This window comes from Periplaneta americana, chromosome 8 (genome assembly GCF_040183065.1).
Source record: "Periplaneta americana isolate PAMFEO1 chromosome 8, P.americana_PAMFEO1_priV1, whole genome shotgun sequence".
NCBI classification, from domain to species: Eukaryota; Metazoa; Arthropoda; class Insecta; order Blattodea; family Blattidae; genus Periplaneta; species Periplaneta americana.
Window position 1 is genome coordinate 147,926,922 of NC_091124.1, and position 72,089 is coordinate 147,999,010.

General features: G+C 34.5%; 1 protein-coding gene and 1 non-coding gene across 2 annotated transcripts; both read left to right on the forward strand.

The window, feature by feature from the left end:
* The first annotated feature begins 37,677 nt into the window (after positions 1–37,677).
* Cog8 (conserved oligomeric Golgi complex subunit 8) lies at positions 37,678–58,952 on the forward strand. Its single transcript, XM_069833788.1, has 9 exons — positions 37,678–37,785; positions 39,557–39,628; positions 39,748–39,872; positions 42,232–42,507; positions 46,533–46,746; positions 47,457–47,620; positions 50,484–50,771; positions 53,137–53,481; positions 56,603–58,952. Exons 1-9 carry the CDS (start codon positions 37,698–37,700, stop codon positions 56,900–56,902), a joined length of 1,872 nt encoding a protein of 623 aa, XP_069689889.1. The 5' UTR covers positions 37,678–37,697; the 3' UTR covers positions 56,903–58,952.
* A 2,018-nt stretch (positions 58,953–60,970) lies between these two features.
* Positions 60,971–61,043, forward strand: TRNAY-AUA (transfer RNA tyrosine (anticodon AUA)). The gene has a single exon. It is a non-coding gene; the product is annotated as a tRNA-Tyr (tRNA).
* Positions 61,044–72,089: the final 11,046 nt, after the last annotated feature.

Sequence of the window (72,089 nt, forward strand, 5' to 3'; positions counted from 1 at the left end):
ACAATACGTCATTACGAGTCCAGACATAAAGATACTAAAGATATTAATCTTCAACAATTTAAATATCTCTCTTCAGGGAAAAGGCGAGCTCATTGTTGATATGTTGAATAAATTACGGGATTTCAGTCGTAAACTTACACTTTTCGTAAGTCAGTTTCGGGAAGGTAATGTGTCTTACTTTCGAACGATAGAAACTGTTCGTGATGAAGCCATGTGAAACGATTATGTGCAAATATTAATTGAAATTCAAAATGAATTTAATTCTAGGTTTCAAGATCTTGTCTTAAGGTTCTCACCTGTTGAGTAACGGTTAGCGCGTCTAGCCGCGAAACCAGGTGGGCAGGGTTCGATTCCCGGTCGAGACAAGTTACCTGGTTGAGGTTTTTCCGTGGTTTTCACTCAACCCAGTATGAGCAAACGCTGAGTAACTTTCGGTGTTGAACCCCGGACTCATTTCACCGGCATTATCACCTTCTTCTCATTCAGACGCAAAATAACATAAGCTATTGATAAAGCGTCGTAAAATAACCTAAGAATTTTAAAGTTATCATAATAAATTCCTTCAACACCAGTTGAAACAATGTCATTTAAGTTACAGGTGGGCCTGGTTGGCGCAGTTGGTATAGCGCTGGCCTTCTATGCCCGAGGTTGCGGGTTCGATTCCGGGCCAGGTCGATTGCATTTAAGTGTGCTCATATAACCTCGGCAGTTGCGAGCGTCGTTAAATAAAACATAACATTTAACGATTTACAGCTCGGACTTATTGATCTTCAATGTGACCTAAGGGCTAAAGATCGTTTGAATAATACTACTAGCCTGGTTGAATTTTACAAGATTAAACATTAGCAATAATATCCACGACTACACAGGCTGGCTGTGAAAATGATTGCTATGTTTGGCCCAACATTAATATTTTGTGAGCAACTGTTTCTACAGGGACATCATTTTATTTTTACTTCAATTTTTATTGTACCTGTGTTTTGGAATGTACTTGACTCCCACCCCTTCTACTAGTAAACTTCCAACCGTTCACGACAGAGAGCCGAGGGCGCGTAAGCAGTACTGATTTACTGAGTATAGTACGTTTCAGAAATATGTTCGCGTTTTCCAGTGACGAAAGAGCTTTCAATATTGAATCATATTTTCGTACGGGTACTGCCGTCCGTTTCCCCCACCTGCTTCTGTTCGCCCCTTTGTAAAGTCTAGTAGCTGGGCTATCTTAGCTCTTTTCTGAAAACATTAATTTATGTTAGGAATTGGACGTCTACGTAATATTATTCAAGTGTTTAAAATAACTTAAATAAAAGGGCCTCCTTAAGTAATTAACTGTCACGTGATTTCCCCCCCCCTTTCTACAACCCTGCGACAAAACCACTTGAACGGACAGTAGATAGCATTTCTGAGTGATTTTATCTTTTCGGATCGGGCAGAAGTGAAGATTGAATTTACAGTACGTAAGGTACTCTTTTACAGAGTAGGTACAGAATTATTTCAACATGAGTTACTCGTACGAAGGACGAAACTGGTAATTGGAATTAGGTACAATAGTCTATAGTGCGATAATATGGACAAAAGAACTGAAGCCTGTATCGAAATGAACGGCCACCATTTTCTAAAATGTGTTTAAATATCCATATTATAATTATTTTTCAATTTAACTTCATTCTCTATATAGTACGCTAATGTGCTCTAACAGTACAATATACACTGCATAATTAATACTTCCGAATGGATAGCTCAATTCGTGTGTAAAACACTTAAGTGTTAATACAGTACTGTATTTTGATTAAACAAAAACCTAATGAAAATTATCAAACTCAAAATTGCGATATTTCCTAGTTTACATAAATGGATGAACTACTTTTCTTCCCTCCTATACCTAGTAAAGTGATTTGTATTTTACGCCAGTATCATCGAACTCCGTCGTGGAAAGGGTAGCAAACGGTGTTTCCTGTTTCAATCGTTAATAGAAAGGTATAGCCAGGTTAATATTAAAAATGTTAGTAAAAATAAAATGATGTCCCTGTATAATCAACATTAATAAAAGCAGGCATCGAACATCTGTAACTGATGTTTCATTACGATCAGTAGGCTACTGTTCCTTTCAGCTGCCAACAGCATAAGACCTCGTTTTCATGTACTGATAAATAAAAATATAAGAAAATAATATTGTACATTTAAGTAGCCTAGGTATAAAATGTCTATTATTTCTGTAAAATAATATTTCTGTATCAATTAATAAGTCCAAGATAGTTTTGCAAACACTGAACGGGAATTAATTTCATGAACCTCGTAATAGTACTTCCTTCTGTGTACATTTTGTACGAGATCACCCCTTCTTCCGGTCCAACCTATACAGAGCGCAGCTAATACCTGCATTCCGCTCATGAGCTGCGAGCCGGCTCGGAGAGAGCAAACCTTGTACAGGCCTGGCTTATATCAACAGCTTACAATAAATTCATTGTGAATTTCAGGTAAGTCTATTACTAATGTCAATATTTTTTAAATTAATAATGCAGTCCATATGAATTATCATACAATAGCAATTAACATTTACACCATGCTATTTACATTACATTAATTTGGTATTACTCGATCAACGCCAGAGGAGTCCTGCAGCCCGGAGCCGTGGCGCTACTGTTCCTGCGTTCGTAATACCGCATCGCGATAGTTCATATTACGCCCGTGGCTCCACTCGCCTCGGTCGAGTAATAGTAAAGTTTTCGCCAGATCGGCATCATCCCACTACAAATTATCACGATATATAAATGTGAATATAAATTAAACTTACAGTGTCACACAAGTATAACATAATATATCTGATTAACATATTTGACAAAGTTTCAACTTTAGGTTACATAATTCAATTGTTAATTAAAATATAGGCTATACCTGAATTTGTTAAAAACTTCACTGCAAGCATTTTCTCGTCATTTTCCAACATGATCTATTTAAAATCTTTAAAATTTAATCTATTTATAATTGTATGTTGATGTTTAAAATTATGCTAATTTAATTAAAAAACAAATTACGGTATGCCTATGCTTACATATAACATAGATTAATGCAATTCCGCTTATATTGTGCACCTTGTTATTACGTAGAAAATTGAATTGCGTGTGTATAATCGTCTTTGTTGTACCATTTGCGTAACACTTGTAAATTTCAACAATATTACTTTGAGACAGGCATACTGCAATGAAAGAATACAGTACATCACATGCTGTTACACATTTGTATCTAATTCATTGGATTATAAAATGTTACGTAGGAATATTTGACTATTTCTTCAGATGATGTGCCTCAATGTATGTATGAACGTGTAGAGTCGAGATGATTAATTATTAGTGCTGTTACTGGTAATCATATACACCTACACGACGTTTTATAGATATATTGCATAAAGATTACCATTCCCCATAAGGATCATGAGCTGGAACAGGAACTGCAAATGAATTTACAAGGTGAATAATACAATGATTTTAAATGCGCCAAAGTAATTATCATTAATAAATTATTTACAGGCTCGTTTACTTTGCCAGTCCTAACCTAGGGAAAAATGTGAACGAAATTATAAATAGCAGACCACAACCACAAATGAGACCAACATTCACATTGAAAGAGGTAACTAATACTTGCTGACAGCAAAATACCGACCATAAATGAGACGATACGAGGATTCCTTAAATTGCGAGGATTGCAGTGCACTCCTCTTTCCACTCGCTGACATCTTCGACAATTCTGCCATTTTTCTATTGTCGTGCTTCGTTCCCCCCTCTCGTGCGGTAGCTATTATCACAGTCTAGTATATACGGTCACGAAGCTTGGGATGATTTTTGCATTTCTCGCGGTAGTTGCTAGCTGCTTGGAGCGCTGTGAGTACTAGGAACAATAGACTATACCACTGCCATCGTGATCTAATACAGGCCGTAAGGCAGACCATGTGACTCGCTTAACCCGATCACGAAGGGCGGCGTTTCAACCATATAAATTAGTTGGAATGCATAGAGAGTAATATATATTTCTCTAAAAGTGTAATTGCATTAATAAAATTTAAAACGATTATGAGACACTTCAGACATAATTTACTTGCGAGTTAAGGTGTAATATTATTTTTGGTGTGAAAATTACGTTGTTCGTATGTGTAATACCTGCCTTTATTTCGATTAAATATTGCGAAATTCTTGTACATTCATTTATGCACAATTCAATAATTTTAAGTTGCACCGCACGGATATTTAGACATGTTGAAATTATAGGTTATGTTTACTGTACCAGTTGCCCCTTTCTGTCTAATTTTATTGGACTTCAATGCCATGTCATTACATATATATGTTATTTCACGTGGAAATTATAGGTTATGTTTACTATATTTAACTTAGGCCTATGTTATTTTTTATTAAACCTCAAAATAGCTAAACTTAAAATGTTGATGCGAACAAATTATGTTAACATGTAAAATTCTCTTCACATTAAAATAACACAGTTTTGTAATTATTCCTGCAACATATTATGCAACAAGAAGTAAACGGAACTTATCGACAAATTAAATTAAATAAAACTTAGCAATGATACGCAATAAAGTTGTAATATTTCACTGAGCTCCATACACTGAAATAGAAAACCCGAACATACATTACGACCTGGTCTAGATCGAAAAGAACATTGACTGTGCCGTATTTCGCATTGTTGTGAAAATGTGAAATGTTCGTTATCGGTTGTAATAACTGTAATTGATAATAATAATAATAATAATAATAATAATAATAATAATAATAATAATAATAATAATATGGGACAAGGAGACGTTTGTAGTACTATATACATTGTAAGAAAAAGAGGTCAGCGTTATCCTTCTTCCGAAAGATCCAGGAAGGTGAGTTTATAAAATATTATATATATATATATATATATATAAAGGTAAAGGTATCCCCGTAACATGCCATGAAGGCACTTGGGGGGCATGGAGGTAGAGCCCCATGCTTTCCATGACCTCGTCACTAGAATGAGGTGGTGTGGTCGGCACCACGCTCTGACCGCCTTTTACCCCCGGGAAAGACCCGGTACTCAATTTTATAGGAGGCTGAGTGAACCTCGGGGCCGTTCTGAAAGTTTGACAACGAGAAAAAATCCTGTCACCACCTGGATCGAACCCCGGACCTTCCAGTCCGTAGCCAGCTGCTCTACCAACTGAGCTACCCGGCCGCCATATATATATATATATATATATATATATATATATATATATATAAACCTTATGTATTTCATATTTCAATAGTGGAAGAAAGGTGTTAATTTTTTCAAAAGAACACGATATCGAAAGTACATTATATTTTATCGTCTGCTAGGGAAAGGGTCTCTGATGAGGCGATAGTAGCGATCCTGGTGGTTAGGAACTATCTATGAATACATATTTATCAAGTATTGAGCTTCGTGACTGTATATACTAGACTGTGCTATTATGTTACGTCTATTCTTGGCTTTCCTCTTCAAAATTCTTTAATGTCTCTTCATATGGAACGGCGAAAATCGGAGTGAGACAAGTGGCAACAGGCTTGGAGTTCACATACTTCCTCTCAGCCTCTATTTCCCTTACAAGGACTAGTTTTGGCATATCTCCTAAATATTTCTCCTCCCATTTCCCCATTGATTCATCATTATCAATCCGGTTAACATAGTTTCGGTTCTTCGAAATAAATAGATTTACGAGCATAGGAACGCATTGTGTTCCTTCTCTTATTTTCGTCCAGTATGAAGTATAAATTATGGGTTTCATGGTATTCAACGTCCGCGATATTATCGATCTTTTTACAGTGCCACAGATGTAGAGATATCCAAAGTTCCGGAGCTACATATTGACCCCATAAGGGAAGCAGGAAATGGAGGAATCTATCTGCTATATCGAAAACCAAGGGCTTTCCTGATAATGGAGCCAATTTGTAGCTCCGAAACGCTGATCGCTTTTAGATTTGACACGGTGCACATACCCAAAAATCCCGTACCTCGTTCTACATTTGCTTAAAAACTGACCTTATGCCATGTTGTCCACATGACAGAAAGTTTTGCTACTTGTTAAGGTCAATCTTTGACGGATGACGATTAAGATTACGAATATGACAACAGAAACAACTTCATTAGCATAAATAACGACATTAGTTCTCTATTCATCTCCACATCTGCGAAATTGAGGTTTATCTCGTTTCTTTCAGCTGCTTCACAGTTCTCCTCCGAACTATTACGATTCCTTCTTCACCATACATTATTTTACGCTATACACACCAAGTCTAGATTTCTTTCTCGGCCAAGGGATTAATAAAGAAGATTTCCTGGTCGACATTTTTCACGACGACAAGTGGGCGAGATTCAAGAGTTTTATTCTTCTTCTTTTTTGTGTAAGGAAAATAAGAGCCAACAAGGTGAACTCGCTAGTAGAGGATCGGATATGGAGGTAATATATAGTGGATCAAATGATTTGATCCGATGTTGTTGTGGTGCAATCCATTTTACTTAGGAGATTTATATCTTCCTTCAATATTGCAAGTTTTTTCGAACGCTATTGTCAAAGATTCACTACCCGAGTGTAAGTTGTGGCCATACAATTCTTTCAAGATTTGTTGCCGTAGTACAACTGTTTTATTATTCCCGGGAAAGCAAAATGTACAATATTCTCACAATATCCAGAACTAATGTCTTGAAGTATAACCATGGGAACAGCAAATATTCACAAAACAATATACGGTAAAACATTTATTTTTTAAGGCAAACATTCCTTTCAAAGTTAGTGAGTGATCAAGAAGTTTATACTAATTCTTCATGATCAATGGTTTGCGGATTCAAACCGATTAAAGAAAATGGATTGCTAACTACGATAAAAATTCTTAGAATGGTTCTTCACGTGGGGATGGAAACCTGGAATCATATGTCCTCGATTTACAATACATTCAAGAACCTTTCCTTGAATGAGCAGGCTCTAGGGAAAATATGCAGTTCATTTTCTCCCGCGTCAAATTTTAATCTGCAATTCTTCATCGTCAACTACCATACTTCCATCAGAGACAATGAATTCCACCTTATGGGTGCCCCTTTTTCATTAATATAACTTCTCACATTATAGAGAGGTAAAGTTTCCACAAGACATCTTCATACGAGAAGATGGACGTGAAAATTTATAACATAGTTTTTCAGTCTAATTTATTATTTTTATTGGGTTATTTTATGACACTGTATCAACATCTAGGTTGTTTAGCGTCTGAATGAAATGAAGGTGATAATGCCGGTGAAATGAGTCCGGGGTCCAGCACCCAAAGTTACCCAGCATTTGCTCGTATTGGGTTGAGGGAAAACCCCGGAAAAAACCTCAACCAGGTAACTTGCCCCGACCGGGATTCGAACCCGGGCCACCTGGTTTCGCGGCCAGACGCGCTGAACGTTACTCCACAGGTGTGGACCTCGGTCTAATTTATAGACACCCTGTAGAGCACAAATGAATTAACAGTACAGTAAATTAGTATACATGCATCAACTCTCAAGTACAAGACCTCCATAAACGTTATGTACAAAGCTCTCTACGCAAGAAAATTGTAATTTTGTCAACGCAAACACCTCGATTAAATTCACAACATAATATTAATAAACAACAGCATACCAAATTCCTTCACAAAGAAGAAAGATTCAGGCTTTTTTGGTTTAATATTATGAATAAGATAGCTACTGCATAAACATAATAATAGTTACAATGTAATATTAAACTTTTTTATAATTAAGTCCAAGAAAAAGTCTAAAAACTATCTTGCAACAATGTAATTAGTGTCTAAAATTTCACTGCATCATTATAATTCTAAACATGGCAGCGAAGTAAAAAACAAAGAATTTTATAGCTAGAGTTGAAACTTCGTCATAAACAAACGCGAAAGGGGTTGCCACGGAAAAGAGTAAATTGTTTAATAAATAGTATAACTCCACGTTTGATGATAAAACGTTCAGCAGATTTTCTATTGGGAAGTTTTAAAAAATTATGCCAGATAAAAAATTCAATTTTGATGAAACTGAGTATCGGTCGGTGACGAAGTACCTATTTTTAAAACAGTTATCTTGTAAGGAAATGTATGTTGATATGGTGAATACATTGAGAGATCATTGTCCCTGGTAGACTACCATAAAATGAATTGCGGAATTTAAAAGTGGAAGAACGAAGATTGAAGAGGAACACCGTATTGGAAGACCTGTTTCTGGACCACTATCGAAAATTAGATTCCGTGCATGATATGATTTTTCAGGATCGACGAATTGGACTCAAACGTATACCAGAGACTTTAAAAATGTTTTATGAATGTGTCTTTGACATCATACAACATGAGTTGGGTGTGAGAATTCTGATCAGAAAAGACTCTAGAGTAATAATTTCCAAGTCACTTTCCCGCCGTTTTGAAGACGATTCTTCTAACATTTTTGATCCATCATTACATAACAGAAACAAAAGAACAATAAAACAATGGTTCTCCCCGCTAAAAGAAATTTACCATTAGGCCTGTAGTACATAGAAATGCTAAATATTTAATCAAATAATACTGTCACGATGCGAATTCGAACTCATGACGAAAAAAGATACGAAGTCAAAACTCTGGATCTGAACCACACTGCAGTTTTGCGGAGACTCGCCTAAGTAAATTTATCTACAACAGGTGGAGATTTCGAACTTATTTTAAGGGGTTAGGTACAGCTTACAGCAGTAAATGTTAGGAAATATTCAACTTTTTTTCCTCCATTATTGTATATTGTACAATAATGAAAATTGGTATGTGTAAAACACTGTCCTGCAATATGAAAAAATATACATTTTTTAAGATTAAAAAACATATATATATTTTTCTTTTCAAATTCAAAATGGTGGCAATTTACTGTGCAGTGATGAAGCGTTTCCCTCATAACTCATAAACTTGTTAACTTTTCATGTTCTCTCTCTTTAATTTTATTGCTGAAACTCATGTTTACAATATCATGTTCTTTAAACTACATTCCTTAATAAATGATATATATTTTTTTATTTTGTTTTAGAAGAAAATACCGATATTTTACCATTTATTTTTTTTTTATCAGACCATCTGTCAAAGGTAGAGAAGTGATCTTGCATCATATTGTAGATATGACATGCATAAATACACACAAAATTTCATCACAGAATGTTGGATAGTTTTTGAGTTATGAGGGAAACGCTTCATCACTGCACAGTGAACTGAATTTTGAAAAAAAAAAATGTAAATATTTTTTTTTAAATCGTAAAAATATTTTTTTTTTCATATAGCAGAAGAACAGTGTTTTACACATACTAATTTTCATTATTGTACAATATACAGTAATGGAGGAAAAAAATTTTCAATATTTCCTAAATTTTACTGCTGTAAGCTGTACCTAACCCCCTAACAAGTAAAAAAACGTAGGAAAAAATTATTTATCTCTTATTAGTGGATATCTTGTTTGCAACTATTAAGGCATAATCTTATAAAAAATATTTTCTTTTATTTATTTATTTTTATTTTAGTAGGTTATTTTACGACGCTTTATCAACAGCTTAGGTTATTTAGCGTCTGAATGAGATGAAGGTGATAATGCCAGTGAAATGAGTCCGGGATCCAGCACCGAAAGTTACCCAGCATTTGCTCATCTTGGGTTGAGGGAAAACCCCGGAAAAAACCTCAACCAGGTAACCTGCCCCGACCGGGAATCGAACCCGGGCCACCTGGTTTCGCGGGCAGACGCGCTGACCGTTACTCCACAGGTGTGGACTAATATTTTCTTGTGAACTCAGTTGAGGCCTTCCAACGCATGCGCAAATTCGCTTTTCTGAGACTCGGAAAATCACAACCGGCCATTTTTAATGGGAACCACTGTATTATAAGTACGAGAAACCATAGTATGTGAATAGATGAGTTCAGTCGGTTATGTGGCTTTTATTTACAGTGTTTTATATATGAATGACATTACATATTCACGTTAAATATCACCTGTGATAGATAAATGTAATATTAATACGACTGTAACACATGGAACAAAAAGTCATTACCAGATGATTAATTTTCGGCGTGTGTAATGTTCAACGTGGTAGCTCAATTTCATGTGCAGCGCGCATAACAGATTTGGTCCTCACAGTGCACTAAATAATGACCCGTTAATTAATACACACTACGTCATTAAACTGACAATGTGAAACATGAGAGAGAATCTGCGTCACCAGGAGGGTGCTGGCCCGTACAAATGCTCTTGATGGGATGTTTCTTCAAGAGCAATTGTAAGCTCATACACAGACTAGCAGGAAAACTGGGATAACCACCATGTTCTAACGTGATTTACACGGCTGATACCACGCCGTCTGCAAACGCCTGCTCAGCTTCACACGAACATTACATTCCTTGCATGAAATGAACTTCTGCAGCCATTTCACAGCGCTTCTATGACATATATCATCATTTCAGTTGAGTTTATAGTCTAAAAAGAAACCGTGCAAACTAAATTACAAGCTTCCTCATAAGGTACACTTACTAGTAACTTAATTCCTTATCATTTTCTTTATGTCCTTAATTAATACACAATTAATTAATTACTAGTATGAAGTCTTCTTCTGTGATTTAAAGGCAATCGATTTTTAACTACACATACAGAGGAACAGTAGACTATTCGGTTCCCGACAGCGAAATGAAGATTTATCTCCGAATAGAAACTGAGTGTCCTTGATCTGTTGTCACAAACGTTGCACCATGTTGATTAAACTATGGGTGGACATTTATAAAACTTTGTGTTCTACCGCGAATGGAATGAACCGATGTTATCATAAACAAACAAGGCGTGCAGCGCTCTCAATGGGGAGTATGCAAAATGCGAACTAAATCTTGTTTCCAGGTAGATCCCTCACTATTGACTCTCTATAATTAGTAATAAAATGCGGCCCGGGTTGAGTCCCGGTCAGGCCTAGGATTTTCACAGAAAAACCCATAGTGACATTTGTGGCGGACAAGGTCGCAGTTGGAGTGTTTTCGGGATTCTCCCATTTCTCCACATTAGACATCTACATCATTCCGTCAACATTCTTCATTTCGTGATCATTGTATAGATTTTCCCAAACGCCCGCTGGCGACGCACGGAGTGGGCTGACCTAAGGATAAGGGTATTTGCCTGCTCTAAACCTGGGTACTCAGCGAACCTCAGTGTAGTCAGCCGGTTCAGTGCTGGACCATAATGCCCACATCCGGAAATCACATTCCATTCCAAATATACCCAAGTAGGGGTTACCCATACATGCAAGAAAATATTGTCGCTGCACCCCCTTTGAAGCACGTAAAACACTTTCTAACACTTGCATTAAAAAAGAATCTTATACAGACACTCGTGATGCCCCATTTAGATTATTGTGATTCCTTGTTAACAAACTTTAGTTCTAACTCAAATGAGAGATTGCAACGCGTTCATAATGTCTGTATAAGATTCGTCTGTAATATTCGGAAATTTGACCATGTAACACCGTCTCTTGAGCTGCTCTCGTGGACTCGTCTAAAGGAACGAAGAATCATACACGCTGTTTCACTTCTATACAAAATTTTATATAACTTCTCCAAATTACTTATCTTCACGCTTTCTGTTCCTAACTACTTCACGAAATCAACATCAATCTCTCCTTTCTATTCCTCATCACAGAACTTCCCTATACTCATCCTCCTATACTGCAATATTGCCTCACCTTTGGACTGCGTTACCTAGTGACGTCAGAAATTGCCGGACACTGTCACAGTTTAAAAGTAAATTAGAAAAGTAAGCTATGTTTTATTTCACGAAATCCGTTTCTGAGAAGTTGCTAGGTTAATGCCGAAGTTTTATCTTTAGGATTTTGGCAATAATTTCCTTTTGTTACATTAACCTTTTCTCTTGTCTTTGTGCCAGGATACTAGAACAGCTTATTATCTCTAGTTAATAACAATTATGCTGAGTGATACTGTTATTTTGTGTCTGTATATGTTTTCACTTTTTGTTTGTTCTTTTTTTTTTTTGCATCATTTAATATGTTAGACTCTTTCGAATTCTGCACACCTCAACACCAAATTACCTTTCGTCTCGTTTCTCCTATCTATACTCTAACCACGACGTAAATACCAGATCACTTATCTGTGGCACGCTAAATATACCTCTTCATAGAACATCTTGTTATTCATCATCTTTTACAATATCCACCTCGCGTCAATGGAATTCCTTGTCACAAAGTATTAGGGGCTGCAAGACAACAAACACCTTTAAGAACAGCTTAAAAGATAACCTTATTAGCATTTCACTCCAATCATACTGATTTAAAATATTACTGACTACACTGTTGCTTTTTTTCTTTAGACATCATCCTGATTGTGCTGCATTTTCAAAATTGTCTCATAATAATCTCTTTCTATTATCTAATATAATTTGAAATATATTAACATTCTATGTATTTTAGTTTAATTCTGCTACCCAGTTTATTTCAGTGTTTAATTAATAGTTCATAGTATTTTGTTGTTTAATTCGTAAATAACTCTTGTATACATGTAACTCTCATCTAAATCAAATTGTTGAATTCTTTGTAAGTTCATGCATATGTATATACACTTTTTGCTGGTTGTGTGGAAGAGAAGGCCTTACGGCCTTAACTCTGCCAGCTAAAATAAATCATTATTATTATTATTATTATTATTATTATTATTATTATTATTATTATTATTATTTGTATGTTCTGTTGTTTTTTTGTCATATTCATTCTGTCACTCGTTATTATTGCAGATTAAATGCATTGATGCATAATGTTTGTTGTAGTTGTATTTTTGGTGGTGTGGAAGAGAACTCCACTAGAGTAAATAAATAAATAAAACACGAACTGAATACATACGGGTAGAGACCTCACTATCGACCCTCCATAGTTACTAGTAAAATGCAAACTTAACACACTTTCAACTTTAACAAGTGAACATGTTTGGTCTCAGCCTTAGTTACTCTGGTGAGCTCCTGGAATAGTTTGAACATCCTACTTTTAGTTTTTCTTTAGCATGATCTATTAGCTTATATAAGTACTTAATAGTAAGAGCGGAGGGTCTTAGCCAAACATTTTACTACAGGGGGAGGAATAGGCTCTGTGACAAATAGCAAAACTAATTATTAGCAATAGTGCTAAGAGAAAACAAAGGAGGACATTTCTCTGTAACCTTTGAATATTATTCAACACCAGTGCTTCAGAAACGATTACGGAACGCAATATTTCTTGCATTCGCCGTAATATTTGCAATAACAAAGAATAAAATATTCTGCACTGCCCTTGAATCGTGAAAATGCAATGGACGTCTTAAATCAGAATGTCGTTTTAACAGACCCTATGATGGCACTTTGCGAGAGTTCTGGTGCTTGTATTTTGGCTTTGAACTTCTGAATGTTTATTTCAATTTTTGAATAGTTAAATGTATGAAGATATTGGCTAAATTGACTCGGAAAATGGAAGCTCTCCTGTAGCGTTGATTTGTCGAAGTGTCGTTCGGATTAATGCGCGATTCACACGGAGAAATATTAAGCATCGAGATCAAAATATTAAGTAAAGTCGTAGCAGACGTACGTATATGTCACGAAACGACATATTCCCTACGAAGCCTTCATGGCTCTTTCCTCTCGTTCCAAAGACCAGGATTCGAATCTCTCTATGTAAAACGCATGCCTGTAAACATAGAGTACACGATGATTCCCGAGCTATTCCGGGGTGGGACTTTGTCTCTGAACAGCGACCAATTTCCGTGTCAAAAGATGTTCAAAATATTGACTTCTATATTCCATTATTAAACTTGACAATGGACATCTACTTACTATTTTGTTTTCTACTAGATAAACGTGAACCAACTTACGTCAAAATGTTTCAGCTCATAAATCAGAAATGTAAGGAATTATCGTGCACTTTCACCCCCTCCCAAACTGCAGTGATTAATTTTTAAAAGGCAGTACACAATGCATTCAAATTAGTGTGACCACATTCAAATTTTACAGGGTCCAGATTTCACCTGGATAAACCTTGGTATCGAACGATACATCTCACTTTGTCCAACGAATACAATGAACAGAGTGACACAGGACAGCGGCTGCGATATTTATTCGGTCTTTCTTCCTAAAGCAGCTGGTAAATATTTGCCATTGACCTCGCTGAAAATAAATCTATATATCTCAACATTACAGAACTTGCTGATTATCTGGGCGAATCTTCGGTATTTTCTTCTGATACCTAGAAGAATGATAAAGATTTCATCGAACAAACCACAAACGCACATGAAATCTTCCACTCCAAATTCAAAACTCACTTTCATCATACGCACCCAAATATGTATGAATTTTTGGAAATATTCAAGGTGTGTCACATGAAGAGTTTAGTCAAAATAAAATCTATTTCACTACCAAAGAAACGGCAATCATAACATCAATTTGGTACCCTGCAGGAGAAAAGGGGCTGAATACAGGGGTGGAAGTATAACCTGCTTGAAATATGTTAAATATTATGCTTATCTTTCAGCAGCTCCTAAATCAAATACCTTTTTTGAAATAACACGACTCAGTGACGAAGTGAGCAAGTTTTAATCACATCAGATTTTCAGCTCTGCCACTTCTAAGTCTGGATTAACGTGGGAAGGAAGTTCCGCCTATTTTTCCAATGTTCGCATTTTCCATGTATCCGTTATTAAGGTTAGTTCGCATTTTACATGTAGGATTATAACCTGTATTATCTAAGTTCGCAATTTACATACATCGGCTCGTCCACACCTGTGGAGTAACGGTCAGCGCGTCTGGCTGCGAAACCAGGTGGCCCGGGTTCGATTCCCGGTCGGGGCAAGTTACCTGGTTGAGGTTTTTTCCGGGGTTTTCCCTCAACCCAATATGAGCAAATGCTGGGTAACTTTCGGTGTTGGACCCCGGACTCATTTCACCGGCATTATCACCTTCATCTCATTCAGACGCTAAATAACCGTAGATGTTGATAAAGCGTCGTAAAATAACCTAATAAAATAAAAATAAATAAATACATCGGCTCAGTGACGGATCGTTCGGGGTAGTTAATAGAAACAGTTATATGATCTATGGTTAATGAAAAATGGAAATGTAATTCTTCGTAGCATATTTACAGAATTTAATGACTTAATAAGCAACAATTAAAGTGAGATTATTAAAGAATGCTATGATGAAGCATTATATTATACTATGAAGCTCTAAGACACAAAAATTAAAAGAACATTTCCTCATTCTTTCCATTTCATCCGAAACTCACAAGACGCAAGGGTTTATTAGGTACTGAATGACATACTGTGCAACACTGAAAACCAATAATTATGTACAAACAACATGAGGAAAAATGTAATGTCAAAATTGATGTCAAAAACATCAGATTACATGAGAAAAAATAAAGAAATCTCTCACAAATATGCTATTTACAATAACATTTAAAAATCAATGTGAGATATAATCAAAATAACTAAGAAAGAGACTAATGAAGTGCTTTGTGTGGCACTTTACGGTGCACAAACACGGACATTACTACGAACTGAAGAAAAATTACTAGAAGCATTTTAAATATGGATATGGAGAAGAATGGAGTGTGTGAAATGGACAGACAGAAAGAGTGGGTGAAGGAAGAATAATGCTGAAACTGATCGGGAAGAGAAAAAGGAATTGGCTGGATCACTGACTAGGAATAAATTTCCCTACTGAAAAATGCACTAGAAGGAATGGTGAACGGGAGAAAACTTCGAGGCAGAAGAAGATATCAGATGATAGAAAACATTAAGTTATATGGATCATGTGCGGAGACTAAAATGAAAGCGTAAAATAGGAAAGATTGGAGAATGCTGGGTTTGCAGTGAAAATCTGTCCTTGAGAGGAAAACTATGAATGAATCTCCCTCTATCATACGCCGTGCTTCCTGGATGGCATTTTCGAACACTTACAAATAAATACATACATACGTACATACGTACGTAAACACATCCATTCTTAGAACTTTTATTCATATATATTTACTTTAACGCTATATTTGAATTTTCATGTATTTATTATTTCTCTGTCTAACTAGTTATTTAATTATATAATTATGTATTTACCAGTTATCTACTTGTTTATTTATACCTAAATAATTGCGGAGTACAGAACGTGATTTTTTAATTTGTATAAAATTTATATTGTTAGACAGTAACTTGTCTATCTTCAAAAATTAAGCCCTTTCTACAGTTTATATGGTTCAAAGCCCTGCTTAATACAATACAGAAGGAATATGCATAAAATTCAGTGACGATTCTGAACCAATGACAAACATTCAAGAATGGCGGAACTTTACTCGTGTGGTCAATATGGTTCAAAGCTTTGCTTAATAAAATACAGAAGGAATATGCATAAAATTCAGTGACGATTCTGAACCAATAACAAACATTCAAGAGTAGCGGAACTCTACTCGTGTGGTCAATATGGTTCAAAGCCCTGCTTAATACAATACAGAAGGAATATACATACAATTCTTTAAGGAAAAATATAAATCTGTATTTTTCCTTCAGGAAATAGAACTCTGACTTTCTAAGCAATAACTTCTTTTAGTGATAGTATCAGTTTTTTCTTTAATAGATATTTAACTTTTTTGAAGGACTGACGTAATTAATAAAAAAGTGATAATATTATATTCACAGGGAAACCGATGTGCTATCAAAACATTTACAACACAACAGTGTCTTCCATCACATTTATCATACGAGATATATCAAATAATGAATGTAGGTCCCAGTGACGAATAAGCCAACGTTGTTTTACAGTGACTATTTCGTTTATATGACGTCATTCCATTTTCGACCAATGAAGTGTAATGAAATTTTAAATTCCAACCAATCACAGCCAGACTTTGCGATAATTTCTGCAGCTAGATTTATCGCTATCAATTTATCGCATGGTCCTTCTTTTGTTTAGTCGTTGTCGCCAACTGTTTCCCCGTAAATTGATGATCATGAATACATTAAGATGCAACTACACGGTTGAACTTTTCTTTCAACTTTAAAGCAATAAATGCAAGATTGATATTTAATATTAATTAATATATTTACGCAGTGAAGACCACGTTCAAAACGGCGCACCATGTAGATACAAAATCTTTATGCATCTTAATTGAACGTACCCTTTAAACTTGATTCTTTCAATATTCTTACCAGATTGCACGCATACGCGATTGGAATATTGAACTGTGTAGATGCAGCTTTAGTTCCGTTACACACTACAGCTAGAATGCGTTTGTCGAGCTATAAAAAATGCTTTGGTGTAGCACTCATTGTAACGGTCGAAACAAGGCACAGATGACATTGGTCCTGCTCCCACAGGTAGGCCTAGCGTAACCTATAAAATTGTAGCCTATAACATTTGTATTGAAATTAAACAATTAATAGACGTTCAAATTTATGTAACATCATCGCATATCAAACTCAAAGAACTTGCATAGTAATAATGTCTTTGATCAAACTGCCTTTCGTATGGCGTAATAAAATTCGTGTTTTAATTAGGCCTGTCTATACAGAGATGGCTTCACTGTGTAGCAACATGTCTCGCTGTGAATACATAAGCATTGGTATATAGCTGTCCCCACTGTTACTGTTAAATTAAATTATGATTTCAGCAGATAATGAAAATGTATTTGTTATAATAATAAGAGAAAAGTGCAGTACATGTAATGTAATTAACATTGTTAAACCTGTATTTCGCTTTTCGCAATTGGCATTACTGAATAATAACATCGAATTTCTTTATTGCAATAATCGATATTCATCTACGAGTATTTCAACTTCACAATGTCTGAATAGGTTAAGTATTCGTTAATATACAATTATCAATATTTTGTGATCGAATTTTAGGGATATATTATTTAAATTTCGCTATACTGGAGAATTAGCACGGTCACTTTGAACCGTGCCGTTACGTTTACCACCAAATTTAAGTAAATACACAATGTCACCAACATAAGAACATGACGTTGCTGTGTGGCGTAGTTGGCGGGAGAATTTTTTTCTCTCTCTGTCTACCTCCTTCGTTCTGAACATTATTGAGAGATAGCACCACTGTTAGCGACAATGTGTATTTGCGTAAATATTGCGAGTAAATTATGACGAGTGCCTTAAATGAGAGGCTCGGGACAGAAACAGTTTTGCTGTAGCTCATGCGCGGACCTCTCATGCAGTGGGAGCGTGATCCTTACTTGAATTTATTTTTGATTGTACTTGCAGATTAAATGATTGAGATCCCTTCTTGCTCCGGTTACAGGCCTTGCATTTACGAAGGTTATGTTAGGTTAGCTTAGATTAGCTTAGCTTAGGTTAGGTTAGATTAGCTTTGGTTAGGTTAGATTAGTTTTGGTTAGGTTAGCTTAGCTTTGGTTAGGTTAGGTTAGGTTAGGTTAGCTTTGGTTAGGTTAGGTTAGCTTTGGTTAGTTAGGTTAGGTTAGCTTTGGTTAGGTTAGCTTGATTTGATTCGTCCATGTAGTAGTTAAAATTATATAATATTACAGTTTTTGATTCGTAATATTGTTAAAAAATAATAGGCCTATAATGAAAGCGGTGAATAATTTCAAGGTCCTTAAATTTTTTTTTCGTAAAAGGCTAGGTATTTTTCTATAGGCCAGAAATAAAACAGCAACGCCGTCATAATTACTTACTTTACGCTTTGGCGAACATTAACCGGAAATTTACTTTCCGTCATTTTAATTGTATTCCATGAAACACACCTTTTTTCCTGTTAATTTCCTTGTGATAACCTAGTTTGTTATCTTATTACATCTTCATTTTCTTTTAATGCATTCAAAAAACCGCCGTTGTACTACATAAAACCTTGAACTTGACTAATGGAGTGAATTATTTAAGAATATAGTCGCGAATTTGACTACCACCATTTGGATTATATTTTGTTTGATACGGCTCGGTACGGCCCGGTGACTAGTGGCCAGCGAGTAGAGTCGACTATCGATATTGGTCTGCCGTGCGTATTATCCAGTTGTTCCTTAAATTTTTATTTTATTCAGGAAATAGTCCTAATAAATGTCACTCGAGGTCTGAGATTTATCGGCAGATCTCAGACCTCTCGTGACATTACTACAGAAGAATTTCATTGTTTTGGACTGGAGTCCTATCATTCACAACACTTCACAAATGCTGACAAAGACATAAGTAACATGACAGGTTATAAATGCCCAGCGGTTCATTGAAAATGCAATTTGACCCTTCACTCGGGAAGCTATTTTACGCGGTCACCAGTCTCACAGCCACCGCTTTCATTTCATTCCAGTGCCGACGACGACAGAGTTTAATAATGTAAATTCTATTCCTTTACAGGCTGTTTCCAAACATTGTTTTATTTTATCCCACACTGCAAAGCCATGTCCGCAAATTGAAAAATTCGACAACGTGACAGTTTAATAAAATCATTTTAAAAAATCCGGTATCATTAACACAAAACACACATTCTCACAAGCATTTTCTATACAGAGTGAACCGTAAGTAATGTCATTAATTTCAAGGGGTTATTCTTTGAGATATTTCAAACAAAACGTTTAATACAATTTTGCTCATTTTTTCTTCCTTTCCGAAATAAAAATTATTTTATATGAAACATTTCATAGCGTATTTTGGGAAAACCATTAATTTAATTCTCAATATGCTTATTCAATGTAAGAAAGCAGTGTATTGATAATATTATACGAGTAAATGATTAGAAGGATTTTAGTTTTGTCCTTTAAATGTACAGAAATTTTATTCGAACAAATGTAACTTTTCGTTTTGAAAAGGAATTTTAAAATATTGCATTTGTTCGGAGAGCTACTGTCGTTTATTATCAAATACCTATAACAAACCTTAACAATCTCGTTATCTTACATCTTTTTAAATTCTAAACCAAAATTTTGTTATTCTTACCATAATTTCTCTTCCATTGCTACAGCTACCACATTCCAACATTGCCGTTCTCCTGGGCGTCAAAATAGGAACCTGTAAGACTCGTTTACACTCTAATCCGTGAATGAAAAACAGAAGATGAATATGATATGAATGTGGTGGTGGTGGTAGTGGTGTGGTGGTGGTAACTGGAAAACATAAATGTGCTGAAATTGGTTTTGACGGTAACACTAAACAAAATGTTATTGGCAAGCTTAACGCAATAATTCAAACTCAGGTTTCAACTACACGATTAGCTCGTTTTGTTATAATTTTAATGGTTCCTTTATGAATCTCTTCTTTAGATGGCGGCGGCGGCAGCAGCAGTGGTAGTAGTAATGATGGTGGTGGTGGTGGTGGTGGTGGTGGTATAAGAGTAATATGCTTCTAGTGAGATCTAAATGTGTACAGATATTAACCGAAGTAATGGACTAACTTCAGAAACACATCGATATACTTACAATTCATTAAACAAGATCTCTTAAGTAGTTCCTCTCTGTATAATTATTTCAGGATACCGAACTGATATATAGACATCGTAATACCTGAAATGGCACGCAAATTACACATAAAACTACTAAATGACGAAGCAAATAAAAACAGAAAATACAATTGAAGGGGTGGGAATGACGCAAATAAAAACAGAAAATACAATTGAAGAGGTGAGAATGATATAATCCTAAGCCACACAGAGAAGATTTTACAGAAGAGCGTATTGTAAGTTCAGAGTCCAATGCTATTAGGTGCGGTATCACAATTTCTTTGGTATATAATTAATCTAATCGATTAATCGATCAATTTCTGTTGTAAGATTAATCGATCAAAAATATTTAATCGAATAATCGAGTCGATTAAAATTAATCGGTTGTAGTTGATATTAGTTATTATTTTGTTAATAATGTACAAACTCATACTAAAAATTCCGACAATATTTCTCTCGGAAATTGCTTGCTTAAAAGCACAACTGTTATTTTCTAACTGTAAACCAGGTAGCGTAGAGAAAATCTTTTCACAAACACTTCAGAAAGAGATGGAGATATGAGGACAGTGACCTAGTCTATCTCTATTGAAAGTTGAAACACAATGCGAAACCCTTATTAAGTTTTATAGTTTTCCAAGAAAACTTCCACCTTGTTGTCAGCTCATCTTCCTACCATATGAAATACATATGTTTCTGGGGTTCGTCCTCCTCATTCCTTATAAAATAGCGATGTTTACATGTGTGCAAATGAGAACGTAACTATTTTCTTCTTTTTCTAAAATCTGGTAATTCGAATTACAATAGGGGCCAGTCTTCTGTTTCGACCACTGTACTTTTGCAGGTGCTTGCAGTTTCTGTACTGAGTTTGTATATGACGGTTGTGTGTTTAGTTTGATAAAGAAAAAAAATCAGTTTTCTGTGGTCTGTGAAAAGTGTAAACTCCATTATGTCATATCAGAATTTCAGAGGTAAACTCGATGGATTTAAATTGAACGATCGTGGAGAAGTGCTTGACAGAAAAAAAAAGCTTTATTTCAGTGTTTAGTGATGCAGGAAACTTTGTTACTAAACGTAGAACGGCACTTAATTCGGAGCATGTGAATGCACTCATGTTTAAAATCACGGGTGAAGCAGTACCCTTACCCTTAACAACACGCTAATCCCTTATTCATCTGTCGTAAAAAATCTTGGCTTCTTTTTTTATAATAATCTAAGTTGGAATTTTCAAGTTAAAGAAACGATAAAAAAAATCTGTTCCTCCTTTCACTCTTTGAGTCGCTTGAGAAACTTCTTGCCCCAGCAACTAAAACTTACCCTAGTACATACCCTAGTAATGCCGCACTTCGATTATTGTGACGTTTTGTTAAGTGATCTAAGTTCTGAACTGTCAGTCAAGTTACAGCGAGCTCAGAATATGTGCGTCAGATACGTGTGCAACATCCGACGATATGATCACATATCACCGTCCTTCGCAAGTCTCTCGTGGCTCCGACTTAAAGAACGCAGAACTTTACACTCTTTGTCTTTACTCTTTCGAATTCTGCACACCTCAACACCAAATTACCTTTCGTCTCGTTTCTCCTATCTATACTCTAACCACGACGTAAATACCAGATCACTTATCTGTGGCACGCTAAATATACCTCTTCATAGAACATCTTGTTATTCCTCATCTTTTACAATATCCACCTCGCGTCAATGGAATTCCTTGTCTCAAAGTATTAGGGGCTGCAAGACAACAAACACCTTTAAGAACAGCTTAAAAGATAACCTTATTAGCATTTCAATCCAATCATACTGATTTAAAATATTACTGACTACACTGTTGCTTTTTTCTTTAGACATCATCCTGATTGTGCTGCATTTTCAAAATTGTCTCATAATAATCTCTTTCTATTATCTAATATCATTTGAAATATATTAACATTCCATGTATTTTAGTTTAATCCTGCTACACAGTTTATTTCAGTGTTTAATTAATAGTTCATAGTATTTTGTTGTTTAATTCGTAAATAACTCTTGTATACATGTAACTCTCATCTAAATCAAATTGTTGAATTCTTTGTAAGTTCATGCATATGTATATACACTTTTTGCTGGTTGAGTGGAAGAGAAGGCCTTACGGCCTTAACTCTGCCAGCTAAAATAAATCATTATTATTATTATTATTATTATTATTATTATTATTATTATTATTATTAACTAGGCGAGTCCTCATACTTTTTGTTATTTGTATTTGTCTCAAAAATTCCCGGAGAAATTGAAACAATAAATATAAGCCTCATAATAAATATGTTAGTAAGTAATTGAAATAGTTGTTTTGTAATATAACGATACAATATATACAGATATACAACATTTAATACTTACAAGTTAAATTTAACAATAATTGTGTATTATAGTATATTAAAACATTTTTCAACTCGATTAATCTATCGATTAAATTCAAATAGTTAATCGATTAAATATTTTGATCGATCGACATCATTAGTAAGAAGTCAACTCGCACAAAAAATGTTTTTGTTAAAAATGTAGCTTTGAACTACCTCATTCTCACCACCTTCAATTTTCTGAAAGAGGTAATATAAAACTATAAATGAATATGTTACAAATTCTGCGCTCAAAGCCTATACCGAATCTCAAGGTAAGTAATATTCTAATTAATGAAGTTTGTTTAAATACTGTCTTATTCATGTCTTCGTAGATATTAGCGATATTTTATTCTTCAATCAAATTTCCATGGTTATGTCAAAGTATATAGAACATGTTTCTTCAAGTGTTCAGGTAACTAGAGAAACAGCCTCTTAAGGGGGAACATCCACCTTAAATACGTAAGAACTACGCAAAGTTATGTGTTCATTTTTTCAAGTATCCCTTATTGAATTAGGTTGGAAATTTACGAAGTTAATTATTCACATCTTCATTTACAAGAATCAGTACTTGAAGTAGAAATTGTTTGCCATATTTTAAATTTTCGAAATTTTGGAATTTTTTTTTTTACATCTCATCACAGTTTTCCTCCTAGCTCACAAAATTTTAAAAGTATTTTAAATGTCTTTTGTCCGGCCAATTCCAGAAGGTTGGGCAAACAACATGCATCAGTATCATTAAATTATTTATAGTGTAAGCAGAAAGTTTTTTAAATTTTCCTGAAAATTGTCACTAAAAATATTTTGTTTTTTATTTGTTCTATTAATAATAGGACAAAGATATTAATTCATATTGTAGGTCATGACATATTCAATAACCATGCAAAATTACATTAAATTATTTATCTTCAATATTTTTAGTTATGAGAAAAATGGTTTGAAAAATGTAAGTTTCGGGGAACGAGCGACAAACTTAACAGGCGGTGCTATCTAGTACTCTCTTGGTGTATATTTTTGGCCATAACTCGGAAACTAATAGAGATATTTAGAAAATGATTTCACAGACAAAAAGAGCAAAATTCTATACTACAGATTTTGGATAGAATAAAATATTTTTGGACCAGTTAAGCTCTGACTGTACCCCCTTAATACACTTTGTTTTCATCGCTCTTAAAATCTGCTTTGAAAGCTCTCAATGTCATTTTAATACGACGTAACACATCAGAAGAACATCCCTGTATATTTAGTTTAGATACTACATAGCGCAACACTTGATCCACACACTGTGTTTTGCACTCAACACTTCGCATAGCTCACGGTGCGATATGGGAAGTCGCGGCGAAATGCGCGCCTCTGCAAAGAAAAGAAAATTTCTAAGAATTAGGAAATTTGGGCACATACTGAAACTTTACCCTTCATTGTTATGAGTTTTACATTTTGGTATGAAAATGTACACGGATACATTTGTATACATTTTGAAATTACTGTGTAAATTTAGAAAATAAAATTTTCACTCGCTGATTGCATCAGCTTGTTAACACCTTCAATATAAATGACTGATGAAAAAAAATGAGAATTTTAACTATATTGATTGGCAAGTGCATATCTGTAGCTTTCTTTTCCATACTTCAGATATTCACAATAATGCACGGACACCAAACTAACAACTAACGAAGTTCACTGCTAGAGACGGAACACACTCACAAGGAAGTGCAGACGAAGGTTGTTATATACTATAAACACACCTGTTTATATTTCGTCTCTAGGGTTGATTTTCTTAACAAATTCAGAGGGACAAAATGGGGAATAAAGTAAGTTGAGTTTTTATTTTTTTTCTGTTACATTCGAATTCTGTTCCACTGTACAGCGCCTTCAACGAACACTACAGAATAAGAACTGTGTATATATTTCAATGAAGTCTTCTCGACACTATTAGTATGATACATAAAACAAACTTCTCGGTCTAAAATGTACTCAGATGAAGTGAAGATATTTCTAACAATAAGACTATGTTCATACGTCAAAGCTGTGAATTTTGCTTCAACAGTGAATCCGAGATTACAAACACGCCGTGTATGTAAATAAGGGGGTTGAACACATTTCGCAATCTGGACAATAGATTAATGGCTTCGATTTCTCACTCAGGGAGTTTCATATCCTGAAATGGAATCTCCAATACATATCGCAATCTGAGTGGGTCCAATATCCGTTCTGAAATGGCGACAACGAAAGAATTCCAATACACTGGCAACAAATTAAGTTTTTTTGTATTATTGATTATTCTGAAATATTTTAAGTGCCAATAAAAAATGTAATATTCCATTGTGATTCCTTCTAACAAGGAAGATTGGAGAATGGTGGGTTTGCAGTGAAAGGCCTGCCCATGGGCAGAACACATGTATGTATGTATGTATGTAATAGGTATCTAACTTATTTATCCTTAAAAGTGAATGAAACTAATAAATATTTCTAATCACACTTTCCTTGACAACCAACACATTACGGACAATAAAATTTAGGGGTTGCTTGTTCTTTCCTCCTATCTGCAATTCTAAATGTAAGAATTTTCGGATACATTTCATAATTTAAGGAATTGTAAAGCTAAGAAAGTAGACATCACACGTCCATTCTAATAAAGTATATGAAAGACCAATTATTTCTAGCTACAACTCCGGAGGCAAATTTTCTGCTCTACTTGACTTATAAATGGACAAACTTTGCACCACTAACCTTGAGTTCTAGTAGGGAAAGAGAAGCAACTTTCTCGCAGCGTCGAGCTTCAATATGCGCCAATGCTGCAAGCTCACATTTTGAAAGTGATTTGAATTAGACTTTTTACATTGCTAGTCAAGGAAGTATTTAAAAAAATACAATAAATTGAAGATTGAAACTATCTCTGTTAAGAAAAAAAAATAGGATGAAGGAAAAGGAAATAAATTACTAAATCCAGCTGACATTAGCAATCTTCGAAATGTTGCCTAGTTATTTAGACTTTTTAAAGTCATGAAAAATCGAAGATATTGTCCGATTTATAAAATCACAGAGACTACGATGGCTAGGTCACATTGAAAGAATGACTGATACAAGAACAGTTAAAGTTATGTATAAAGCCAGAATAGAAGAAAGACGACGACCTGGAAGACCAAGAAATCGATGGAATGATGAAATGAAAGCTGATTTGAGAACCGTGAAAGTCAGTTGCCCTGAATCGAGGCCGATGGAGAACTGTTGTAGAGGCCAAGGTTCACTCCGAGCTGTAGTGTCTGATAAAGAAGAACAACAAAGTCATGAAAAAGGACCAATCGAAAACTTCTGAATGAATCATCATTGTTTTCTCCCTCATTGAGAACGGCCATATTTTCGGTTTTTCTTTTCCAATTGTATTGTATTTATTAACATTTCATGGTATTCATATTATTGCTTCACAGCTAGAATATGGAAAAAGTAAAAAACTAAATTAGTAAAGTCTTAATTTATAGTCACAGTCTAGTTGAAATATATCGTCGTTATTCCTGCAAAAACTCCTATATGCAAAATATGAAATTTTTCAGTACGAAGAGAAAACACATTTATTCATCAATGGCAGTAGTGCATAGGAGACTGTGAATTCTTACATTTTCGAGGCAAACTAAGGGAAAAAACCTCAATCAGGTAACTTATCACAACCAGGATTTGAACCAGGGCCCGCTCGTTTCACGGTCACGCTAACCGTTACTTCACAGCGGTGGACTACCAGAATTCTCACCTGAAATCCGGGGACAACGGTCAGCTACACAGTACGATTACTACATGACTGTCACTGTTATTGCTTCTGCCGCTATTGTAGTTTTTCCTATTATTATTATTATTATTATTATTATTATTATTATTATTATATAGGTAATCTTAACAACATCCTCTACCTTGACGTAATCAGCTATTGCATTAAACAACTTCCTTGGGTATTACGCATACACTGCGAACTTCTTTACTTAAACGTAACCATGTTGATCTGAAACGAACTACTTTGCATAAATGGTACAGATGACTCGACACCTAGGCTAAGGATTTCTACGATTTCTAGTTCCGTAGAACGTTCGCCGCCTCAGAACGGTGCAGTATCTTCACTTTTTTTATCGCAGAAATTCTGATATCACAGAATCGCGGAGGAGGGAACGACAATCTCCTCAAATATTGTTCACCGGAAACATAACCTGGATTCGTAGAAATTGTAATTCGTGCCTCCAGCATGGAAAGCCGACGCTCTACACATTTTAATTACAATGGTTAACAGTCATTTTGCGCCAGACATAAAACTAACAAATTCTTACTAATTTCGACCTCCTGAATTAAATAACAAGCAAAATGTTCCATCAGTTCGGGTTTTCGAGATGCACAATATAATTCATTTTATATGCATTCTATTTAAAAAAAAAAACACCGTATTTCGCGTGTAACTACTTGGTTTTACAAATGTGACGCCCCATTATGTGAAAACAATATTAGTATAAGTAGACCACCATGTTAGAAGCACTTTTAGAAATGGAAATTATTTTATTGTCCTTTTACGAGTCTATTTGGAGGAGGTGAAACAGATTCGCGGTATGAATTCACCTGAGTTTACTTGATTTTACTTGAGATGTGCATTTCTTTCATCTTGAGCTTTAATGACATTATTGTAATTTATATTTAGACCACCTTGTCAAAACGATTTCTAAAAGCGGAAAATGTTTTATTGCCCTTTTCGGTTCCATTTGAAGAGGGAAAAACAGATTCGCTATATGAAATCGCTTCAGTTTACCAGGAGATTTCCGTAGTGTTAGTATTCTGCGTAAGATGCGTATTTCTTTAAAGTGTGCTTTAATGATAATATTCAAATTACAAGTTTTTCATATGTGCGGATTTGAAGGTTGTAGCATTGCTTCTTGGAATGCAATTAGTCTACACAAAATTGTGCTGTTTTCTGTGCGAATGGGACAGTCGCGCTCGAGATAAGCATTATAAAATAAAACCACAATCACTAGAGCCAGGGAAGAAAAATATTATACATCAACCCCTTGTACCTCAAAGAAAAATAATTTTACCCCTTCACACATTAAATTAGGGTTAATAAAGAATGTTGTTAAAGAGATGAATCATAAAACTGATGCATTTAAACATATCCAGGAAAAATTTCCTACTATTAGTGACTCAAAAATAAAAGAGAGAGTTTTCAATGGACCACAAATTAGAGAAATAATGAAGGACAATCACTTCGAATCTTTGTTGGAAGGAAAAAAGAGAGCCACCTGGATTGCATTCAAGGAGGTTGTATTAAATTTTCTGGGTAACCGTAGAAGTGAGAGCTACGAAGAACTAGTGCAAAATTTACTGTTGGCGTATGAAATTATGGGTTGCAACATGTGCCTGAAAATTCACTTCCTTCACTTCCATCTTCACTTTTCCCTCCGAGAACTGTGACGATTTCAGTGATGAGCATGGTGAGTGCTTTCATCCAGAAATTTCAACTATGGACAAAAGATACCAAGGACAGTGGAGTACCAATATGCTAGCAGACTATTGCTGAACTTTATCTCGTGATTTACCCGAATCCCAGTATGACAGAAAATGCAGAAAAAGAAAGCTGTAATTTTCTGAATAGTGAATATTTACCCTTATTGTCATTATATAAAGGAGTATTTTGAATAAATATAAATTCGAAAATTTCTCAAAAACCGTAACCAAAAACTGTTTTTATTGTCATATTCGTATTCAGGAGGCTCAAATTATATTTAAAACATGTATCACATGCCCAGCGCAAAAAAAAAAAAAAAGTTAAAATTTGTTACGCAGTGTTATTGAATTAATATTTAATAGTTTCTACAAGGTTATAATAATATTTTTAATATTTTAGGCAGCTACATAATATGGACAGGGTAATTTTTAAATAATGTAGCGAACTCCTAGATTATGTTACATGTTGAAGGACACAAAATCTGAGTGCCCGGACTACATCGGTATTTCATATAAACGAGATGAAATATTTTGTGATTAGGCAGTACGGGAATGTAATGCATAATTCTGATTGGGTGATGAGAAATAAAATATTAATTAACTAAACGTGGTTCTTTAAATGTATTTGAGCGGTAATAATGAATATACAATTGCATGAACAAATTGAAAACCAACAACATCAAAATGAAAATAATTAAATAATGTTGAATTACATGTTCGGTTCACATATCACTTCCTTCAAAATCATCATCATTATCATTATCACTATCATCAATAATAACAAATTCACGAATTAAACAATATTAGGTTTGTTCCGATTTCAGAAATTCTTGAGGTTTTAAATTATTATTATTGGTCGTTCCAGATTTCTTCGAACGTCCCACATCTCTTGGCCTTTTGGTCTGTAGTACTATAGTACTGTATTCCTTTATAATATATGTTCTATGATTTCCTACATCAAAACAGTATTTCCGATGTTGCCTGACTTATTCTCAATCTGTCGAACTGTATACAGGGGCCTATACGTATGTGTGTATGTATGTTATGGGCCTATTCGTGTATTTTACTGTATTGTACGTATATATGTATTGTATGTATATATTGTATTGTATTATATGCATTGTGTTGTATGTACTACGTATATACGTATGTATGCATGCAATGTACGAGTATGTACTGTAGGTTATGTATCTCAGTCTGTGTGTCTGTCTGTTCACTCAGTCTATGTAGAACGTATGCCTACGTACGTATCCGATTCTGCAATTCTTTACCTTTCTTGCCTACCTCGAACACAATATTTATGGTTGACATGATGCTCTTGTGACCGAAGGTAACAAACGCTACGCAAAAAATCTTGCACTCAGTCCACAGCCTGTTTATCAAACAGACTACACAATAACTTTATGTACTCTACATTGTTCATGACTGAAATCTGCAATATTTATAGTGGGAAAAAGGGATGGAAACTGTCATTCTTCGGGGTGGGAAGTAATGGAAGTGGCATTTTATCATTTTCATAATCCATCATTAAGGTGAGGCGCCACAGAATACCGACTGGACCTACCTTGACCTGACTAGAGTCGAGAAGGAAAATCCAGCACCACTGTTTTTAATAGCCTATATCACGCGCAACTGCTTACTACTGTTCTAGCTGATCGGACTCAGGTGGGTTTCTGTCGCTGCTGGGAACAGACCTGAATCCGGTTCCCTTACCACCATAACACCGCGTATGTTCTCCTAGCATCGCTGTGTCAGTACGTAAGAATGAGCGTGCAAAAAATACATTATTCTTTAGGACACTGATAATAAAACTCCATAATGTGACCATGAAAATGAAGATATGGAATTACACAACCATAATCAAATTGTTCTTATCATGCAATTTTTTAAATTGCGATCCAGTTAGATGTCTCAACGAAGTATGAAACTCGCCATGACTTTCCTGCTCAGTGATGAATTCAGGAAGTGACTCGGGCGGGAATCCCTCCCCTCCCGGATTTCACGAGGTCCCCCTCACGGAGATATCAAACTTTTTGACTAAAAATATACCTGTAATATAAAATGTAGCCCAAATAATATACAATAATATAAAAATACAATTTATACAATATTACAATTCAATTTGATATGACATTTCAATAACTGAAATAAATTCTGTTATGTGGATTGGTTATATTTCGATCGTACTCGTGATGGTGCATTTTTTAAACTATGTGAAATGCATTTAAAATTTCCATCGAAGCTCTTTAAAAACAGGCGAGGTATTCATATCAGTACAGTTTAAACATTTTAGAAAAGCTATTGAAAGATGAATTCGTCTAATCGGCGAGTAATTACTACTTGTCGGCCTACTCAAATTTAGGCGGTTTATGTAAAAAGGACACTTAACACCAGTTTTATATGACAATTTTACACAGAAGGATAGTTCATCTTCACTGTGTTTTACATAATAATAGTAACTTAACACTTTTAAGTTAATGCCTATGTTAATATTTAATAGTATTTAAAAATATATGAACTAATGAATGCTCTATTTCTTCAATTTCTATGTTCCCTTTGTCTGCCTCTGTTGTCAGGTAAGATTTGAATTATTATTTCTTTGTCATTTCCTCCTCCCGCGAGCTGGTATAGTATAAATCCCCCCCCCCCCCCAAGGAGGAAAGTCTGAATTCAACACTGTTCCCGCTGTTATACGTACCACTGTCTTTTCTTTTCTACGGTATACTATTTATAACAAAATCATATTCAGAACCTTCAGATTCTGTGCTCAGATCCATTAACATCTACAGTAAGTTGCACACGTCGTATTCCCTTCACGAAGTCTGCTACGCTACAGTCAGGTCTGTAAGCTGTGGTGCAGGCCGGCTCAAGTCAGGCCCGGTAAAGTACGTTCAAGTCTGTATTCAGTGGCGCCTTAAGGCTGGTTCACAATAAACCGGGAACGGAAACTATAACGATAACGAGAACGGAAATAATGTTAAAATAAATGTATTTAAATGTGAGCATTCACAACTAACTATTGTGCATTCTCAGATTTGAATACATTTGTTTTAACATTATTTCCGTTCTCGTTCTAGTTTCCGTTCCCAGTTTATTGTGAACCAGCCTTTAACCTTTAGTTCTGTAGTCTACCTAAAATATAATTATTTTGTTTCGTAGCTCAGAGATTACTAGTTTTTGTATACACTTGTGGGTATGATGGTTTATTACTAGTAAATAAAGTACCAGCAGTTTCCATTTACTAGGAATAGGTTTCGGTGAGAATGGGAAAGACGAATGGCCAATCTCTTTCGGTGGGATTGGAAACGTAGTGAATGATTTCCCAGTATTATAACGAGAAAGAAAGGACAGGAATTGAAGTAGTAAGGAGACGTCACAGCGGAACTGACCCTATATGAAGTCTGTGTGTACTTAACTTCATAGCAGAAAATATACCACGGGAAATTAAGTAAAATTTTAGAGTAATAGTTTATAATTATTCAAATCAATAACGCACTGCACAACTACACATAAATACTGTATATTATATTTAATTAAACGTAACCAAAATAATACTCTTTCATTACAGAACATGAAAATAATACTCATTGTTACGGTTTTTTACGACTATCTGCATGACAATATCAAGACATCGTGCTTTAGCACATAATATCTATGTATTATGTAGTGAATTGCAACAATCAATCTGATTATTCATTAATGGGTTTTAGAAATCGTCGTAATATAGATACGAAGCCATTATGTTTCCCTATCATTGCTGGTTTGCCATCTGTGGCTATACAAATCAATTTTTCCCGGATAATTCATATTTTGTCACAACTTCAAAGACAGCTTCGAAAATATCATTTCCCCTTGTATTGCCTCTCAAAGATACAAACTCTAAAAAATCTCCAAATATGTTGAGTTCAGAATCCACACCCCGTAGAAAAGGGACTAATTGCGCAATGTCTTTTGTATCTTTTCGTCGAGAGCTAAAGAGTACCATATCAACTCACTTAATTTTATTTTTTGCTGATATTCAACGTCCTTAGCTAATTTTGTCTGTGATAGTTCGCCGAGCGAGACTTATTGATTTAAATACTTAAGTTTTTTTCCGGACAAAGACGCTCGGAGACAATCATCAAACATTCTCTAAAAATTCTCCTTCCAAGAAACATTTCAAATTTTCGGCTATGTGGTTCGAGATAAGGTAACTGACTCGAATTACGTTTGTTCCTAAACAAACTGAAGCGGGCTCATGTCTAGTTTCCTTTAACTCTTATAATTTTCTGAGACGGTTTGGGCGTATACAGAAGGAATATAAAAAGTATACTTTTAAATATGCGTAATTCGGAATATCTTAAAATCACAAACATTTTGTAAAAAATAGTACACATATGTAATAAAACAGCCAACTATTTATATAACAACCACAATGTGAAAAATGAAATGAAATAATAATTGAAATACAATGAAATTAAAATGTCTTCGTACATTAAACAGGGCACAATAGAACAAACAAAATGCCTCATCATTTTCAGTGACACAAAAGTACCTTGGTTCCCATTCGAGTTTGAAAACATTTCTTTGCTCTACCACGAGACATGAGTCCACCACTGATGTGACAACTCAAATGTTATGAAAGATAGACTGGTGCTTGCCTAGTAAAGGTAGGAAAGGCGTGGTAGTGGGTGGAAGGGTTAAAACCAGGGACGTCGCTAGGGGGGTGCAAAATGGTGCCCAAGCACCCCATAAACAATCGGAGCACCCCTTTCCGCACCCCAAAGGGCAATTTATTAAAAAAATACTAGGCATAAGTTATTTTGAAACACAAAAACAAACAAACAATTTCTTGGATGTGAAAAAACTACGTCCCTTAGTGTATCGTTATGGATGTGATGAACAATAATAATAATAATAATAATAATAATAATAATAATAATAATAATAATAATAAACAGATGTAGGCTATAGTATGCGCTTAAGTGCATGAGAAAACATTTTGGATTTTTTATGTACCACATTTTTACAGCTCGCACCCCATCCGCACCCCCCTTGCTCTGATCCTGGCGACGTCACTGGTTAAAACACGGACAAAGGAGAGGGAACACAAAGAGGCACTTTTCCCTATGACTGTATTAAAGTTTTCTTAATTACGTATTTAAATAACAACGAAGCATACATTACAGAGGAATACAATTCGATCTTTCATTCCTTCACAGTGTTTCCTAAAAGCAACACTCCTTTTTTTTTTCTCTTCTGTTTCTGTGTAATGGTCGTATCGCTCATTTTATACATTTCTATAACGTATTCGTTAATTTTGTATGGAATTAAGATCATTCCATAAATTTCTAATTTCTTTTCTTCAAGAAAGGAGCAATAGAACACGTTTATACTGCAATTAAATGAAACTCCCTCAGCTTCCTTAGGTGCCATACATCGATCGATTATTTCACATGGGCCATCCCCATCCTTTAACACAGGTTTCAACTGACTGCAGTAGCTGAGTTTTGAACATACGCTCTTAGGTAGTTATGATGGCCACTTATAACCGATATGTCTCAGAAGTGTACATTTGGCCTTAGCGAGACTAGTTCGTTCGAAGTATTCCAAAATCCATGGGCTTTTAACTTGTTTCCATGTGAAGTAGTCGTTCATTGCAGTTTATGAAATGGATAGGAAGAACCACATACAACTCAGAAAATAGTCATCAATTTTTTTATAAAATAAATATGCTCATCGTAAAATTATTGAAAATGTTCTTTTGTTAGAATCATTATCCCTTTAAATTTATCGTAATTAAAATATACAGTATCTCCAAACAGATTCTAACATAACATTTTCTCCCTTGAAAGCTTTAATAAAATACTAATGAAGAAACAAGTTGGGTTCACTTTGGTTATATACGTACATCGTCCAGTTCGTCAATAATACTAGACGTATGGGCAGAAAGAGAACCATGTAACATGTCATTACTTATAAACTGCGGAAATCTCAAAGCAAAAACAACGCAGGTGAATTCACAATGTCCCTTCCTATCATTTACCCATATTTTTTTCAGGGTCACAGATGCGAGTCGCGGATAGATGTGACTCCAAGCAAAGGAGTCCAGAGAACATACATCTCATTTTCTGTCGGGTATTTCTTGTAGACGATATCTACCTAACAAAATATCTCCAAATTTTGTAATAAGGATTTGCCATATCGTAAGACGGAAGTGCGGAGTTGCTAACTTACGCTGAAACCGTATGACTCAAAATATCAAAGCCGCTTGAGAATGTCTCTTCTCTATTTTCTATTCACTGATCTATAATAAATTGTTGCTCTTGTGGTCAGCCAGAGCCATCTTCAGTTAAGATGACTCTGGGTCAGCATTTTCATACGGACAGCTCATTCGCTCCAAAAAAAAAAAAATAAAATAAATAAATAAAAATCTTAGACCGCACAATCGCACAATATTTGATTGTATCTTGTTCACTAATACAATTTGAATATACCCATTTTGCTCGTATTTATTTTCATTCCATTTACATTATTCAATAGTCTGTCGCATTATTCCATACTGATCCTGTAATTTTTTCGCAAATGCGTAAAAAATAAGCGTACCGGAACAGTAATCTATTATTATTATTATTATTATTATTATTATTATTATTATTATTATTGTACTCTACATTATATTATATTATGACAATTTGTAATTGCATTTCATTTCAGATTATTAAAAAAATTAAAAAAATTGATATGCATAAAAATATGAAAGTTTTTAAGAGACTATGTCTTTGATCTTTCGGAATTTCATATAATTGTGTAAATTTATTATGCGCTCTGTTTTTAAATACGTGAGTGTAAATGGAGAGACACTACTGTTCTATAAATTTGATTTAATATTGGGTGGAAACTAAAATTATTCTGAACCATGTAACAACGGCCACTAATTCTGACAGCACAAAGACGCCAGTCAATATCGACGGAACTAAAACGGTTCACCATAACCGCTAAATATGTAATGCTGCCTAATGAGAAAACAGAGTTGTGTTACATTACGTAAATGTTCTATACAAGTACTCAGTCAAAATATATCCTACTCTTCGCTATTAGTCATCAAAGATAATCCTGCAGACGTTTGTACAGTATATCAAGAAATTCTAATGCTTCACATTTCCCCGTCGTAAATTAGCCTAGAATTATTCTAAAAATTGTCTTGTGATAAATGTGGATAATTCTGATTTAATATCTTTACTTTGCTATTATTCGTAGTAACTGACATCGTCTTAAGAAATGCTTTTATATCTTGTGAAATTTCATAGTAAGGATCTGAGCTTAATCTTTCTGTACAGTATCACTTCAACTAAACTGCTGCTGCATCCCAATAAAGCTTTTCTAAGTAATTATCACGGATTTGGGGACGTAAAATACAACGCACTTAATTTTTACTATTAAATTATTCTTTATTTGATACCATATTTTGACATATTTATTATAAATATCTTGAGTCATATTATATGCATACAAATAATAATAATTAACAAACAGAAGAGAAAATGTTCAAGAAATTCAGCACAAACTAAATTAAGCAAGACATTTTTTATTGTACGTTCTAATTTGATATGCTGTTGAAACCAGATCCGATACTGGTAGAAGTACTAAACAATAGAAGTTAGAAGTCATTGAAATGAATAGTAGGTAAAATAATTAGAGGAACTGAGCACGATATATCCCCAAGAGGGAACGTAACCACAAACCGCTCAAAATATGGAAAAACTGCGGATTAAATAGATTCTTACGAATAATTGTAAACTTATCTCAAATAAGACCAAGCTGCTCTTATATTTGTAACGAAATTTGATTTCCACTATTCATTCAGTAGGACATTTTAACTGTATTACCCGGTATTCACTTACTACAAAATATATTAACAATATATCTTGGCTCTCATATTAGTCTACAGTTTATATGAGCGGTTAAGTTGCTTGAATACGCAGACGGAAGGGGTAGTATTATATTCATTGAAAGGCAACAGTGGTTTCTTGGTCAAGAAACTCCACGGTGCAAAAGGGCATATTATAAATTATACGCTTTTACGAAGAATTGTGCGACTGAAGAGTTGTTCATATTAAACTCTGAACTTGGGAGGCGATGTGAATATAAAATAACACGTTGCGCCTGATATTTACGATAATTATAACACCGCAATGCAGTGCTCCTCAACGGGCAATGATCCAAGTACGTTAAGTACTTTAATGTTTTAATTTCATTAAAATATGCCTCTTTTTAATGTTGACCGCTTTTAGAACAGAACTTATAAAGGAAACGAGTAGATGACTGAATAGTTAACACAGGTGGTAGAGTCAAAAGTTTGACGCACATCAACTATAGTTAAGAACAGACGTACCCAAGTATCTAACATCATCTACTGTATGTTTCCAGAGCAGTTATCACACTCCACAAGCTACACATCTTTCCACAGACAACAGTTTCTCTTGATCGTTCGTATTAAAATTCGGAACTAAATCTTTATTCATTTCGTGAATAAGTGTATGTAACTATTTGTTTCGTAAATACTGACGAATTATAATATTAAGACTAATTGCAAATGAAATGCAATTTGAAATCAGGACACTACGAACATTTTCTATTTTACACGTGTTTTGAAAAGTTTATTTAGAATTATTCGTTAAATTAAAATATATAAAATAATATCACAATAAAACTTCACAATGAAAAGAAGTTTAAGGACGATCATACCTATTACGAGAACAGTACGGTGCACAACGATCTGTCTTCTCTTCTAGTTCAAAATTTATATTAAATTCCAGGTGTCAGTTTCAACGTTGACTCACAAAAAAAAAAAAAGTAATACATTAAATTAAAATATTATATTTTGTCACAAGAGTCATACATTATAACAAAGTTTTCATAAAAACAGGCTCTTACAATTTAAAAGTTTGCGTGAAACTTCGACAACTCTAGAGAAGCGGACAATATTTTGAATGAAGTATTAAAACAGCGGAGTGTAGAATTAATATAAAATTGTTTATTCCTTACCTGTTATGCTGAAGAATCCGATGATAAGCCATATTTTCCAATCCGTAGTTCTGGCAGAGGAAGAAATCATAGTGGAAACTGCTCTTGCGAAGAACACCTTTCGAATACACCAACAGCCGCAACGACGTCAATTCCAAACACTTCTCTAAGCAAGCGCACTGTGTATCACTATCTGCGTACTTTCTGTGATGTATTTTATTGTGTCACAACCATTTGTTTTCTATCAAATTAGTTTTAATTTTCACGTTTTCCGTACGATTTAAACCTACCCTATTGATCTCACTGTCTTCCCGCCGATTGTACGTCTGCGGTGTCAACCAGCACACGACCAAGTACTAAGATGAACCGTACAGAGAGCGACACTGTCGCGCAATGCGTCAGCTGACGTCGCCGACGTGTTGGAAAATGGACGTCGAAACTGAGAACGTTATTAAAGTAATTTTTCCGGACGGAGTACCAGGTACGTAGGAAATATATTTTGTGTGTTAATTTGAATTACGAGTGAGTTTCATTCCTTAAATACAGCAGACGTTTATTTAACTCATGACATTAACCCTTAGCATGAAAACATTTAAATGAAGACGTGTGATAGTGTTTAATTTCGTAAATATCATAATTTTGCATGTAGTTGAATAATTATACATTTATTGCATTACATTAATTTCATCCGTAATACATTTTAATGTAATCTGACCTAATTAGAAATCGAAAGCGAGATACATTTTCACAGCACCTGTTCACATGTGTAGTTCAGTTTGTAAGGTTGTTGACAGTAAACATTGATATTTCAATGCGAAGATTATTAATAATAAACAGTTAAACTAGTGTTGAGGTAGTTCCTTTCGTACTCCTCTTATTCACTTATTCACCATGCATATACGAATCTGTGACAGGTTTGGTTAGTTTACACCTTTATTGTGCCTTGCATATACAATCAACTGCATCTCCCAAAAAAAAAAAAAATCCCTATAAATTCAACAATTTTCACTACTGAAATCCTCCGAACTACCTCAGCACTAGTTTCATCTTTAAAGTTTCATTGGATAAATCGCAATAAAGAGAACGCAATAGGGGAAGTTATCCCCACCCACATGAAATGTGCATTCAGCACAACACCCACCTATCACGTAGAATGCCTGGTGAGCTAAGTAGGGGAAAAACGGAAGGGGTGGTGGGCGGAGCTTCTACATTCTGATTATTGCGATTTTCCCTTTAAAAAAAATTGGGCATTGTTTATCCAGAATTTCATTAGGCTTTCGTGTATGCTTACATTTGTCTCGTAAATAGCATGCTCCACTAATAAAATTAATTATGTTTTTATTTGTTACGTAACCCATTTAAACCATATGTGTGATACGCCTATTTTTATTATACAGCATATTTTACGGTTCCGTAAGTCTATAATGAGTCGAACCAGAGCCTATATAGGAAAAAGCCGTCTGTTTACAATTATGCAATATGTTATAATGACAGGTGATTGGACATGAATGACAAAGAAGGAAAGAAACCAAAGATAAACTTCTTTGCCATATATGTCAATCTTATTCTTGCTCATTTGTACAATACGATTATGAGTACACATACAATAATGAGATTGGAAGTCACCTCAATCCTGTGAACTGCCATATACATCAACCAACTCATAAATCCATTCAGTATGTAGGCCTGTAGGTATTTCTCTTCAAGTGATGTTGTAGGTCAGTGTGACCTTAACATCATCGTTGAATCACTGGATAATTATTCAGAAAATATATAATTGTGGATAAAATAAGGGAACAAAAATTCGAATAAATTTTCCGTTTAATTTTGTAAAAAAAAAAAAAAAAAAAAAAAAGTCAAAACAAAAGTTCTGTTTTGAAATTTTTACCGAAAGTATTCATCTAGATACAGAGAAATTATGGAGAGATATGCCCTAAAGACTATTACAGTTTAAGATCACTGCTTGCAGCATTAACATGGGCCAGTTATCTCTGAAAGATTGTCAGCCAAATCTTGGCTATTTCTTGACATTTCAGCATCTAAATCTGCTTGGTGTCCTATATAGTATACAAACGTCGAAACACAGGACTTCAGTAGTTCTGAATGAATTAGCCTATATAGTAGGGAATTGTAGGTTAATTATCTTTATCCTTTTCTATGGTTTTAGATGATGAGTTATAATTTTAATGCAAGAGATAGAATTTCCGAACACTTGTTTATTAATTCATTCATTATGCTGTATTTTTCTGCAGACGCTTGGAAAGAAAACCCAGACTTTTCACTGTATCTCACAAAGTTGGGATCTTTTGGAGTTGAACAGTTAAGTAAGTAATTTATTATATGCAAATAAACAGTTTTTATATCTATTTTAAGAATTAATATTTGTCTTATAATACCAGTACCAATTATGAATTAATTAAGCAAAGTGATAATGACATTACAGGTAAGGAACCGGACAGATTAAATGAAGAGAAATCATCAGTACTTGAACAAACACAGGAACTTGCATGTACCAATTATAAAACATTCATACAGACTGCTGAGTGCTCGAGGGAAATTTTCAAACAGGTGAGACAACATATGAGTGTGCTACCGATTAAATAACTTACAGCACTATTCAGAATGCGAAGAATTCCATAAATTAAACGCAGTATTTGCAACGAGGAATTATTGATCTTTCGTTTTTATATACTTCGAATGATTTAACGGAATTTATGGACTATTTTCTGTCAATTGAATAACACAAATTTTAGCATGAAATTATCACCCTTACCACTCATCTTTCAAGTATTTACCAAAAACTAAGGTTCAGTCATGCTTTGGCTTGTACTAAGCTTAATTAGCTTCTTGCCAGAATTCAGAAGTGGATGTCTTATTTATCCATCTGATGTAGCTGATGTTTCGCCACTGGTTTTCAGTTTTGTGGATTTTCTTCAAAACCCAGAGCTTACACCAAATAAATGATAGGTAGTTTAATTGATTTCAAAGTTTCTTTCACACATTTTGCGGAGTGATGAGTGATCATTGCCTGCAAGTTACAGCTCGAATTCAAATAATGATGCAATGATTCAGCAGAAACGCAGTAATTAATTCCCCGATATTTAATAGACATCTTGGCACGTGAATTACTTGTGATAAAATTCTAGAATCACATAACGAACAACTAGAGCTGTTAAGGCCAAATTCAATAGGTAACAGTATTTAGTTCTGTCACTACATATAAAGTGAACACTACAATCCCTTAATCACCAGATGAATTTATTATCATAGATTTTTTATTGTGGGTTTTATTTAAATTTCGTTTTTTTTTTATTATTTTTTATTGACTTGTTTGTTGTATTCTTCTTTACATTTTCACTCATAACTATTTGTACTAATTGAGTTACTTATATTATATTCCAGTATTTTGATCTGTATTTTACTTTTTTCTCTTACAGTGTTATTTTCATATTATAGTGTCAATTTTGTTATGTTATTAATTTTTGTAATATGTTAGTATTTTCTTCCATCACTTTTTGTTAAATTTCACTGCTTGTGTACTTTGTGAGACCCTATGGCCTTAACTCCGTCAATATAAATAAATAAAAATCTGACACAAATTGATTTCATATTCTAAATGGTAGTTAAGTTTAAAATTGAAGAGTGTGAACCTGTAAATGCGTTAAGTCCATTTTTATGAAAAGACTAGACTAGTTTTTTTATTCACTGATCTATGAACCGAGTTAGTTTTCAAGTGACATGCACAATAACACAACCTTTTAGACAAGGATTGGCGTTGTTTTGAAAGAAAACAAGCACAAAGTATGATAGAAATATCAAACATAATCATATGTATGTAAATAAATAAATGTAGCCTGCTAGATCCCGTAAGGACAAGGGCCTCCTGATTGACAGGGCTTGGCTCAGACTTCACTTGTTAGGTGAGCTGGTCCTAAGGAGTGATATCAGCGAACTTGGCTGCACTACTTCGTTTCTGTGTACACAAACACTATATGCACTTGTAAGGTTCGCACCACACTACACACTGAGGATGGTGGCTTCTAGATTTCTCCATAGCTGTCTGTCTCTTGTACTGCTATTCCAATGTGCTCCTGCTCTCTTCTTGAAGAAATCGGCCCATCTAGTCGTCTGACGTCCAACTCTTCTTCTGCCAATCCTGGGATCCCACAATGTCAGTCTATGCGTCCATCGTCTGTAGTCCATCCTTACCACGTGCCCTCCCCATCTCCACTTCAGGCTTCCGGCGGTAGGGCCTATAAATTATAAAAATTGCCAAATGGACTGAGCGAGTTTTGGGATCACACTCTTCAATTATGTGTGGATTTTTTTTGTTTTTCATATGAATACTTTTATAAAAATTATTGCTGCAGATCACTAGAAGTAGGTAAATGGAATGTGTTGTATTTCATAGCGCTCTCAGATTTTTCTGCAAATGCTAAGGAAAAGTCAAATTCTTTAATTTCATTTATTCTGTATGATAATAATACGAATTTATAATTGCACATAAGGATAAAAGCAGGTTGAGTGGTGCAATTGGTTTAGCGCTGGCCTTCTGTGCCCGAGGTTGCGGGTTCGATCCTGACCCAGGTTGATGGCATTTAAGTGTGCCGACACACCAGTGACGCTGATATAACCTTGGCAGTTGCGAGCGTCTATAAATAAACCATAATTTAATTTAAAAGCAGGTTATCTCTTGAATAGGCTGTGAATTTCTAAGGAAGTTGTTTCTCTTGTTTTCGTAATCGTATAAGAGATACAATAATTGGGTTCTATTCTGACTACCTCCAGAAAATAGTTCTACTAATTTTATACGAAAGTTGAACTGTGCCCTTGGAGTTATAGTACCAAGTGCACTACCTCAGCTACTCTATAACAGCACATACTTGTATGCTCTCCTCTAAATTAAAATGTTTTTTTTTTTTTCCAGTTCAATAATACTGAACAGAGGTTGGACTCACTGCTGACAAAATTGCCCGAGTTTTCACAGCGATGTCAGGAATTCAGTAAGGCATCAAGTGATATAAACACTCACCGTCGTCTCAACTCTTTAACACTTACGAGAAATGCCCAGCTCCTTGAAATACTTGAGCTTCCTCAGCTTATGGACACCTGTATCAGGAACGGCAACTATGAAGAAGCTTTGGAACTTGCAGCTTACGTCAGGAGACTTGGCAAGAAGCATGGACAGATACCAATCATTGCTGTAAGGCCAATAGCAGTAATCAGTGTTGGTATAATAATAAATTATATAGTACAGATATTTATATTCACTATTGTTGTGTATAGTAATATTCTTCTTTCATACCTCTGCTCCGCAGCATACTCTAGCCTATAAATAGAGTGAGTAATCACTAGGTCCCGGATTTTTAGATTCTTATGAAAGCAATTTTAGCCTTTTAATATCGTAAATTAGTCTTTCGCAGGTTTTTAAACAGTTATTTGAACCTTTTATACAAATTGTATGACAAATTTATAATTGAGAAATAGCCTACATAGATAAAAGAATTAGGACGATTTGTATCATGACATAATTATGCTAATCTTTTATTGTCTGTTAAGACAATTTATGCTCGCACACTGGTATTTTCACAACACTTGCTTGAAGTAATTCACATTAACATAACTATTTCACCTTTACATTTTATGTTAATGAAAAGTGTATCATGCATTTCAATATGTGACACATTCACATAAAAACGGAGTTTACATTTCTTTACTGTTGCTGTACAGGTAGCCAGTTAGTTTTGGATGCGAAACTTTTTCAGTTATCTCGTAGCACATTTTTTAGACCAAGAAGGGCCTTTTTACAGCACAAGATGTCATTGGCGCGTATTTCATAGCTGCCATTGCTCGTGGTCCCTAAGGTATTCTACTGTCAACTCATTTCTTGAATAACTGCACTCACTGTTTTCATCTGTTCATACCCGGGATTCCTTTTCAGAATATATACAGTACTAATTTATTAGCACACGTGTCTACTGATCCAGGTATTTAGTTGATAGAATTCTGCACCGTCTCCATGACACCAGTAGCATTTTTCAGTGGTAGGGACACAGACTCCAGGCATTTAATTGCAGCTGGAAGATGCTGAAAGTGCACCCTTAGGAATGTCAGAGAGGCAACAAGAAGCAAAATCATGGCCGACACCCAAAAATGAAAGTTGCCTTTCTGTATCTTGTTGATAGAGGAAAGGTTAATGGCTTATCCTACTCCATTCTCTTTTAAGAGAATACTGCTTTCCATTCCTTTGTATTCTGTCAGCAGGACCAAAGAAATTTATGAACAGTTCTACAGCAAAGTAACATGTACAATCTGTGTAAAAATCGACTGATTTTTGCAAATAACAGGCACCTCTACATTGATGGCAGAAAAAAATATGGATTTACTTAACGAATTTTCAAAAGAATGTTTTAGGCTTTTTAGGTCTTAAAGTTCTGTTTAACCTTTTTTAGGTTCAATAAGATTCACACATTACAATCTTGTGAGCATAAAACACAAAAGTATGTTGAAATTTTCCCATTAATAAGCAAGGAAAAAAATAGGTTAAAACCTAAGAAACTGGGCCCTAGTAACAACAAAGAATTTTACATTCCTTGGCACAAAAAAAAAAAAAAAAAACCACGTACCATAACCTTTACAGGGGCAGCCGGGTAGCTCAGTTGGTAGAGCAGCTGGCTACGGACTGAAAGGTCCGGGGTTCGATCCCAGGTGGTAACAGGATTTTTTCTCGTTGCCAAACTTTCAGAACGGCCCAGGTTCACTCAGCCTCCTATAAAATTGAGTACCGGGTCTTTCCCAGGGGGTAAAAGGCGGTCAGAGCATGGTGCCGATCATACCAACTCACCGAGGTCATGGAAAGCATGGGGCTCTACCTCCATGTCCCCCCAAGTGCCTTCATGGCATGTTACGGGGATACCTTTATAACCTTTACAGGAACCACTATTTATTTCAGAAACTTGAAGTAGGAATCAACACATTCAATAAAAATTTAATTTATTTTTAAAGATTATCTCCTATGCCTTTCAGAAGGTTTATTCCAGAATCTTGAAGTAGGGATTAACACATTCAATAAAAATTTAGTTTATTTTTAAAGATCATCTCTTATGCCTTTCAGAAGAACGATAAATTAGCATCACGAACTTTTTCAGTAAATAGATAAGAAGAATTTTGGATTACAGTTATGAAAAGAATCTCGTTCCTGAACTTCATCATCATCATCATCATCATCATCATCATCACCGCACCACCACCACCACCACGACCATAATCAAATTCAAGACTCTTCTCCTTTCTTTAGTAAATATTTCCTTTGAAAATTTGTGTCATTTCTTCATTGTACATGACTTCTCCATTTTTTTTCCTCTTGTATTTAATGCAGGCATGTACATAGACACACCATTAATGATACTTTATTTCTGTAGAAGTAAGGTTATAAGTTAGCTAAAAGAATTCAAACATTCACTTACAAGGAGAGGACATGCTCTGTATATCACCGAATGAAATAAGATTGTGTGAGATGAAAGTACAAGAAGTACTGTTTAAAGTCATACCTGGTATGGGTGGCCAATGACCCCTCGTTTTGGAAATATTGGCTAGTGTTTGTGACATACTTCTGTTAGGTGCCTAATAGGGAAGCATGAGCTGGTGTAAAAGCGTACCACATATGGTTGGGTGCTGAGTTGTTATCCAAGCAATCTGAGTTCGAGTCTTAACTGGTCCTATATTTTTTTCTTTTAATAATGATTAATAGTGTAATCACAGTAATCTATTTACAGATATCATATTTCTCAATGTATTGAACGCTTCATCATATTTTAAACAAATTCCTAATTGTATTGTAAAGGATAAACAAGGAAATATTGCTCACGTAGGCAGGTCACTGGTGTCTGTTCTGTTTCTATTCTACTTTATTTTGTACGTGATTCATTATGATGAATGTCATAAAAAACACAAAACATACATATTTCCTGCACCATGCACAGCAAATGAAAGAAGATTGTCCACAGTCACACACATTTTTTCGCACTTCTGCTGCGAAACAGACATCTTTCACATTCACAAACACTTCTCGTTCGTTTATTAATTTTGATGCATACCACTCATATTTCAACATGGCTTTGAATATAGGAGCTGACAACTGAAAGTGAATTAAGGAGTGAATTTTGAGGGCATCCTCCCTTGAAGCAATTTGTCGTCCAGTTTGTAAAAGGAAAGAGCTATTTTGCAAATATTTGATAAAAATCTTCACCAGTCTAAAAAAAAATAAACATCACAGGACTGGCATAATCTAGTACATGGGTGAAATCACTTTAAGGTTGTGTGTTATTTCATTTTCTTCATTTGTAAATATTTCATTATACAAAGAAGGATTTACCTGCCCTTCCCACGAGTCCAGAATTAGAAGAAATGGCTACTCTTTCACATATGTCTTTTTTACTTTCTCCAGGTATTGCTTATGGAGTTGAAATGTCAGCTTTCCTGATGAAGACCGTGTTACATATATATTTCCGAATTTAGAAGTGAGTTCATCTACTTGACATTGCACTCTTGGGCCAAATTGTCCTTTTGGTTATAATAATAATAATAATAATAATAATAATAATAATAATAATAATAATAATAAAAATAATAATATCAAGTTTAAAAAAATGAGATGGCATTAGGATTCGAACTGGGGTTGTCAGGATAACAACTCAGCATCCAACCATATGAGCTACGCTGTTACACAGTCTAATGCTTCCCTATTAGGCACCTAACGGAAATATGTCACAAACAATAGCCAATATTTCCAAAACAAGGGGTCATTGGCCACCCATACCAGGTATGACTTTAAACAGTACGTCTTGTACTTTCATCTCACACAATCTCATTTAATTCGGTGATATACAGAGCATGTCCCTCCTTGTTAGACTCACGTTCTATTGGTGATATAGAATTTAAATATAATAAAATATTTTTTATTGCATATGACGGATTATTTTTGGTATTTTACATCTCTTAATAGCGGACATTTTTGGGTCATCATTCCTCTGATGACATGTCACAAAATTAACAGGAGTATACTTGCAAATCCAATCGGGTTTATGCTAAATAAAGTGACAACAGAGCTCGTATTCTTCGAATATCCCAGTTCTCCCTGCTAATACTATAGGCTTTGAGTAGCAACTGTAATTTAAAAAAAAATGTTAAAGAAATAATTATTCACTAAAGAACATTGTGTCTTTTCAGAGCATAGTGAAAGATGTAGAAGTGGCGTGGCTGTCTATGCTTCATCAGCTGCTTGCACAGCTTCGTACAGACCTCCAACTGCCAAGGTGTTTACAGGTTGTGGGCTACCTTCGCAGAATGGAATTGTTTTCTGAAGCTGAACTGAGATTGAAATTTCTCCAGGCCAGAGATACATGGCTGCAGAATTTCTTATCAGCCATACCCAAGGAAGATGGTATTTATTTATTGTATAAAAACAGTTTATAAATTAGGAATTTTAATATCTGCGTTTAAGTAACCATTCATGTTCATTATATATAATCTGAAAGTTCTACTTTTAGTATATTCAATTTTCTAATCAATCATTCATTACTCACGTCTGTTTATAAAAAAATCTCATCTCTCTGATAGACTGCCAAACTTCAAATCATGCCCGTCGCAATTGCAACTTATAGTAAAAATTTCTTTAATATCAGGCTTCTAATGCAAAAGTATGCTGATAACTAGAAATTATTATTTTATTTGATGTAAAGAATGTGAAAAAAAACCAGAATATGGGAAATAGGAGATTGTAATAAAGTATGCGAAATCCAGGTAATATGATAGGTTGGAAACTCTAACCTGGACTGCAGTCCTTCACGAAAGGAACACAGAAGTAGGTCAACATTTATTATTCTATCGCAGTATGTTAGCTCGCAAGTGATAATCCATTTTCATTCTATGAAGTGCCTGTAACATCTTGTTAGGAACATAAAGATATCTGAATAATTCAAGCCTAGCACAATAAGCCAAAAGACAAACTTAGTGTGATGTAGGCTCCCAGCTTTAAATGCCTCTCAAAGAAAGCTATCTAAAAAATCAATTATCCTCAAAAAGATGTATATAATTTATATTATTTCATTATGTATTTAAAGTGTGAAAACCTTTTTTTCTTCTTTTCTGCAGCAAATCATCACTTAAGTAAAACAATTGAACTATCACGAATACATCTGTTCAACATTGTGACACAGTATAGAGCAATATTCAGTGATGATGACCCCATTTTACCATTGCCAAAGGATCAGAATATTAATGAAAGTGCAATATTCTACAGTTGGATTACAGAAAAGGTAGGGTGAAAAAAAGTAAGTTTCTTTTTAGTGTAATCAGAAATTAATGAAGAATGTCAGAATACAGCTGAATGGAATCTTGCAATTTATTCTGTTTGTATATGAAACTAAGTTTTCATAACCAGGCCGCAATCTGCTCTGTTATATTTTACTTTATCTCTGAACAGAGGAAACATTTTCTGTTTATCCCATCATTTTCGGTTTTTTTAGTGCCTAATATTCATAATTTCAAACACATTTGAGGACATATTTTGTAAGAATGATGAACATCTTTATTTAGTATAGCTTCCTCAGGTCTGTATGTAAAACAGAAGTCCCTTGGTGTAAATTTACAGTATGTAAAAAACGTGTTCTATACAAAGAGTATTCTGGAAAAAGTTGCTGATGGCTATTCCTCGTTCAGGCTTCCTGTTTTGCATGGACATTTAAGACTGTAGCAATTTTTGACATTCAAATAGGAAAATTTAAGTCTGGTACTAGTGACGTTATGAAGACCTCTGCAAGGTCATTAAAATTAGCACTTCAACTTGATTAAAATTGTTAGGAATCATAGGTCGCTCAAAATGTCAACAGAATGAGGTATGGACATTGAGAATTAATTCTTTCTCCAAAATATATAATTAAATCTTTTCTTCCACCTGTTTTGTTTTACAAAAATAATGTAAAACATTTAAAAATTGAACTGAATTTGTATGTATATTGTTTATTTTTAATTAAGACATTTTTTCACATTTATTTATTTACAATCTTAAATTGATTGAAAAAAAAAATCATACTTCTGCCATACCGGTATCTGATGGTTGAGGGGGTTGGTGTCATCTTTCCTGGAGAATGTTTTCTTATACTGGTGATAAAAATTATTTTGAATTAAGAAGAAATAGTGGAATGATGACAGAGTCTTGGCAATAACACGGGAAAACTTGCCTCGAATACCACTATTGTCCATTCCAAATTCCACTTACACTCATCAGAATTTGAAATTTGGTCTCCATCATGGAAATTCAACACACTAGTCACACAGCTAATAATTCACCCTGAAGAAAGATAACACATTAAAAAGATGTTCGCATAATCACTAATGGCATGTCTATATCAAATTCCATAAGCAGTTCAAAAGTTAAAGTTCACATAGACAACATGGTGATTTTATCGTGTTATTTACCCCTCACTCTCTCCCCATATTATAACCTATGTAAAAAAATTAATTTTATGTATTTTGTTTCTTACATCTTGATAATTGGTCCACATCTGTGGAGTAACGGTTAGCGCATCTGATTGCGAAACCAGGTGGCCCGGGTTCGAATCCTGGTCGAGACAAGTTACTTGATTCAGGTTTTTTCCAGGGTTTTGCCTCAACACAATATGAGCAAATGCTGGGTAACTTTCGGTGCTGGACCCCAGACTCATTTCACTGGCTTTATCACCTTCATTTCATTCAGACTCTAAATAATCTAAGACGTTGATACAGCCTCATAAAATAACCCAATAAAAAATCTTGATAAATGTCCAGTTCATTTTTTTTTATTTGATTATTTAACGACGTTGTACCAACTTCTGGGTTATTTAGCGTCGATGGAATTGGTGATAGCGAAATGAGGCCGAGAATTCTCTGTAGATTACTTGACATTCGCCTTACAGTTGGAGAAAACCTCGGAAAAACCGATCCAGGTAATTAGCTCAAACGGGATTCGAACCACGCCCACACGCAACTCCGGATCAGTAGGCAAACATGCTACCAGCTGAGCTATACCAATGGCTCCCAATTCATATTAATCATAATTGTGTACATGAGAAGTATTAAAGTCAATATATTGAATAATGTCATCACTAAGTGCATGAGAGTAAAACACCAACTAATCACATCTGCAATAATGGCAATATGTCTTATCAGTTATCGAAAATGATTTGCACATTTTACATATGGGTAGTGTAGTGCACATTTAGATTTGAGATTAACGTTTTGTAAGGAGGAAGCCTCTTTATACATAAGCTGATTTAATTCTTTTACTCCGTTAGATATTTGACACTTGTTAACCCAGTTTCACATTCTAATGCCCTTATAAAAGTTTTTTTTATCCTTTTTCCAACAAAAATAAAAAATTTAATTTTACCCTCTGTAAAATCCATCTAACAGGTATGATCAAGTGATTTCATCAGTACAATACAGAATTAATAATTTGAATAACAAATGAATACCTAACATTCTAAATGCACTAAGTGCCAATTTTTCAAATTTCATTTTATTCAATCTAAGGGAGGAACATTCTTATGAGAATATCATACTAAATTGTCTTTTTTTTTTAAATTCGTCAACTTTTTGGATACAGTATCGAAATCATTTGGGTGATCTCCCGACTGTTCCTAATTACTTTTTGCTTATTGCTGAGAGGTAGTTCTAAATTGTCTTTGTCTTTGTCGTAGCTCAACTGTAAGTGACTCAGTCATGTGCCAAAAGATGGTGCTGTAGGTATCTCAACATACATTTCGCAGTGTGTTTTTCATCAAGTTGTTTTTGGCACTGAGCACATTTAGAATGTTAAGTCCTCAATTATATTAGCTATAATTCAATGATGATGAGATATTGTACGAGAAGTGCATATATGAAGGTTCTTAGTCTAGAACCTGCACATTTCGGATCCAATGGCAAACACAGTAATCGAAGATACCACTATTTAATTTAATTTGAGATGAATTTTGTAATATTATAAATTCCTTTCTTATTTAAAATTCTACATTTCATTTTTATCTGGCCATTATAGCTTCAGATTAATCTCTGTAACCATGCTTACTAACTTGAATAATATTATTTGTACAACACTACAAGTTTTATGTCATTCATACATTAAATTTGCTTACATTTCAGGTGTCTCAGTTCCTATCTACACTTGAGCAAGATCTAAATCGAGGAGTTGGAAGTTCTTTAGATTCTATCATCGGTCAATGCATGTACTTTGGTCTTTCATTCAGTCGAGTTAGTGCTGATTTTCGAGGTCTTCTAGCACCTATATTTATTAAAATTATATCGCGAAATTTTGAACATGCAGTGCGCAAGGCGAGTAAGAAATTTGAACAAGACATAGAAAACTTCACTTTACCAAAAGTACCTCAAACAAGTGTACTTAAGAATACTTCAGCACAGTCAACAAAGCAGGTGTGAATTCTGTAATAATTAATAAAGTTCAGCATTTGAATACCTGAACAGAAAAACGTTACGACTTTTTTTTCTTAATGCAATGCTTTAATGCAAATACGTTTCACATACTCTGTATTATACTGTAACAAACTCTGAGGTTGAAAATGGAAGTACAATCTTCAATATAGGCAGTAGAATCTAGGAGGTTCGAAAAATGTTAAAATGTTATGTAAGTTACCAAGTGTTTTTTTTTCTGTTCCTGTAAAATTTGAAATTTGGCTCTTGCAACGTTTTTCCACTTAGCTATTCATTTGTTCAACTCGAAGTTTTCTGAAGGGTTGTAAATAAGTTTCCAGAACAAATTTAAATTTCACACCTGTTCAGTGAGTTCCACTTTTATAACAAAGAGATGCAGAATAGGTCCATTAGGACTGAAATGCCCAGGATTAAGCCAACCCATCTGTAATCTGTTCCATTCAAATATTTCTCAGTTTTGAGTAGCAGTATGTGCTACTGTTCTCCAACCAGGAGATTAACCGTGAAAGGAATGTGCTTACTATTGTGTCATCTATTGGAGCAAAGTAGATAGATAATATTACCGTTATAACGTCAGTTTAAAAAACATGCACTCTCCTGCATATGTTATTTCCTGTATGGAGAGATTAAAAGACCAGAAGATTAACGTGATCTAATTTTGTGAGTAGGGTAGTATAAGTATGTGTGTATCAGTGTTATCGTTTGTACTTAGAGAGTTAGCCAATGGAGATGCGTGTACCCACGTGTGTGACCTTATGACATCAACATTCATTCACAGCATTACCCTGCTGCGTCTCATTCCCCTGAAACTTTCTCCTGGTTGGAGTACAGTATTCATTTTATCTACAAGCAGCACAAGATATATTCTGACTTGCATGTACAATATGCGATAATGATGTGAATGAATACGAGTCTAGTAAGTTAGTATTTTGTTGTACCGTGTTAACTTTACAATACTAAGTAGTCACAATAAGCTACAACAGTTTTCTTTTAATTGAATCTGTTACGACTTTCAAAAACTCGTCTATTCAATACATGTTTATGATATTTTTACTTTTTTAATTTGACAAATATGAAGAAAATAATTCTGCAAAAATATGATTTCAACATTTTCATAGAAATATACTTCTTAAGTATCCCTAATAGATACCGAGAAAGTGGTTATCAAAATATTTTCTTTGTTTCCTCAACTACTGGAAATATTATATACCGGTACAGGGGCATATCCATTATTTACTTTCAATTCATCAGAGAAGTGGATAATAATATATATTAAATTTTACTCCAAAATCAGCACAAAATAGCGATTTTCTCAAAATCAACTTCAGTGATTTCCTTCTTAATTTCTTATTGCATTAGGAATAGTACTACTTGAAACAGAATAGACTATGCCTTAAAGATCCAGTAAACCCTCATTTTAACATTCCCATTTTTTAAAGAATTATTTTAAATGTTCCAGCATAACTACCATTAAAACAATGTAATTGATTCCTGTTTTTATGGGATACATTTGAATGTATTTGCGAATACACATTTTAACGAAATTGTGAACCTATTTAAAAAATTTATGATGGATTTCCGTACAAGGTAATGGTCACACTAGCTCGACACTAGGAGCAGTGTATTGCAGTCGATAGTTTGCATTGATATCACAATCGAAAGTACCAGTAAGCTTCTTATAAATGTTATTGTGTTTGCATATGAAAATACAGTACCATACTTAAAAATATGTTAATTATGACTTTGCGAAAATATATTGTGTGATTGTTAAAATTTATTGTTAATGTTATGTTTGCTAATAGTAAATTTAATAGATATTAGGAATGTGTAAGTAAAATGTAGCTAAATGGTCTAAGGTAGGGGAAATCATGTGACAGTTATTTACTTAATGAGGCCTTTTTCTTTAAATTATTTTAAACAGTTGTATAAAGTTATGTAGAGTCCAATTCCGAACAGCAATAGGGAATAGCTAAGATTAACCAGCCACTATCTTTTGCAGAGGGGCTAGCAGAAATGGGTGAAGGTAACTGGGATGCAACATAACCAAGTGGACAGACAGTACATTCTTAATTGTTATTAGGATATGTTTAATTTGCCGGGTAGGGATTAGATCAGGAAGAAAAAACTCGAAGTGGAGGTGTTGAGACTTTGCAAAATAGAAATATTTATGAGAATGTGATTGTGGATAATTTAATAGTCCTTTACTTAAAATATTATTATTTTATTTACTACATAATAAGTATAATGAGAAAGTATATTCCATTTAATAATATTTTTTATGGAAAAATAATAAATGTAAGTTATATTTTCTTGTAACTTTAAGAACCATATCATATTATTATTACAGGAACATCCTCCGCAGTGTCTGTTGGAGTTCTATCCACTGGCAGACTACTGCAATGGAATCTTAACAGCATTCAATGAGCTCCGCCTTTGTGCTCCAATAGCAGTTGCAGACAATGCAACAAATCAATTAAAGGAATCGCTGAGTGGAGTTGCCCGTAGCACCTTAGCTTTTTATCGACAAGAACAGCAAGCACTGACACAAATTGAGAAGGATCACTTCACAAGATTTTGTGCGTATTTTGCAGAAGAACTTTTACCATATATACAGAAATGTCTTCACGCTATTTTCCCACCTACAGTCATTGCATCCCATCTTGGAGTCACAGTTCAACATTTGCAGAAAGAGGTAACATAATACAGTATATCACAATAGGGTGAAATTTCCAAATATTAACAGCTTCTGTTAGGAATTAACTCTTTCCCAGCAAAGACTTATGAAATATTTCTGCAGTTGGACACAAAGCAGGTATTTATATTGCCTACTCTGATATTATCAATTTCCAACCAGGAGAGCATTAATCATATATCAATGTACCGTATGATCAGAAAAGATTGAACTGACTTTCGCTGAGGAAATGAAAATATTTCAGGCAATATTTAAAGAGTATGGTGGTCGTAGTTTACACACAGGTCAGCTATGACACTGCATAAAGCCACAGACATGGATTAGAATCACGTCATGTAAGACTTAAATGCATGTTCATTATCAATGGAATGTCATGTTTTCTTAGATGAAGGCAAAATTGTACCAATCCCAATTCGCAAGACTTGTAGTATGCCCATTGGTAGGCTAAAACAAAATCAATGTGGACTTCAGATAAACTCTTGATTAATGTTGTGTTGCATAAATTATTATTGTTCTTGCATTTCAAATATTGTTGTAATCAAATGTACTGCAACACTGGGTGAATCCGATCAAAATTTTCAGTTTTCTAAGTGTTAACCATATAAGGTTACATCCTAGCAAAGCACCAATTTAATTTTATAATTTTCTATAATCCTATCTACCCAATGTAATATCCTATTATTTTCAACTACATTTTTTAAAGCTTTCATTGTTGATCGGTGTCACCTCAGTAGGAGAGGTGAATCAGATCACAAATTATTTTATCATTTAAAATCGGATACATACAACTGAATGTGTGAAAAAGATCATAATTGAAGTTTTAAAAACGTTTTTAAAGAATGTTTCATTATTTATGACAAAATATAATTATAAAAGATCATAAATGACTTAATATCATAAACTTCAATATTAAAGAATGTATATTTCCTACTGACTCAGAAAGTCACAATGTGGGCTCCATACCTGGAGAAAAGGTGGCGGGGGAGACCAAGACGTAGATGGAAAGACCTCTTCAGGGATCGAGCAGGGAGCTCTGGTCTGGAATAGCAAGATCTAGGGCTGAATGGAGAGATATGTACAATCGGTGACCAAGCATCATAAATATGCATAGAAGCAATTAGTGTGCTGGTGTAGTGATTCACAAAGTATCAACACTAAAGCAATGTACATAGGTGTATCAGTGTGCGTGTGCAGAAACTAGGAAGAAAATTTGTCAGTGAACCAAAACTTAACAGATTGTGGCAAAACAACTGCCATATTCTAAGACTTGCGCGGAATAGCTCACCACGTGAGTTATTAAATAGCTACCCCCTTTTTCCTTAATGGGACTTAACAGGCTATTCTTCTTATTTTCTTTCCTATGTCACAAGGTTTGTTGCACCACCTTTCGAACTATCTGCCCTTCTACTTCAGTTTGTAGGATATATTAAAAAAATGTATCACTCACTTTCACATTTTTTTTTTTTTTTTTTTTGAGAAAGTTCTTCTCATACAAATCCTCAATGGTTTTCTATCATTTTTACATTACATTTCTGACCTGCTAATAGTTACTTTCTTGCTAAACTTCCAGTTGTGGTTGATGATCTTATTTAGCTAATCAGTGTGGAGAATTCTGCTTTTAAATGTGGGGGATTCTATAAAGCAGAATTCATGAACCTTAATAGTTATCATAAAAAAGGACGATGGCGAACATTCGAATTTTGAAGTGGGTTAGAAATTATTCTTAATATTTCATGAAAACTCTTACTTGGATTAGAAAAATCTCTCATATATATCATACGTCTATGACACTGGTCTTCTAGTTTTATTTTCGTTTCATGGAAGACATACGAAATATTTTTGATAGTCTTAAAAATCTTATATCCTCAACCGGATCTACACCTAAAATACTTTGAACAGGACAGAGGATAATAACCATCAAATATGATTCATAATTATTAAATCATTCCAAATTTAGTTTGTTATTAATCAAACATTTCTAAGTAATTCACAAACAAAACCATTTAAATCAATACATAGGCTTTCAATTTAAAACTTCCCAGCCTAAATAACCATTTATTTCAATTTAATTTAATTTAAACAAAAAAAAAAAAAACTCAATTTATATATTGAAGGGGAAATTTAAAACTAGTGTTAATTGCACTCCCTCCCCCAGGTCATCCCTTTGAAAAAATTTCACATGGCTTCCCTCTATATAATGATATTTAAATTTGAAAGAGTATGGTATTCAATTGTTTATACTTCTCACTCGTTTGTTCTTACATCTTTTGTTTTCTATCGTTGCCTGGCAACCTGGATTGTTATATTGTTGATTAGAGCTGAAGAGAATAAAACTACAAAGACTATAGTTGATTGATTACAGGTTATTTCAGGTAGTAACACAAACTGATATTAAGAAATATTATGGTTTTGTATTATAAACCTGTTCTTTAAAAATTTAAAACAAGATAGAGGATAATAAGCCGAAGTTCGAATTTACGTTATTTATGTATGGTTTTGATAATATGGCAATGCTATGTAGATGAGTTCCAAAATAGGCTGTATTACCGTCTAGCCAACAATAGAGCACATTTTCAACATTTAATTTAGTTAATTAAATTTAGGAAATTACCCAGAATGAACTGTGTTTTCATTCTACAATCAACTGACAATAACGATAATCCAGGTTGCCAGGCGATTATAGAAAACAAAAGATGTGAAAATGAATGAGATATATAAACAATTGAATACTCTTTTAAATTTAAGTATCATAATATAGGGGTGTTATTTGAAATTTCAGTATCTAAATTGGTGTTTTTAATATTTTTATTAACTTACGTGAGCTTTTTGGTCCCTTCATTTCTTGCTTAGATAAGCGTCAAGTTTTAGTATTTAGTATACTTACAGCCAGTGGCCTTGCGAGCCGTAACAAGTAACTTGAAAGCTCCAAAGTATCTCGAGATTGATAGAAATAATGATAATTTGTATTAAATTAAATTTAATAGAAATAGTTATTTAGAGTAAAGTTATGAAATGAAAACCTGGTATATTACTTGTATTCAAAGTAAAAGTGTCAGTGCCACTGAATCTACTTGTAAAAAAGGACATGAGTATCACATTTATCTTATTTCTTGGCTTGCAGGGACTTACTTACTTTGATCAGGCAGCTATATTGGATCCCATCAGTCATCTACTTCCTGTGAAGGTAGAACCATTACCCATTCCAACAACCTACAGCTCAATTCACCTTCAACAAGATGCGAGCCAGGCAGGACAGCCTGATAGTGGAGCTGCCAAGCTTTCCAATAGTGATGAAGCAGAACTTCAGCCAAGCTCTGTGTCTTTAAGTTCTTCAACTTTGGAAGATATAAATCAACTCCAAGAATCTCTTGGAAATTTAGATTTTTCATCACGAGAAGAAATTAAAATAAATCATTTTTGAGTCTTGTAACACAGTTAACGAGGTGTAATATGTGTTTGTGCATATGAAAAGGGATCACTTGGCAGCTTCTAGTTTCAGATGTCATTCATTCATAGTGTTCTTCCCAAGGCTAGGTCTTTCACTGCAAACCCAGCATTCTATAGTCTTTCCTATTTTCTGCCTTTCTCTTAGTCTCTGCTATGATCCATCAATGTCTTAATATTATTTGATATCTTCTTCTGCCCCGAACTCTTCTCCTGTTCACCATTCCTTTCAGTGCATCCTTCAGTAGGCAGTTTCTCGTCAGCCAGTGACCCAGCCAATTCCTCTTCCTGATCAATTTCACCATTATTTCTTCACTTCTCTTTCAAAACACAGCTTCATTTCTTATTCTGTCTGTCCATTTCACATGCTCCATTCTTCTCTATATCCACATTTCAAGTGCTTCTAGTCGCTTCTCTTCACTTCGTCGTAATGTCCATGTTTCTGTCCCATACAATGCTACACTCCATACAAAGGACTTTACTAGTCTCTTGCTTAGTTCTTTTTCCAGAGGTTCGCAGAAGATGCTCCTTTTTCTATTAAAAGCTTCGAATGTAATCTTCATAAAACCAAGGGAGTATTCAAACTGGTGAATTTCTTTTTTATGCTTTTGTAATGATCACGTCCTAAGCAATTAACTGAATAAATATTAAAATCCTGTGTCAACTGGATCACACTCAAATCACTGTCTATATCTGAAACTAGAAAGCTGCCAAGTGACCCCTTTTCATATACACGCACACATATGTACTAGTAATTACAATGCTCAAAGAAACTGATGCATATTATTTTATTGCAAACTTATGAAAAATATGCAATTTTCTTTAGCACAAAATAAATTTGCAATATTACTTCATAAGTTTGCCATAAAATATGCAACAATTTCTTTCAGCACTGTATAATATATCTTCTTATTGTGTATACAGGATGTACCAGGAAGAATCTAAAATACTTCAGGATAATGTAGTTTGGGTTAACCTACATCAATTTAATCTGATATACCTATGTCCGAAGTCTAACAGTTGGGGAAAAATTAAGGGGAGATATACTGAAATGTCTTGCAGTTCCGTGTGCTATTGTATTGTATTGTATTGTATTTATTAACATTCCATGGTATTCATACATTGTTTTACAGCTAGAATATGGAACAAGTCAAAAAACTTAATACTATTATAAAGTCTTAATTTATAGTCACATCTAGATGAAATATATATACAGACGAGATTTACAATATAGTCTACTAGTACAACACATAGTTTCAGTATCAATTTCATGAAGTGTTATTGAATGTCATGAATTCACTTACAGAATAGAAGGCATGAGAAATTAGGTACTTCTATACTTGACGTGTTATGCCAGAGCTTTTGCACACGGCAGCATCTATGCACCGCAATGCCAATGCAACACATTCAATTGAATACATGTTCACTTTACATTTAATTCGTGTATTCGCACAGTAAATATGCAGATATGCTTTTTGTTTAAGGATTTTGTGATGGCAATGCATTGGCTGCTGTTGAGGAACACAGACAACATTTTCCCAGTCAAAGGGTTCCCATTTAGCTGTGTGTTTTCCCTGTGTTTACTGAATGTTATCTGAAATCTGGCAAGCTACCAAGTGTTTCATTGAGGTGGGAAAAAGAACCGGTACTGGTACCTGATCGAATTTACAATTCATGATATCCATAAGGTCAACCTTAGTAATTTGTCTTGTATAATTATTTTATTTTCTTACTGAGTTTCTACTTAATTATGAAATAAACATATTTGTTCAGTGACGTAGAAATATATGTATAATGCCTGTCTCCATTTAAAAGTTCGCTCATCAATAATTTCTCAACCATTACATTTCGGATATAGGTATATCTGGTTAAAGAGATTACATTATCCTGAAGTATTTTACATTCCTCCTGAGACACCCTGTAGAAGTATTGTAAATATTGATCATTTTATAAATTATATGTTGAATGTTTTATTCAAAATATTACTGTACTTCTAGTTAATTTGAAATAAACAAGTATTATTTTTATATTATTGTCATTGGTCTCAGGAAATTCTCCATGCAATCTGTATGTATTGCAGAGGGACAAAAAAAAGAAATACTAGAAAATAATAGGCATTGCATTTGGGCAGGAGCCACACATTTGTGTATCATAGCTAGTATTAATCATTCTGCAAATATTGTTACTGTTCAGTTGATTAGTTGAGGCTTAGGTTAACGTCTCATTCAGTTAATGGTTAACAGCTAACAGTACAAATCAGTAGATAGTAACATTTAATTTTTGTTAATTTCTAGCATTAATTAATGTTTGTTACTTTCTTTGAGGAGCTAATGTTTTGCAATGACACCTGAAACAGATGAGACTTCTTATCATCAAGAATAAGTGAGAGAATGTCACATAACTCGCGTATGCTTATTATCGAAATTGAGTTCACATGTTCAAAGTCAGTTGATGTTGATGAATTTTGTAACAGTTATAAAAATCTTTAACCTACCTTCCCTTAGAAGGGAACTAAATATGAGAGGCCTGTATCGTAGGTTTATAGCACATAAAAGAACAGTACATTTGTTGTGTCACGGCCCATGGAGGACCAAGTCCTACCAGCCAGTTGCTGGCCTCACATCCACATGCCGGAGTAAAAATGAATGATCATTCAACCAGTACAAGGGTAATGTGTGGTTAGCCCAATGATCCATGGGAGCAGGCTTTTGAAACCAGATTTCGCTACTTACTGTAAGTTCCTAAATTCATCACAATGCTGGGTTGATACTAGTGCTATACACTGGCCGAAATTTAATGAGAAATTTTTTTTTTCTTACTGGGTTATTTAGCGTCGATGGAATTTGTGACAGTGAGATGGTATTTGGCTAGATGAGGCCGAGGATTCGCCATAGATTATCTGACATTCTCCTTACAGTCGGGGAGAACTTCGAAAATAACCAGGTAATCAGTCCAAGTGGAATCAAACCCACACCCAAGCGCAACTCCAGATTGGCAGGCAAGCACCTCAGCCAACTGAGCTGTGCCGGTGGCTCATAAGGACCTGAACCATTACTTATTCCACATCAGTAGTATAAGACATGACACACTAAAGTACACATCTACAGCGTGGGACTCAGAAAAAATTATTCCAGAATAGAGAGAGCTTAAGGCATAATTGTCAACTTTCATTTCTGACATAGACTAGTGTGTTTGCAGGCCATAGAATTGCAGTTGTCTCTTATTCACAATACCAGTATTGTTAGTTAAGTTCTGAATATTTCTACAAGATTATTAAAATTTATAAGAGATGCGGAACTAGATTAATAATCTTAAGTATCCAGAATCGTAAAAAAAGCCAGCAGACTGAACATACATAGGATCTCACTCTTGCATGTCTTTTTTTTTTTTTATGTTTCATTTAACAATGTTCGCAACTGCCGAGGTTATATCAGCTTTGCTGGTGTGCCAGAATTTTGTCCCTCAGGAGTTCTTTCACATGCCAGTAAATCTACTGACATGATGCTATCACATTTAAGACACTTAAATGCCAATGACCTGGGCAGAGACCGAACCCACAATCTTGGGCACAGAAGGCTTTCATGTTGTTTATAGTTTTGAGTGCTACATTTGTTAATTTATACAATCTCTTGTTTTGCGATTGTTAGTTGTATAGTTAACATGAGAGAAACAGTAAGGTGTCAGGAACTAAATTCCATAGCTCCAAAGGAAGATATATTTTGCAAGCGTTGGAAGATACATTTATGTAGAAGAGCTAATTCATTTTGTGTTGACGCATGCATCAGCTCTCTTCATTTTAATGAAGGTGACTAAACATAATTTAAAACCCAAACTGTTTAATTTACAGTTTAAATTCGCTTTGTGTTAACAATGCATACGTCAGCTCTAGTCGAACTGTTTAACTTACCACCTAAAAATAATATTATGGATTTATTAATTTGTCCTACAGAATAATCTCTGTAATGTTGACAATTAATATTTGAGGAGAAAGGCCACAAAGGAAAACACTGAAGGAGGAAGATTCGATCCGGTGCTGTGGATTGATTTCGGCGTAGCTCAGTGGTCAGAGCACTTGGTACATAGAACCAAGGACCCGGGTTCGATCCCCGGCGCCGGAGCATATTTTTCTCCTCAAATATTAACCTAAAAATAAGTTAAAACGTACTGTATTACCACATTTGCACTTGACATCTCTTCTATATAGTCCTCCTCTAGCTCTCGTAACAGATGTAGTAAGATGGGGATGCGTAACCAAAGGGAATTCCAGGACAGCATGCATGTCAGAATATGAAATTTCTGACACAGAAAAAATAACTGAAAATTTGTCTCTAACACTCAGTGGTGGCTCCTGCATATTTCTTAAGAGAAGGAAAGAAGTTAACGGCACAAAATGACACCTTGAAAGAAACATGCTACAAATTAGCCTACATGCATACATGTAAGACCAGATACTGTTGGGGTTGGCCTTCCCTTTTGTATAGCAATAATCTGTTCTTGTAAGCTGAGTTTCCTAAATTGTCCAAAATATAATATGTTTTCACTTCCATTCACTGTTGAATAATTGCACAAATTAACAATTACAAGGAAATTCACAACCTCGCAGCATTTTTCGCGCACACTACAACATCACATGTGTTGGAAGAGACTAGTTACTAACACGTAACCGGAACCGTTTTACGGAAATCAGAATGGGAAATATCTGTTTTGAAAGAGAGAACACTGCACCCACCCACGTGGTGTGTGTTGCCACATGTACGTACATTTTACAAGTTCAGTATCACATGATTTTGAAGAATGTCAATTCTTGTAAAATCATACTACCATTATTGTTCAAAGCTGCCGGTAGTCAATTAATTTTTTTTATATTAAAAATAATGTAGTTTGGAGTACTTTCATTTTCAAATATATTTGTACAAAAACTGACAACTTGGCTGTTGCCCTGTGTAGTAGACAATGAATGGAAGGGGCCAAAAAGTTCTGCGATATTAATGTAGAACTACTTCCTCTTTGTTTTATATAAACCTGACTTTAACTTTCAGATATCCTCGAAAGTTTCAAACCATGAATAGTAGCCTATATAAAGTGCAATGAATAATATATTTTGATTTATAATTTTAAAAAAGTTTGTATGATGTCTTTCATAGCTTTGCGTTAAAACTCTTTTTATTGTGTCTCCTAGATGTGTTACAGTCTGGTTGAATGCAACATCGCATGATTGCTGCATGACCAGTTGGTTTCTGTCTGCTAAACTATTTCCCGCCCATGCACTGATTTAGAGGAGGATCTCCTCCCTAACCATTCATTCATTTGCTTTAAAACTCTGCTTCTTTCTCTGGCACTAGTCTGCTGTTGTCTATCTATGTGTGTTAACTGCAGTAAAAGAGGAAAGGATTGCCTTTCCTCCACACAAACATCTCGCATCTTTCTCACAGTTTTCTAGCAGTACATGAGCACGCATCGTTTAAAACTCGATCAACCGAGGTTTTCTGATAGCTGTGAACTTAAAAATTATCAAATCTTCCTCGAATTTCAAGGCACATATTTTTATTTTGGGTTTACTTTCAAAAGAAGAAAAATGTGAGGAGGACATTCCTCCCTTCCCTCCCCCGAGGAACCACCACTGCTAACACTCCTTATGGCAAAGAAATTAATGCACAATCTATTGAGGTGAATAAACTAGGAAAAGAAAAATCTCCTTAAAACAGGGTGTTGAATTTATTGTAAGTGATCTCAATAATGTGTATGATCAAAAAACTTGCAAATTGAAGTTCTTTCACAGGTATTTCAGTTTTTTACTTTCTATTATATAATATTTTCATATTACAGAAAATCAATTTTGAGATTTTTGCTGAAATACACGTTTTCAGCATAATTGATACAGAGAAAATCTTATCTGTCTACAGTGATTTACATTAAATAATTTGATAGATTTTGTTCATTTTCAGTATTTACAAGTAAATTTATCTGGCAGTGATGTACATAAAATAGAATCATTTTAATAAAAATAGTGTATACCTTGAATAGGTCTTGAAATCAAAAACACAAAATGGCCATGAATTAGAAATTTATTTATTTTTTTATTTCTTTGCTTATTTGTTTACTTATTTATGTCATTGCATTAATCCAGTGTTCTAACCAAGGGCAGGTCTTTCACTGCAAACCCAGCTTTCTCCAATCTTTCCTATTTTCTACCTTCCTCTTAGTCTTCTCATATATCTTAATGTCGTCTATCATCTGATGTCTTCTTCTGCCCCGGACTCCTCTCCTGTTCATCATTTCTTCCAGTGCATCCTTCAGTATGTAGTTTCTTCTCAGCTAGTGACCCAACCAATTTCTTTTCCTCTTTCTGATCAGTTTCAGCATCATTCTTTCCAACACAACTTCATTTCTTATTCTGTCTGTCCACTTCACACACTCCATCCTTCTCCATATCCACATTTCAAATGCTTCTATTTACTTCTCTTTATTTCGTCGTAATGTCCATGTTTCTGCCCCATACAATGCCACACTCCATACAAAGCTCTTCAATAGTCTCTTCGGGCAAATCACAATATAGTGAACGTAGAAGCTCCGCCCACGACCCCTTCCACTTTTCCCCTTACTAGCTCATCAGACACAAATAGGCGAGTGTTGTGTCGAATGCAAATTTCATGTGGGTGGGGATAACTTCCCCTACTGGCATTCGCTATATTGCGATTTATCCATCTCTTCCTTAGTTATTTTTTTCAGAGGTCCGCAGAACCTTTTTCTGTTAAAAGCTTCCTTGGCCATGGCTATCCTCCTTTTGACTTCCTGGCAGCAGCTCATGTTACTGCTTATAGTACCCTACACCTCCAAGTATTTGAAACTGTCCACTTGTTCTACTACCCCATTTTGAATTCGCAAGTTTACTTTCTTTATTTTTTTTTCGTTTGACCATGGTCTTCGTCGTCTTATTTGCATTTATCTTCATCCCATACTGCTCATAACTGTCATTTAGCTCCAGTAGCATATCCCTTAGTATCATCTCCTCTTCTGCTAATAACGCCATATCATTAGCAAATCTTATGCACTTTATTCTTCTTCCTCCTAAATAATAAATCCCACAAGGGCAGCAGGATTGCCAAAAGACACAGCATACTAAACAAATAAAAATAAACATTTGTGTTATCAGTAATTATGATTATTATTTTCAAGTGGAGCTACCCTTGGGAAGGTATGTTTATTCAATAATTTTAGTAACCAGATAGAATCTAAAGAAATTTAGGTGTACAGGTGATTACGTAAAATCTGAACAGAATATTTCATTACATCCCATAACATCCAGAACCTTTTACAGTGGAAAGACTCATGCCATGTTTGCAGTTTTCCTTGGGAAAGACAAATGTGGTAGCTTTCCATTACTTTCCGCACACCACTCTCTCTTTCGCATCTTAAGAGATCTCAGGATGGCAATTAAATGCTAATGGATAAGGCATCGATTTTCTTGGGTGCTGCGTAACTCCACCTCCTCGTGGTGCACCTAGTTAATGCTAAGAGAGTTACAATATAATAAGCAAAATGAAATTTTGAATTTCTAACAAGAAGCACCTTCTTCTCTATGAAAAACTGGACTACGATAATAGGAAGAACAACAACATTGAAACACTTTATTGAGAAGCTAGAGCAACTTACTTCATTATTTACCTAATTACCTATCTATATATCTGAACTTATTTATTTATTCATTTATTTATTTATATATTTATTTATTTTGCAACATGAAGAGGTAAATGAAATGAGCAGCCATATACACCTGAACATCCGTTAGTGAATAAAGACTATCTTTTATTACTTTGATAAGGTGCGTCAATTGAGCTAACAAGAAACTGACTTGAAACTGCTCCAGAAATGGAAAAAGAATGCCACTGCGGGGAAAACATTTGTGAAAACAAAATATTCGAAATCTCAATAAGGAAGCAAACAATTTTGTATCAGTATCGAAGTAATAAAAGTAATTGAATTCCACAAACTTGTTTTAATTTAAAATGCAAATTATTCCTTTGATTATGATTTCAAATTTTAAGTTCCGTTTTATTGGTTATAAATTTTTTATAAAACAATTCTGCCTCTAAAAAAAAGAAAGACGATTTTCTTTTTGCTTCAATAAAACGTATTTTCGGTAAGTAAATAACAACTTATTCCTTGGATTAGAACTTTGTTGTTTCCACATATATTTTATCATATATGATAACACATATGTATAGTTAAAGCTTTGTTACAATGTTCTCTTCTGTATTAAAATGATTCTGATTGGATGTCATGTGTTGTTTTATGAACCTGCACGTGATACCTACAATATTCTTCTGTCATGTTCTATATAGTCTGGAAGAAATATTTTTTTTTGTAATAACTTGTTTAAATTACGTACCGGTAAGTTATTTAGAGATAATGAAATGAGTATAGGATAATAATGGCATAATAAAGGAATGCCAATAGTACTGGAAACTAAAATACTCGCAGGAAACCCATCCACAGCTGCTTAATATCCATTACAAATCTCACAGCACCTGCAGGAATCAAACCATAGTCTCTTTGGTGAGAAGCCAGCAATTGAGTCAAGATGATTGTATGAAAAATTATTAATTATCAACCTTTCTATAGAGAAATAAAATTAGGGTTTTATAGTATAATTTATGTTCTTGCATTAATATATATTTATTTACGAATAACATTTCAGCAGGTTTTTTTTTTTTTTTTTTTTTTTTTTTTCCACCTGGATGAGTGGTTAGATATGACAAAATACGTTTCGCAAATCTGATATAAAAACAAATGAAAGCATAATAATATGAAGCTTAATTTGTTATATATTATGCATTATCAGTCCCAAATCATTACCATGGAAACATTACCATTTACGGTAATTACTTCAGTATTTTTTTATCATTATTGTGTATGTCCCACTCTAACGAAACAGTATCAAAGCCCTAATCTGTAAAGCAAAATAAGAACCTTGTATGCAATGAGTAATCAAAAAGAATATAACTCAAGTCCAGAAAGTCCTACACATCAAGATTCTGAATATTTCAATCTTCATGGAAACAGTACTTCACAAACTGAGTTGTATCTTCATCATACAAGAACATTAAAATATCTGCATAAAAAGTACAGCCATTTGACAACTTTAGTTATCATTGGTCAGCAAGAATTGAAATCACTATGCGGAATAGAACATTTATCCAATTTGAAAGAACTATGGGTAGCTGAATGCAGAATTCAGGTATATTTCCACTAAACTTAATTTTAAAAGCAATGTATTTGCAGCCTACTTTAGTTCATATGTTTTTATGAAGATATTCACAAATGTCTATTCCTTATCCACAGTCGTATCTTATTCAGGCACTGCCATCAAAGTATTTCCTATGGTTTCCTTTTGAGTACTTCATTCTTCAATCACTGAAATTCCATGAAATTGGTCTCTTGGGAATAAGATATGATAATAATTCTCTCCACTTTTCTAAAGCAGAATTGGCTATCATAAAAATGGCAAAATAATGTTGAATTGGTTGAATGGTTACCATGTTTGCCATTAGATTCAAGGTTCACGGTCTCACATTCAGCCAAAAAAAAAGGCGGTAAAAAGCATTAGTCTGATTCCCTTTAGAAGAACAATAAAGCTTGAAATTAATGCCACAGATTTATGGTACATGGAACAACTGTTCATTAATGAGTTGGCTTCAGGCAACATTTACTAGCTATTTCTCGTTCATGTCAAAATTCAACTTTGTTACAGTCATGTTCACATAACGCAGCGATGGCCAAATTTTTTTGGATTTGAGAGCTATCATGGACTACCATTCATGGCTTGGCAGTCGACTAGTAGAGCACTGACCTTTGTTCTCCGTTTTTTGCCAAATAATACATTTTCAAAGCGTGCCATATTTTAACAAGGCATTGAATACCTAATTTGAAGGGACAACCATCGAACTGAAATATTATGCAAAATCTGAAAATAGTCCTGTTGAACAAATTCACAGAACGATCTCAGTTCCTCAGCATTCTTGCATGATGACGAGAAGTTGGAATATATTTTTAGGGCTAAACTTAATGCCTCATATCATATTTAAGTAATTGAAAACTAAATTCAGCACAATTATGCAGTATTTGGCAATAACAATTAGCCTTTATTATATAGGGAAAATATAAATTATTCATCAGGTTTTCAGCAGTTGCATAAAGACAAATATAACACTTAGAATAATATATGATACATCAAAAATAAACAAACTGTTCAAGTTTCGGACACATCTTCACAAGTGTTCGATGTGGCTTCCCATATGAGCAGTAGCATATCCCTGGTGATGGTCGAAAAGGCATCTGAACTGCAATCCTTGAGCTCAACCAAATGAGTCGGGGGGATCTAGGAGGCCACTGTAACAACCCTAATGAGTAACTGTATGTGGTGGTATGGTTTCATTCACAATCGGGTTCGTAAAATTTTCCATACAGTCAGTTGTGGAATATCAAGTTCCCGATTGGTGCGGTATGTTGATTTCTGAGGGCTGCGAGTGAAACTCACCCTCACTCGCTTCACTGTTTCATTAGAAATGCTTGGGCGTCCACTTCTTTTACCTTTATTCGTCATACCAGTTGCCTTAAATTGACGATGTCATTGCAGAATGCTTCGGTGACCTGGCATTGAAGTTCCAGGGTATTGTCTCCGGAACGTATGCTGTACGGTAATAAAGGAAAATACTTCTCATATTCCAAAATTGCGAGCGTTTTCTGCTGCATAGACACCATTTTGAAAACTATGCTTGTGCTGCCCTCTATCTACAAGTGCCAGAGTTACAACAATGGGAAAGTAAACTTTCAGAGTTTTTCTTTCGATTCATGATTAGCACAGCCATGGTTTCCGCAAATATTTGACTTGAAACCTAATGAATCATTTGTAATTGCCCCATATTAGAATTTTTGTCTTAAATTTTTGTGAATGCTGAAGTGTAACAGATATGCATTTCAGCTGAATAACCTACAATTCTTTTTTTAACAAAGTCCTTTTTTCTGCAACATTGATGTGATTTTATTTGAACTCTGTATTCTCATTACTGTCTTCATAAAATTCGATAATATCTCCATCTTACGATGTTTGGTGACGTATACACGTCCGTTGATGTGACATATTAATGAATTTAAATACTATTATAGTCACAATCATGCCATGGTATGAAAGAAAATTTCACAACCTCAAGCGGGAATCGAACCTGCGACTTCCTGTTCTCCGGTCAGGCGCTCTACCACTGAGCTATCGAGTTCGTCTCACGCCAAAGGCTTGGAATTATCCTTTCATACTGGCGACTCTGTTATAGAGTACTGTCCATAGCGTCTGATCTAGTCAGCACTGCTTATGGGTTGAAAGAAACTTTTTTTTTATTATCCAATTTAATAAACCCTATTTCACCCTGAGGTATATTAGGGTTATAGTTGGTATCAAAATACATATTTTATAAGCAATAAACAATAATAAAATTATAATACAAAATTGTGGTCAAGGTTACAATTCACATGAATTATGTACAAGAATGCACCTTAATGAAAGAATGGGTCGTTTCATAAAGCCTCAAGGCATGTCTCTATATTTATATCTAATGCTAATAGGAAGTATATATATATATATATATATATATATATATATATATATATATATATATATATATATATATATATATATATAATAGCTATTAAACATGTTATTTTAGAAGCAATAAATAGCTATACTAAGAAATGGCTTAAAATTTACGAATTAAATACATTATTTAGTAACAACAATTGGCAATAATCAGGTATTACAAGAAATGGCTCAAAATTAGAAATCAAATGCCTAATTAAAATAAAAATTAAAACCAATAGTACAATATTATAGTATGCGAAATTGAAGACTTACAGTTTCATTATAGTTGATTAGAACTAATACGCTTCCCCCCCCCCCCGGAATAATCTAACATTTTACAGTTTCACGAATATTCTATTCAAGAAGGACATGAAATTCTTATATGATTTGGAGTTTGTAAGTATATTGGTTAACGGTTTGGTAAATGTATAATTTAAAGTGTTCAGTAACAACTCAAGCTCGTATCTTTCACGGCAAAAGACTGGACAATCATATAATACATGTTTGACATCTTGAGATGTTACATCGTCTTTAATATGGAATCTATTTAAGTATTCCCCGAATTTTCCATGCCCAGTCAAAAACTGTGTCAGTACAAAATTTGGCGTTATTACTTTACATTTATTACGATCATAGATCGTTGGAAAATATAGCTCTTTTGTAAGAATCCCCTTACTATTGACCCATCTTTCGTTCCATTCTTGCATATAATGTTCTTTGGCTACTTTTTTTATATATGATATCGGACACAAATTGTACGACAGTGGCACATCAGAGTTGGCTGCCATCTTTGCCAATTCATCGGCTCTCTCATTTCCAATTATCCCAGTATGCCCTCTGACCCAAGTTATACAAATATGGATGGCACTTTTCATTATTAAAGTTCTTACCTCTGAGGCTATAATGTTAGTGTTATATTTATCATTAATTGATATTACTGCTGACTGCGAATCACTGTGAACGCAAGCGCTGTAACCAGACTGACTACACCATTTGATTGCTTCTCGCAAAGCTAATAGTTCCGCCTGAAACACTGAGCACTCTGAGGAGAGTCTGAAGATGGCTGAGGTGTGTTCGCTGTCGTTCCTGTAGGCAACAAAGGTACAGCCTACTTTGGCATTTTGATTCGATAGTTTATCCAAACGTGATCCATCTGTATAGATCAAACAGTCATGGGAATCTGCATCACAAATTTCTTTGAGACAGGGTATGCATAAAGATGGATGACCTGCCTGGAGAGGATTTGCTGGTTCTTCTACACGGAGATGTGTCAAAAACTGAGGGATTTTTCGGCCTTGTTTTATATTGCTGATGTTTGCTTTAAATTCACCAACCAAATATAATTGTTCAATATCTGCTATATTGAAACTTTACAAATGTAAATCTCCATCTTATGATGTTTGGTGACGTATACACATCCGTTGATGTGACATATTAATGAATTTAAATACTATTATAGTCACAATCATGCCATGGTATGAAAGAAAATTCATTAATATGTCACATCAATGGACGTGTATACGTCACCAAACATCGTAAGATGGAGATTACATTTGAAGGGTACACGGGAATAACAAACAAGGTCCATCAAAAATCGAAATTGAGTTAATAGTGCCATCTGATAGTAGAAGGGGAGTACTTTCATGTGGCTGCATTGGTTTTATGTAAGAACGAAATTTGTCCTCAGTATTCTGCGTTAAAGTTTCTGTATATTTTGGAAGAATGAACAATGTCACATCCATCCCAAGAAAGAACGAACAATGTCCATTTTAAACACAGAAACTAATGCAGACAGCTGTTACAAACTCGATCTTAGAGTCATAGCACATTGTTGGTTAGTTTATTTTTACATATTCCAATACGATCTGCATTATACAATAATAATATTATTAAATGACTGTATGATGTTTAGCTGTTATTCCATGTGACAATAAATTATATTAATTTTCATTAGAACCTGTGAGCATAATACAAACAGCTGTACTATTCCAGTGTTCAGATGTCTGTTGTAGGGTACTGATGATTTCCTTTATTATACTTTTATGACATATTGTAGTGTTTGTGGTTAGTGCAGTTTATTTTTATAATGTCTGACGTTAGAGAAAATGAATTATCCGGACCCATTCCATGTTCTGTAAATTCAAGGAAGAGAAAAGTTACAGGACGTGTTACAGATGCCTAAAAAAAATTCGTTCTGTGAGTCATATTATGGGAGAAGACTGTAAATGTTCTCGTTTTCCGTGTTTCCAGAAAATAAGCCAAAGTGAAAGAAGCGATCTTATTAAACATTTCAATGAATTAGCATCATATGACACACAAAATGCTCACCTTTCAGGACTCATTTCGGTACTTCCTGTGCAAAGAAGAAGATCCAGAAAAACACAAGCCGAGGCTGATTTTCATAATTTTTCTTACAGTTATAAAATGCGAATAAACAAAGATGGGCAAAATACTGATGTTCCCGTTTGCTATAAAGCATTTATTGCTCTATGTGGAATAACAGGCAGACTTTTAGTCACTTTGAAAACGTCATTGGCTACTCTGGAAAAGTAAACAAGAGTTAAACATGGAAACAGGCCTCACCAACTGAAAGGAGAGATTTTATCTAACATTTGTCAGCACATTCAATCACTTAGAGGTCAGAAAGTCCACTAATCTCGTTACGCTAGCCAAAGGTTGTATCTTCCAGAGGACTTGAATATTTCTAAGCTGCTTAAGTTACACTTAGAAACATTAGCTGACATTTCACACATTAAATCAGAAATTTCCAATGAAAAAATGCAAGTAAATTAGATAATTTTGAGAAGGAGAAACAAAATTTGATTTTGTAGAATGAACTGCACAAGAGAATAGGACAGGAGTTTTATGAAGTAAAACAGGCTGCACGTCTAAAATCCAGGAAGTCAGAGTATAAAGAGGCTATCTGCATGGATTTCCAAAAGAATTACCAGTTCCAAACATTTCAATTATTGAGGTCTATTATCGTCGACAGCTGCCCTTTTATTCTTGTAACATACATACACTGTCAACAGGAAGACATGTATGACCAAAATATTTAAAGTAAAGACTCTGATGAAGTTTGCTCTAAGTTATGGCACCACTGTATGAATATTGTACCAAGCTGCGTTGGTGAACTCCGTATCTTCTACTATTCTTGTTCCGGACAAAATAGGAACTTTACGGTATTTAGATTTTGTCATTATGTAGTAAATACTAAGAAGAGGTTTGATGCACAGTGGATCACATTTCCCACTCTAGGCCACTCGTACCTGGAATGTGACAAAAACATGGGACTTGTCAATCAGAGAGCAAGGTGTGAAGTACCCGATGACTGGAGGCAAGAGATTGCGAATTCTAGAAGGAAACCAAACCATTCATCATTGTAAACTGTAAACAGCTACAAGGCAAAGTACAAGGAATTGCAAATTTTGAAAAATGTTTGTTCTCCAACTGCTAGAGAATATTTCAGTCTTCCTCCCACCAATGACGAGTCACAAGAAGTCCATAACAGTGAATGAGACGATTTTATAGTTCA

What these genes read in the sequence shown, in the direction of transcription:
- Cog8 (XM_069833788.1), top strand. Translation starts at nt 37,698, where the DNA reads ATGCGTCAGCTGACGTCGCCGACGTGTTGGAAAATGGACGTCGAAACT. An exon ending in TTTTGGAGTTGAACAGTTAA is followed by an intron (nt 39,629 to 39,747) that starts GTAAGTAATTTA and finishes ATGACATTACAG; the next exon opens with GTAAGGAACCGGACAGATTA. An exon ending in AGCCATACCCAAGGAAGATG is followed by an intron (nt 46,747 to 47,456) that starts GTATTTATTTAT and finishes TCTTTTCTGCAG; the next exon opens with CAAATCATCACTTAAGTAAA.